Source organism: Columba livia, chromosome 1 (assembly GCF_036013475.1).
Source record: "Columba livia isolate bColLiv1 breed racing homer chromosome 1, bColLiv1.pat.W.v2, whole genome shotgun sequence".
Classification (NCBI taxonomy): Eukaryota; Metazoa; Chordata; class Aves; order Columbiformes; family Columbidae; genus Columba; species Columba livia.
In genome coordinates this window covers 90209788-90281876 of record NC_088602.1, presented here as the reverse complement: position 1 = coordinate 90281876, position 72089 = coordinate 90209788, and the positions used below count along the sequence as shown (strand labels likewise).

The window sequence follows — 72089 nt, the reverse complement described above, 5'->3', positions numbered from 1 at the left end:
ATACATTAATTTTACAGTTCTGCTTTCCAGAGAAGGAAATTACTCTTGTTATATGCTAGAGTTGACATCATGTGTAATTTAGAGGCTAAGGTAGGGTTGTCTGTGGAATGGCTAGCATAGGACTCAAGAGGGTTCAAGTCTTTACTGTAATTTCACTTAAGCAGGTCACTTAAGCTGTTTGTGATTCACTTCCCTGCTTCTCAGAAATGTTATGGAAACAAAAACAAGCAATATTTGGAGTAAACACATCTTCAATAGTTTCATAGTTTCAACAACTATGCTTGCTAATCTTGTTGCCTATATAATGCCAAATAACTTTTATTCTACTGAGTTTTCCAGAAGGACCTGTTAAAAACATGATGATGATCATGCGCAAGTTGTGAAAGTCATTAATGCAGTGTTTTGAAGCTGCTTGTCCAGAACGTGTTTTCTTCTAGCCAGCAGGTTAGTCTACATGGGTATTGTGATTTTTCTTAAACTGCAGGATGTTGCTTCCCAAAGCCCACCAATTATTTTGGGACCATGTGTGCAGTAAGTTATGCTTGGTGGTTCATTTAAAAGCAAGGGACATTGCATGGTATCATAATGGGTATCATAATGAGTGTGTTTCCTGAAACCATGTGCTTTTGGAAATATCTCGGGAATGATCAGTTTGTTTTGTTCAGTGTTGGTGGATGTTGCATGATTATTTCATATGAGCTGTGTCACAGCAATTAGGAAGGTAAGAAAAACAGTCTGCCTGGACTTAACAGTGATTTGCACTAATAGTGCCATTAAGGCTTCTGTCAACATTTGCAGAAATTTTTTAGCACGTGTGAAGGTGGATGCTGCAGCTCCTCCTTGAGTGACTTAAGTTCTCCTTAGTGGCACAAATAGAGCAGTCTGTCAGGAAAATGAGGTATGGGATGTGCCTACATCTTGCTGACTGTCTCCTACACTTTGCACTCCCTGTATTTGAACACAACCAATGCGACACAGTCCTAGTGATTGTTGATCAGCAATCTGAAATCTCTTGATACAACCAACATTTTTATACACTTAGTTTACTTATTGGTGTTACTCTTTGAAGGATTGTGGTTAGAAGCAAAGAGCAGTATGGAGACTGTGGCATGTACTGAGGTATCAGCATTGGTGCAATCTCCCTTTTCTGTGCCTTGCAGCCTGTCTTTTCTGCTCATGCATGAACAAATCTCAGACCCTTCAGGAATAGAAAAAAAAAAAATAGAAGAAAAAAGAGCATGAAAGAGACATAAGTCTGTCAGTAAAAGAGTACCAAATAACACCTAAACAATAACATTTTATGCAACTTGGATGCTCATGTACATTTTTCGGGTAGGACCCGGCCCCCCCACCCCCCTTGATACTGTAGAAATTTCAGTAAATGGCCCACATTAACCCACACCCATGTATTATCCACAAGGTGACTCTGTGGGCTGTAAGGTGGTAGCGATGTCTCAGGGCCACCAGAGATGAAGCTTCAGGCCTTCATCACCACAGGTTCCAGAAAGTTTTCAGCAGCACAGCAAGAGCCGAAAGGCTGTCGGCAGCTTAACTCAACAGGTTCCAAGGAGGGTGACAGCTTCATTTTGCATCCAGTGGTACATGCTACTGACTGAAGGCTTCACATCCCAGCCATCAACTGTTCAGCTGCTCTTTCCCAGGGCTGGTTCCTAACTACTGCTGTCATGTTGACTAATACTATATTAATCCCTGGCACTCTCCAGAGGGTCTGTAAGTCTCATTTACCTCCTGGCTTATAGTGCGTTATAAATGGAAAAACTCTTTGAGATAGGAACCATCACTTGTGTAACATCTACCCCTGCAGTGTCCCACTCCATGGCTGAATTTCCTGAGTACTGCTCTAAGGTGATAAACAGCTCATCCACTTTTCATGTCTTCCTTTCAGAGATCAGGTCTGGTTTCATCAGGTAGGAGAGCCTGAAAAGATCATTGACCTTCGATTGTACTTTCTCATCTGCTTTCATCTACTGAACCTGCCCTGTGTCATCACCTGCATGCCTTGTTCTTAATGCTTCTAAGCCTCTTTGAGAAGAGACATCTTCTTCCCCTGTACTTTCACAGAATCATAGAAAAGCTGAGACTGGAAGTGGAAGGGACCACTTATCATCTGTCCCTCACTGAAACTGGTGCCTTAGGTTCATTTATCCAGGATCCTGTCAAGCTAAATCTGGATTATTTTCAGTGAAGGAAATTCCACCACTTCTCTGAGCAACCATTTCTAATGCTGAAGTGTTCTCACAGTGAATATTTTTTCTCATATCTAGATCTCATTTTCCCGGTAGTGACTTGTGCCTGTTGCCTCTTGTCCTGTTGCTGTGCATCCCTGTGAACACAATATTTCTCTGTACCTCTGCCTACCTTTCCAAAACTACCTTTTGGGTGTTAGAAGACCGTGATTAGATTCCACATGGGCCTTCTCTTGGCTGAAAAACTCAATCCTTCAACCTTTCTTTCTGCATCAAGTTCTCCAGCACTCTAATCACCAGTGATTATCATCTATCAGGCTGTTTCCGATTTTTCTATGTCTCTTATGAGCAGAGAGAAGCAAAACTGGGTGAAATAGTCCAGGTGTGGCCTGACAAGTGCCAAGTAGAGAGGAATAATCACACCTCTTGGTTTGCTGGATATACTCTTGCTGATGCAGCCCAGGACACAGTTTGCTGCCTTTGCTGCCAGGGCAGGCTGCTGGCCCATGCTCAGCTTGCTGTCTGCCCAGACCCCCAGCGCCTTTTCAACAGAGCTGCTCCCCAGACAACCAGTCCCCAGCCTGTACTGCTGCTTGGGATTGTTCCATCCCAGCTGCAGGACTTTACATTTGTCTTCATTAAGCCTCAAACATTTATTGTTTTAACCTCATCTTAAATGGCAATTTTGTTGGCTCAGTCTTCCAGCTTGTTGAGGTCTCTCTGTGTGGTGGCTCATTTCCTTCCAGCATATCTCTTATCCCAGTTTGGTGTCATCCACAAACTTGGTATGGACATTCAGTCACATTATCCAGATCACTGAAAAACATGTTGAATGGTATTGAATTCCACATCAGCCCCTAAGGAATGCCATTTGTGACTGGCTGTGGGTTGGATTTTGAGCCATTACTTAAGTATCGCATTTTGAGATTTTATTTGGGTTTCCACGCGTCTTATTTTGGCCTATTCTTTGGATTTCAAGAGAGATCAATGGATCAGTGCAGATCTATGGGCTGCAGAATCCATCAGACAAGGCAGATTGAACTTTCACGTTGGAAAAGGTGACTGTGAAAAACAATGAATTTAGGGAGGACACGTCAAAGTGCTCAGAAAGAGGAACAAAAGCTGAATCAAGAAGATGGAAGGAGTGGGAGCAGTCTTGAAAGTAGGAGTTGGGAGCAGTATGCTGTTTTGATCTTGGAAAAGAATAAAAGCTGGCAGTAGAGAGAAAAAGCTCTGTAGGTGTGAAGAGCTGATTGGCTATAAATGGCTGAGTTCCTTCATAACAGAGAGAGAGTCCTTTGAGAGGCAGCAAACACAGAAAGAAAGCAGTGTGCAGATGAGAGTATGAAAACGAAGGACAAAGGGTGAGCAGACTAGGGAAAGGAAGGAAAATGAACACTAAAGAGAGAAATGAAGGAGCTCAGTGGGTGAAACCGAAAGTGATAGGGCAGTACTGAGTCAACAAACGAAGAGGACAGCTGAAATTGAAAAAAACAGTACACCCAAGCCGTAAACCCATGGTGTCGGTCAAGTACTCTATTGCTTTTTTATGGTGTGGTGTTATTAGGCTAATTGTTGATGTTCAAAACCATCATATAATCCCACATAACTTCTGTTCTTAGAACTCTTGTTTTTTCTTGGTATTTCTGAAGATTTTATTTTTGATCCACCTTTGTCATATTCCAATGACAAATGGAGCAGCTTGCTGTGTGAATGCACTCATATATCATCACAACCTCTTTTAGAGCCCCCTGTGTTTCCCATGCTGTAATAAATGCTAAAATTTTCAGCTGGAGCCCGCAGTACTATTGGAATAAAACATAACAGGGTGTGATCATAGATTTTTGGCTGAATCTAGCTCTCACTGAAGTTATTGGAAGATTTGCCATTGACGTCAATAGGAAGAGAATTGGGCCCATGATAGGAACTACAGTAGTAATAACAATGCATTTGACTTATATAGCCCTCTCTCTGCTTGCCAGAGGCCTTTGGGCATGTAAATGAATACAAAACAATAAAAGATATTAAAATGTCTCTGATTCCTGCAGGATTAGAACAGACAAACAGTGAAAATCAAAGTATGCCTATATATGGACCACTTCTTATGCAATGGTTCTAACTGTGTCATCACGCAGTTTGTGGCAGGTCATCACGTACTTGATCTCTGCAGAACTGTTGTGGACTGATCCATGAAAACACCGCCTGCTTAGATTTTTCTTAGCATGCAAATAAGCACAAAAAATGGATATTGATAAAAGAGAATATTTTTAGGCTTGCAAATCAGCCAGAATCAGTGAAATTCTTGGCCCCAGCCATGTGCTGCTGAGTAGTGTCAGATGCTCACACATACACAAATTGACATTTACAAGGCATGCTGTGCCTAGTGCCAAGTTCAGAAATAAATTGCCTCTTTTGATAGGTTCACCAGAGCCTCCTAAGTACACCAGAGTCTCCGAAGATTCATTTATTGTTTGCTACTGGAGAGACTGGAATGCTCCTGGACACAGAATGAAAATCCATTCAGCGCAGCATAAGGGAAACTACATAAATTGAAGTACAATAACTGTGAAGCTGCAGTTTCATAGGGTAACATATTCAGCATGCTGCATGTGGAGGATTAGGTACTTGGCTGTCATTAATGGCAATGTGGACTGTGTAATTAAGTCCATGTGGATGCTGCTGAAAACCTACTCCAATAAATACCAATGACACTTACCTAGGGAGAGGCTGGGTCTGACCCCTGGAGCTTTGCTTGTAAAAGATACAGCCCTGAAAGGATTTCCTTCAGTTGCTTGGGGGTGATGTTGACTGCCAGTGGATCTCCCCAAGAACACATAGTATTTTGGTGCTGAGGTAAAATGAAGATCCTTATTTTTGTTCATTTTCACTTGTCCAGAGACAATCTGAAATTAAGTTCTGCAAGTCCATGTGAGGCAAAATCTGTACACACTTACACTACAAGAAATAGAATAGCCTCACCTAGCCAGATGATTCATTGATCAAAAGCCCAGCATACTGTTCCTTGGGCTGACCAGTACAGCTCATGATATCTCATGATTTCTCAAAGAAAACATATAATTCACTTAGAGAATTGTGCAATATTGTACAATAATTAGACATGACAAGTATTAGACAATGCAGTTGTGAGCTTACTTCTTAGAGCCTGCAAAGCCTATCTAAATATCTTCATGAAACCCTGAGAGTCAAGAGTTTGCCAAATTCAGATTTACCAGGCTTTGTCCTCTTCCTTGAAACTGTTTTGCCTCCTGGAGAAGGTACAGACACTGACTTTGCTGATGAGGCCAGTTCTCAATAGCATTGTCTTTTTGTAGATAATTATAGTATGGGTTTGGACATTTAAGCACTATGATTTTTACCACATGGTGCTGTTATATTTATCAAGGGAGCTGAAGAAGACAAAGCTTTACCACAAACTGGCCTAATTAGGCAAGATGGTGCCTGTGGTGAGAGGTCCTATTCCCTGTTACAGTAACTGAAAACACTGCAAGAGGAAGATGGGCAGAAGGCTTTTCCATAGTCATTGTTCTGAAAAAGAGCTTGTGTGTCTGCCAGCTTGTCTGTTTTTTTCAGACCTGGGGAAGGTCTGAAAACTCTTGTTGTGTTGGTGCCACTAGCAGTAATTGTGTTGCTGTGGTGGTCTCCCCTATGTAAGGGAAGGCTTCTAGGGACAAGTATGGAAGAGGGTGCCTCATAGCTTGCCTGTTTATTCCAACTTTATCAGTGAGTCTAACAAAAGGTATTGTCTCACCCTGAAACCCTTGCTGTGCTTACATCCATAGTTCCTTGGAGCTTCAATAATGCTTCAAGGTTATTTATCCTGTTTGAAACTGACCTGGGCAGCTTTAAGCCCTAGTGTGAAGAACTGTCGTGTGTGTGACCTGGTCTTGGCTTCAGCAGTGCCAGTGCTAACAGCTGTGACTGGCATAGCTGCTCTGGTTTTAAAGTTTAGAGATCTCGATACATACGGTGCATACATTCCTAAACTTGATTAATATCTCAAGAATGCCTTGCAACCATAATTAATGATGAGCTGATGCCGTCTGCAGTCATTAGATACCTCTGGATATGGTGAGGTGTGAAGGCCCGAGGAGAGGATTTGTGTAACCCCATACCTGTGTGCCAGCTGCTGTTAGTGGAGCCAAATGGTCTTCAAATTAGTTATTAAATACATTGTCACTGTTAATAATTCTTTTCTGTGGTTGTTACCAGCCATGAAATGTGTTGACTTGACAGACTGGCGGACTCAACACTTCCTATCTATGCAGGCGTCTGTGTTGCAAACACTGCCCGCTGCCTAGCAATAATGACAGGCGAATCCCTCGATCTTTAGATAAAGCTTGTATTTTAAGGGCCTGTTATCAAGACAAATGGGAAATAAGAAATGGAATGAGCTAGTCTTCTTCCCTCTGTTATACATGGTTTTAAAGGCAGTGGGAAAATAAGTGCTTGACAGGCATGGTGTCAGGTGCAGTCAAAACTGAGTGGCAGAGCTGGGAGAGCTCACACAGACATGGTACCCCCTCGCTCCCACAGTCCTTCACCTCTGCTTTTAAAGACTCTGCTTTTAAAGATTTTCCCCCTTTTGGGGCCAGAAGGTGGAAACACCTTGTGGGAAAAAGAAGGGAATATGTTGAGGGAGTATTTTTCCCACCCTTCGCCCTGGCTGGGAGAGGACTTTGGACAGTTTAGAGACAGAGTTTGTTTTAAGCGCAAGGAAGCTGAGAAATGGCTTGGGAGCAGTGTGCTGGGGAGGATGGGAGCGGCCTGAGGCTCAGCAATGTGAACTCCCACTCTTGCCTATTGGTGCCTTAGTAACTGTAACAAAATAGTTCCCAGTCCGTTTTTATTAGCAGGCTTTATGTGTTTCGGGATAAATATTAAATTCTACAATTTGGTGTGAATGTCAGCTGTTGATGAAAAGCAGATCCCAGCTGGGACAGCAAGGACATTGCATCCAGGCTGTGTTTGCGGTACATGAGTGGAGCTGTGTGGGAGAGACTCGGCTGAGTTTGTTGCTTAAGTCCAGCTCAGGCTGCTGCTTGTCTGTAACTGCAGCTGAAGTAGTTTGATCTCCTTGGGCATGTGGTTCCATTCTGCCCTCAGAAAAAGGTCTCTTAGCATGGTGGCATTAATTCCTCCCTTTCTATTCCCTCATGTTAAAATCAAGAGGAAAAAAATCCAGATTTTATTGGCAGAGCATTCTGCTGGTGCTGGTGCCCCTAGTCACCAGTGGACTATATCCACACCCAGCTTCCAGCCCCTGAGCACAGGGGATGCCTGAGCACACACAGTGGATGTACTTGCCCAGGAGTCAGGCTTACAAGATCTTGAAAGTGTTGTTGGAACATTTGCTCTTAGTTCAGGGCAGTCACCCAAGTGCCCTGGGTTAGGAGATAGGTCTTTCCCAGCTCCTTCTGTGTCCTTCATGGAGAAAGGGAGAGGAAATGGCTTCAAGTTGTGCCAGGGGAGGCTTAGATTGGGTGTTAGGAAAAATTTCATCTCTGAAAGGGTTGTCAGGCACTGGAACAGGCTGCCCAAGGAAGTGGTGGAGTCACCATCCCTGGAGGTGTTTAAAAGACGTGTAGATGATGTTCTCAGGGATATGGTTTAGAGGTGGACTTGGCAGTGTTAGGTTAACAATTGGACTCAATGATCTTAACGGTCTTTTCCAACCAAAATGATTCTATGATTCTATGATGACTCTGGATACTTCACAGCTTTAGGTATACTCTTGCTTTGAATTGTTCTCTGGAGAAGCCTTTCCTAAAGTACACGGTATTTATGGTATTAGCAACTGGAAACTATTCATAACAGGGGGGCCTAGTTTTTCTCCATTTCTGTAGGAATTCATACTGCAGATGTAGAACATTCAGTGCTGTGTTGAGTGTCAGTGCAGAGTTTTAACTTGGCTCTGTGGCCCTAAGAGCTTCTTTTTTCACCATGGAGACATGAATAGCAGGGAGGAGAGGATGGCTGGCTTTTTTTTTGGCAGGTTTTCTCTTCCTTGCTTTTTGTTTAAACCCATCTCCTAACTCTTTCTTGTCCCTTCCACTTGAAGAGATCTACTGGGCTTGACCTGTAATGAAGACTTGAGATAAGCATACACTATGAAGTGGAGCATGGTGCAATGCCCCTTTGTATTTTGTGGCTGTCTGGAGGGGACATAGCTGCAAGCCCAGAGCCAAGCAGCTGGGCAAGCTCAACACTGTGCCTAGGTTTCCTGGCCCTGAAATCAGTAGGGTTAGGGGACTTCACACACTGCTGACTTGTCTGCCAGTAGCTTGAAGATCTGTGCCAGCTGGCACAGTGTGTATGCACCCTTCGACTGTCCCTGCGTATACTCTTTTATCTAGCCTTTCTCATACAGATCCCCAGCAGTCCTTCCTTGCCCTTGCTCCAACATCATCCTTGATCTCCTCACTCTCTTTGCCCTACAGGCTGAGAAAGAGAAAAGAGCTGATGTTCTTGGCAGTTAGGGTGGATTAAAGCTGGTGTGAGAATGGTGTCTCATTAAGACTGGAGAAGTGAAGATTAGTCATATCTTCCAATTTTATTTGGGCCGAACTATATTCATATTCTTCCATGAGCAATTACTCTTGGTCACTAGATACTGATGTAAGAGTATCTGTCAGCTGAACAAACTGTATCTGTCATGCTGTAACAATTTGCAAGTTAATTCCCCCTAGGTGCATGTTTAAATGTTCTGCACAAGCCACAAGATGTCAGTCTGACTACATGAAAATTCAGCCACAGTCCTGCACACTGATTCATGCTGTGCAATTTTTAATATATCTGGTAACATAATCTCTTTATTTACCTGTACAATTTGTCCTGTACTTTTTCCTTTATAGGTATAAATCTCCTTTCTCTTTGCAGCAACTCCTTCACATAGGGCAATATATTGAAGACAAAAAACAACATCAGGGAGTATAATTTAATGCTTAAAAAATATTTTTAATATTGACATGTCCCTGATCTTTAAGTTTTGGCTACTGTTTTGCTATGCTAACACTTGCAAGGACACATACAGGCAGTAGGGAATAGTTGTACTATTACATACCACAGAAGCAGTTTGTGCAGTAAGAGCATTATGTATTAGACAAGTCATGGGTCACTTTCTCTCTCTGTTTCCCTTATTTGATCCCTGTGTTATAGTTCGAATTTCTACATGCATTCCCTAAGACCTTTGCTCCAGCAATTAAACGTGTATTAGTTTTTTAATGTGTGTTGTTAGTATCTGAGAAACTGCAGGTGCTCAGTTCAGAGTGCCCAACCCCAGTTTTGGAATCCTTCTTGCTGATTTCCTCAACGTGATGGTTCTTCTGGCCACGTGTCTGTGTGACCTATGCCTGGAGCTCAACCCCTGCCCGCTAAGAGACTCCTGGGTCTAATACTAAGCACTGTGGTTAGACCAGGCTCTGGAAGAAGGAATTGGCTCTTAAGATAAAGCTAACCAAGTGGCTATTCCCCCTCTGCATCATGACAGGTGTAGCTACAAGTGTCTGGAAGGCAGGATCTGGCCCCTGAGCTGTTAGCAAGACAATGCTAAATCTTTCAGAACATGACAATGACCCTGGGTAAGTTTCTTGAGATTATGGTGCTTTTCAGGCTCATTCTTTATTTCAGATCAAAGCCTACCAAATCTGTATATTATACTAGCAATATTGAAAAAAATTGCTTTGAAAACTTGCTGTAGAGCAGGGGTTAGTGCCAGAAACGTGAGTTCCCAAGGCAGCGCATGGGTGGATTTTAAACACCAAGCAGCTGGGCAGAGGCAGGGCCAGGAGCTTGGTGCTGTGGCAGCTCAGGAAAGGCATCCGTGGAGAATGGCAGCTCCTGGCTCCTTACACTGCCAGCTTCTGAACACAGTGACAGCTGAGGGCTGCTGCCTTACACAGAGGTGAGATACTATTGATAACATCATAGAACTGTGGAATCATAGAATGTCCTGAGTTGGAAAGGACCCACAAGGATCGTCGAGTCCAACTCCTGTCCCTGCACAGGACAACCCCACAGTTCACACCATGTGTGTGAGGGCGTTGTCCAGTCTCTTCTTGAATACTCATAGCCAGTATCCCCCTGGGTCCCACTGAGCTCCCAGCAACATGCTTAATCTCTGATTTGGGAAAGGATAGCCTGCTCAGACAGCCCTATCCCCCACCAGCTCTATGTTCCCAGTCCTGCACTCTCTGCCTTCCATTTCCTCAAGAGCAGCAGTCTGTTTTTGCAGTGTGCACGTACACCATGATCAGTACCCAATGACTGGTGTGTCATCTCCCAGCAACAGAAGATTAAGATCTGCAAAACCAATGTCAAGGCACCCATTAGTCACTCAGCTTCTAGCAGGTCTGACTTACACTTGAGTTATATCAGGTCTTAGAGAAGTTATGGTTAATGGTGCAGCTGGGTTGCTCCCTTCCAGGCATACTTGCTGTTCTGAGGTGCCTTCTTTGCTCTTTGACAGCCAGTGGATATTCTCAGTTTATCTTATTACTATAAAACAGTCAATTCTTTCCAAACCATTTTTCCATGCCTATTTTCTCTTCTTAATCCAGGACCTTTTTCTTTGCCTGGGAAAATATCATTATGATTATCCTACAGCATTCTTGGTCTAGCAGTGATTCCATCTCTGCAAACAGTGTGCTGATTCTTTGCTTTACAATCATCAACAAAGATATAAATGCATTCCAAAAGAGCCTAAGGGACCCGCCATATGAACTAGTTACCATAGCTTAAAAAATTACTGCATTTCAGAGAAGATGGCATAGCATGGCCAGGAGGTATTGCCTGGAGCACACCTGAGTTAAACTATTTATAAAGTAAAAATATGTTTCAACAAGCCGTAAGGGGTGGTTGTTTCACCTCTCAGACTGGCAGAAGCCTCATGGAGGATCACAGACAGCTGTGGTTGCTCACCACTTGTGTGTGTAGCTGGCAAAGTCACCGTACCTTGTTACATCCAGCCACGTGCCAGTGCCCTGATGCGTTACAGCCCAGTGCTATTTTAGCTGATCTGCTCCTGTAATGTGAGCAGAAACACAGGCATCTCCACTGTAAGAGCATATTATAGCATGTTTTTAGAGTCCAGGCAGCTTTTGCATGCAGCAAAAGATGTTTATATTTCTCTGGCTATAGATATTAGGGGATAGGATAAATTCTATTAAAACTCATTTTTTATGCTATAACTATAATTACACAAATTAGAAATTATTTCTGTATGCAGCCAAGACATCCCGTGTGACTTCTAAAACACTTTTGTTTATCAGTGTATTAAAAACTTTCTGGGTTATTAAATATATTGCACTTTGGGTCTGACATTCAACTTCAATTAACAAAGACAGCAGAGAAGTGAGATAAAACAGAAATTAAAAAAGAACAAAGCCTGGAAAAAGAACAAACATAATCTTGAAGAAGAGGAATATTTTGATTATTTTAATATAATAGTATTTGTGGAAAAAAACATCTGCCTGCCACTGAGCACTCCTGATGTTTACAGGGACCATGCCCTTGCTAAGGTCGATGTGAGCCTGAAGATTTCGAAATCTGTTACCAGGAGGCTGCAGATGGCAGTGCAGGACTGTGGATGGCTGGATGTGAAACCATCTCAGAAACTGCTCCGTTTTGATCCAGTTTGCTGTTTTGTAGCTAAGTTATTCACTCTTTGTTGTTTATGATGAAACTTTTTGCTATAATCAAGGCTTGCTGTTGTTGTGTGCTCACTTTGCAGGTAATATTCCCTCACATGACAGTCTTCCTTCTAAGCCTAGTCCAGCAAGTGTAACAAATGATAACAGCTGAAAAGAGTGGTATGCTTTAGTAGTGGATGTAAAGAGGAATTTACATTTTTTAATTAGCCTGTTGTGATATCATTGATCTATACATTAATGTTGCTGATGATTTTCACTCAGTTTATGTGGGGCTAATATAACATTGCTTTAACAGGACATGGTGGGAGACTTTGAAGAAAAGAGATCAGGTATGTTCCCAGGCTCTGGCAAACCTCTAGGTTTCCTCCTAAAACCCTTCTGATATATGGCTTAGCTGTTCAGAAGCTAAGTAATTTCTTACAAGAATCACCAAAACCAAATCTAGGCCCTGATCTTGCAGACATGTTTTAGTAGTCTGACTTCAGACACTGCATAGGATTAGTCACATGCAGAAAATATTTACGGAACTGATGCCTATGATGAAATATAAAAAAACAGAAGGCCCTACTTCCAAATAATAAAAGAAGATGCATAACATTTTTGCTACCTAGAATAAATTAATTATAGAATTATAGTCAGTTTGGGATTTAAGAGACCTGGATTTATATTCCAGTTCTTTCACAGACATCTTTCTGTGACCTTTGAGCAGGGCAGTTCACTTGGGCTATAACAGAGCGGAAGGCTCTTGGAGAGAGGCTTCAGGAGCTGCAGAAGTCTTGCAATACTTATTATTTGTTTCTAACGAGACTGGCAACAAGAGGTAAATTCACTTGCTGTCCAAGACTCTGTGTGGGTGACATGATCTTTTGCCACTGCAAGCATGGAGAGAGATAGTAGGTGCAATGTTTAACATCAAAGCATGAGAATCTACAAGGGAGAATCCATGCACCCTATAAAAGATTGTGTGTGTGTGTGTGTGTGTGTGTGTGTGTGTGTGTGTGTGTGTCCCTCGGCCAGCACAGTTACATCATTAGTGCCGGGTGCTCTCAATTTCCCAAGATGCTCACTGAGAGTGCTTGGGAAGACCAGAAACACAGTGTGCTGAGCCAAGTGTTTGACTGTGCCTCCACCTACAAGAAACCACAGTTTGTGACTGTAAATGGTGCTCGGAGAAGCCTCACTTTTGCTGGGCTGGAAGATTTTTGGGAAGCGAGAGCCAGTACTGTGTGGTTTGGAAGAGACTCTTCGGAGATCAGCAGCAGATCAGTAGATTTTCTCCATCGCCTCTTACTGTTACGAGTAGAAGGAGAGACAATACCCTGGGGTTTAGGAGAGACAGATTTATGTCCTTCACTCTTCCATGTTATCTTCTGTGACCCTAATGCACAGGGCTAGGGCTTGGGCGAAGCTCCAAGAGCCAGGGCATGCCGAGAACAGCAGAGGAAGATAAAGCCCTTTGCGGATCAGGTTTGCTGCAGGTGTTGCAGTGGTGGCTTCACCCACAGATCTCAAAGAGGTTTCTTGGTAGACCTCTGTGCAGGTGAAGCAGGCAGGGCAGAGGCTGGGAATGATGTACCCCTCTGCTGCAGGTGGTCTCTGCTTTGCTCAGTCTGGACCTGGTGCTGGCGGTAGTTGTGCTCAGTGAGACAGGTCCCTCCCAATAGCCATGCCTCCTGACACAGCCCATTGTCCCCTCCATCAGCAGTTACCATCACCTCCGCTCTGCCAGGATAACCAGCGTCTGAGTTGATTTCCTTCATCTCCAGCACTATGAACAACAAATCTTTGCTAGCACTTACTGTTTTTCGTGAACTCTGTGAGGGGGAGGTTACACATGCAGTTATTCTGGCAGACCTGAGTGGGTGTCAGCTTTTGGCAAGGGGAGGAGGAGAGCAGCTGGGGACAGGAGGATGGCTACAGCCATGGCAGGAGGTGTGGAAAAAGCCTCAGGCCAACTTGTCACAAGCATGAGGCACCTAACAACTGTTTCTGTTGGAGTCTTAGTGGGTCCAGGGCTTAATTTCCTCCTGCCTCAGCTTCCTGTCAATAAAGTGGAGCTGAAGGTGTCTCCTTGCCTCACCCAGTGGTGGCTGCTGGTGTTACTGAAGCAGTCAAATGGCACATACATGTGCCCTTAGACTGGAAACAGGTTGAAATTAGTGCCTGTTTGGTTATTTAAATCTAATTCAGAAGCCAAGTTAGAGTTACACTCTGTGCTGGGATAGTGCTGGACAGCCTGTGCTGTGGGTGGATCACAGATGTGCCTTTAAACTCACCCTGATCCATATGCGAGATAACAGAGAGAAGAAAAATGTTTGGGTAGACAGAGTAAAAAATGCAAATATTAACACCGACATCTGAAAAAATGCCTGCTTGTGAGAAGATCCAAACTTCAAGTCTGTGAGCGCAAAGTTTATCCGCAGAGCAGGTCGTGCAGTCAAACAAGCTTCTCATGTTTCCTCATCAATGTGCCATCACTTTGTCCTTCAGGGACCACCACTGAGTGATGCCTAATCGGTGCCTGGCATGTGGCCACAATTCACAGCATAAAGATTTCAAACAGCTACCAGATTGCTTTGGATTACTACTGGTCATACCTAGACTCAGACCAGTAACTGGGAGGGTTAAAAGATCATGTTTTCCTTCTCGCTATTCAGGCAATTCAGTCTCCCAGGGCTGCAATTTTAAAGGCTGGAAAAAGAAGTAAATGAGCTTTGAATCTTTGCACAGTGCCAGTTTTCTATTGTGAGGAAACAACACCTTCTTAATTACACCTGTACAGTGGCGTGATGTCTTGAGGCTTTCACAGGTTGGAAAACACATGTACAGCCATGCTTACAGACTTACACAGGATAAACTTTTGTGTATGTGTGGGTTTTTCTTTGTTTGTTTGTTTTTCTTTAAGAAACAGCTCATGAAAGTGTCGTTGGCAATGTCTCTTTATGTAGGAGAGAGTTTACGGTAAAGATATACAGATGGGATTAGGAAAATTATCTTATATTTAAACTATATAGTACATTAAATAAATAGGTGAGGTAGAAGCAGATTGTCCAAGCGATAAAGCACACCAAGAAAAATCTGTACTGATTATGAGTTGTGGAGGCCTTTATCTTGAACACTGCTAGCTCATTATAATTATCAACTGAAACTGAAAAGAAGCTATGAGGTGTGCTCCAGTCATTTGATGTACAGTGATCTCTTCCCTCTGCCAGTATAGATTTGAACTGAACACTTTTCCAGTTCCACCCATCTCTTGGAAAACTTGGAGTATTGAAAACTACACTTCATTAAAACACCTCACCTAATCTTTGGAAGGGCACATGTGTGAGTGTCTTCAGTGTGGTTTAACTAGTGACCTGTTCATTTTTCCCAAAGCACTTTTTCTTTCTTGTGTCAGAAAGCAGCTTCATTTTCTATCACTGATAATTTAATTATGATATATTAAGATTCACCTTTCTTGAACTATTGTCTGTGAGTCCCAGTTGTAAAAAACAGTATATTCATGCCATAATCACACAAAATTTCACAATCTTAATTTCCTTTTTAAAGACTGGAGTAATCCTGCTAATTTAACAGTATTAAAGACATCCCCAGACCATTAAAAACAACAAAAATAACAAGCGCAAGTACACAATTACATTAAGCTGGAAAAAAGTTCTGATGCTTGTACAACTGAACTACCACAGATAACCAGCTAACAGCTGCCATCCTCTTTGGCTCGGTTCTTACAAACTTAGTTCAGCTTTCCTTTTGCCCCTCTTCAGCCACCACATTGCTCACTGATGTTTGTCGTGCCTAGTAGTATGGGCATCCACAGAGAGGCATAGGCTGCTCTTTTGCACATATATAAGCGTATACAGTACGTGGGAGTCATAAGCATGCACTTATGGGTGAAAAAGTGGAGTATATAATAGTACATGCTTTAGCTTTGAATGTCCTGGATGCTATGAGATATTCTACATCTGAATCATAACATGAAATACTTTGTTACTTTGTTCAGAGCATGTTTTTCAGTTGTGAGTACAATAAGCTTAATTTCATAATGACACAGGAACAGTGGATTAAAATTATCCAATGTTAACCAAGCTCTCTCTTACTCCAAACGTGTAAGCGATCCACTTCCTTATTAAATTTTGTGCAAAGTTTTAAACAGATTTTTTAGTTAACAGTAAAAAATTAGGATCTTCAAGAACAAATTCCATCTGGAGCTGTAAATTAAAAACCTGTCTGAGAACTTTATGAAGAGAAGCCGAAGTAGAAATGATAAAGAGAACTCATGGCCATTAAAAACTAACACTGAAATGTCACAGATAGTGGCCACTTGCCTATGACCCCTTCTAAAAGCATTTTTGAATGCACTGCCACCTGTGGAGTCATCTCTAGATACCAGTATCATTCAAAATTAGCATGCTACGTGGGCTGTCATCTCTTGTACAGCTTTGTTTTAGGGATTCCTGTGCTGGAGCGGCAAGCAGGCAAGGGCTGTGTGGTGCTCCTGTGGTGTGTGCCTGAAGGTTGGTGGTTCTGGGAGGAGGGCCTGAGGGGTCTTCATTTCTGTTCTGTTGTCAATGGCTTCATGTACCTGTGACATAAAATCAATGATGCTGCATCTGTGTCTGTCTGTGTGGAAGCCTCTGACGCCTTGGGCTCTCTGACCTGATACGTCTCCACAGGACATTTGAGGAGTAAATCATCAATAGAAATCAATGTAGCCTTTATGGTGGAGTCAGTGTTGTTTTCTTGTACAGATGGCAGAAACATTTGTTATAAATGAGGGTGTGGGAACAGCTGCTCTGGGCCAGATCATTTGGTCAGTGGTCTTTAGTGGATGCATAAGGAAGAATGAGGACAGGTAAGTATGCAGCAGTGCTTTTAAAATACTCTTCAGCCTTCTCCCCTAACTTAGTATCTCTTTTTCTGTGTTACTGTTTTTACCCATGCCCATATCTATTGCCATTCAGACCCTCCTTTCCCATGCCAACCTGTGTCGAAGGGAGAGGTCTCTGCAGGTGGCCGCCGTTTCTTTTACTCAGGGAAAGAGGAATAAAGGTACACAGATCCAAATAAACCCCAAAATCAATATTGGAAAATTTTTCTTCCCAGAATTTTTCATGACAAATATTTTTGGCTAATTTTTGCCAGTTCTTGTAGGGATTTCTCTGTGAATCTTTCCGATCCTCTCAAAGTGCAGGCTCAGGTCCCCAGGCTCAGGGCTTCCATATTTGTGGCAGCATGATGCTTCCCAGTTTGCTTGCATCTCTCCTTGCACAGGCTGTGTTCATCTTGCCTAATAGTGAATCCCGGCTAGTGTTGGAGAAGACAACTAACTGTCTTATGTCTCCTGACCCCACTTCTGTAACTGTGTGCATCATAGTCTCGCATCTTAAACCTCTTGCATGGGTCACCATTTGTTTCCTAGAGAAAGCTGTGGCTGCCAGCTGAACCCAGCAGGATCATTTCATTTCAAATCACTCCTTTGGATGGAGGTGCAGGCAGTGACTGTCAGGGAAACAATAAGTCCTATAAGCTTTAAGCTATGCTTTTAAGCTATAAGACATAACAGACCTGTTTTAGGAGCATAATACTATACTTATAATTGTGGTCTTCATGAAAAATCACTCCAAATTTAGTCTGACAAAGTAAAAAGACATCCTGAAAAAACGGAGAGATTTTGGGGTAAAGTAATTAGATGACATCTGATCTTTAGATATATTGCAGCAAAATTTCTTAACAAAAGCAACTCTTGTTAGCCAAGCACAGCAGAACAACAACAATACAAAAAGAAAAAACCCAGCAACCTGCACGTGATTTAAATACAGCTGAATAGTGTAATGGTCAGAATAAATTAGCCAGCAAAAATGAAAAGCTCATGTTGCCTAAGAGATGATAAAACAGATTTGATGGTGTTCATTACTTGCTTTTGGAGCTGCATGACCAGTATGGTAATGCATCATGCCTTTTATGTATTTCTGAGGCGGCCGTTAAGTTGGTTGAATTGTTCTTTCATGTACTTTCTCACTTGTATTTCATGTTAACTTCAAATAAATGAATTAAAAAGTGGCAATATTAAGTAGAAGAGTGGTGGACTGCACTTCGAGCCAGTTCAACCAAAAGAACTGCACAGTTGTTTTTATCTGGAAGTGCTCCCAAGCTATCAAGACTTGTGGAGGGACTTCTCAGCTGCACTGCCTGGCTTGAATCAGCAATAGCACAAGATTTCTGCATTATTGCACCATGCTATGCAGTATGGACACGTTAACCTGTGCTTTTAGCCTGTGTTTCAACATGGGCTAAGTCACATTGGGTTTCTCCAGAGCTGGAGGAGCAGAACAGGAGCCACTGACTGCTGCAGAGACAAGTCCAGGCCCATCCCAGACAACCCGTGCAGCAGACCCAGCTATTTCTCCCTCCCTGAGCAGATGGAGATGGTGATCTGCTTTGATCTCCAGAGCTCGGGTTTGGAAGGAGCTGAATAAATCATGTGCATAGCAATTAATGGCCCTATTTTACCAGCTTCTTTGTCCTCTTCAGAGGTGCTGTGACATGTGGAGATCTGGCTCTGTGAAAGTGAGGAGGGCATGTGCTGCTCCTGACACCCTGCAAGGTAGAAACAGTCACATCCTGGAAACACAACTCCTGAGGCTGTGATCTCATGGCAGAACCACATCCTCCCTGAAAGGTAGGGGAATCCTGGTAAAATGAAGAGCGGAACATTTCCTTTACGCTGTCCTTTCTGTTGGCTTCTTGTTCACATCAGCATGTGGAGACCCAGCCTCAGGGAGACATAGAAGTGCAAATTGACCCCAGAGGGACCAGTGTTCGTTCCTTTGGGGACTTACCGGCACAAAAGCCAGTTCCCAGCAGGGTAGTGGGAATAGCTGTGCAGAACTAGGCAGAGGGTCCTTTGGGTTGCCAGAGTAATCCTTTGTGGACAACAGAGCCGCTTTAAAGAATGGAGAAAATTGCTTGGTGCAGAGAGGGAAATGTATGATTTGTGACGCGTACTTCTCTGGTGCTTTCTGCAGGTCCATTCTGAGGTTGCTCATACTAACTGTAGGAATGTGGAGTTTGCTATGGATGAAGTTGTGTGTGGTAATGAACCTCTGGAGGCCAATTTTCTTTTAGATGCATGAACTGTAGGTAAGCCATTTTAAATTCCTATTATGGGATGTGGGGGCCATTAGCAACCCAGTTAAGTAAAGCAAAGTTCCCTCATTTCTGAAATGCCCATTCTGAAATAACTGTGATTGCGGAGCATGCAAACTTAGTGGGATCCTGGGAGTGCATTAAATGCTTAACTTACAGTTGATTTGGTCATTTAGCAGAGTGACAGTAGGCTTGGTTGTTTTCTTTTTAATTTTATATGTTTCCTTTTCACATAAATGGCCAGCAAAAAATACTTCTGATAAGAAAGTGAGCATCATACACTCAATCATGCTGACTTTCAGCTTCTTGGTTAAAAAAAAAAAAAAAAAGAAAAAAAGACATTTGCTGACATCTTGCATTGCCATATGACTGTTTTCAATGTTTTCCATGACTTTTTTCCTGGACCTCGTTTGTTTTTAAGTGATGTATTTCCTAGCCAGGAATTTTAGCTGTGCTCTCCATCCAGTCAAGCGATGCAGTGTGAGATTCCGTCAGAGCGGCTTGAGCTTTCAGAGAGCTTCTTGGCTGATGTGCAGTTTAGGCACATATGGAGAAGATATCAGCTGGAGAGATTGTACAGGCCTTCAAATTTTTTTTCACTCAAGACCTGTTTGAAAACTGCCATCAATTTTGTTTTTAAATGTCTTTATGGAAATGGTCTAAATCCTCTACATGTTGATTCAGTTTGCTTTCCGAGACCACAGCAGATCATTTACTGGTTAGTTACACTCTCTCAAATTGTGAAACCCGTAAAGAGGCAGTAAGACCTGGAAATCTAATTATTTGTTGCTTACAGCTTCCAAGGGTGAAACCTTGCTCTCAGGTCCTTACCACATACTGTTGATTTTAATTTTATATATATATATATATGCATATATATATATATATATATATTTTTTTTTTTTTTTTTGTCGAGAACCTACGTGGCTTGATTTGGACAATTTTATCAGGGGGTTATAGAATTGTTTATTTTGGAAAAGACCTTTAAGATCATCAAGTCCAACCATTACCTAGTACTGTCAAGTCCAGAGCTAAACCATGTCCCTGTGCACCACATCTACGTGCCTTTTAAATACCTCCGGGGATGGTGACTCAACCACTTCCCTGGGCAAACTGTTCCAATGCCTGACAACCCTTTCCATGAAGATGCTGTCAAGTGCTTCTTTGTGTCAAGAAGATATGAAGGAACTCCTCCTGTCTTGCAGCAACATCCTGCTGCACACTAGGACTGGGCACCCAAGACATGAAAGTGGTAGAATTTGCTGGTTGGTGGATATTTTTGCTCAGCATTTCAGTCACTCTCCCATGCTGGAAGAGCACCTTCTGGAGCATGGTCATATTGCACATAGGCACAGCAGTGATTTGCATTGTGGGACCTAAGTAGACAGAGGAAATTGTGTATTTTTCATGACGATGGTCATATCTTTTAACTCAGCAATTAGCCCCTACCAAGATGAAGTATAGATTCCTATCAGGCAAAAGATGTCATACCATGCATTTAATAATATATCTTTGGGAAATACTCTGATGTCAGCAGGAAACATACCGGCAAAACATTTATATAACTTGCTCTCATCAAACAGTTAACACAAGGTTATAAAGTCATCCTCCAATTAATTTCACACTTTACTACCAGTTACTGCATAAATATAAGATAGACAGTGATGAGATCTGGGCAGGAAAATTCTTCCAGATAATTGATTTTCTGGATATGCACAAGCAAATGGCTCAGATACTGTTAGTGTTTTGTCCAGGGAGTCAACACTGTTTTTGTAAAGAGTTCTCACAGGTTTGATCCAGCATAATTCAATTAGCAGGTATCTTGCAATTTGAAATTAAACTATCTAGAATCCATCTAATTGGAAGAATTACTGAGTGTTCTGATAAAGAATCTGATCTTCTTTCTCCTAATAAAGCTTTATTATCCCAGTGTTGTGGTTTAACCCAACAGGCAGCTAAACACCACACACAGCTGCTTTGTCACTTCCCATCCCTGCTGAGGGATGAGGGAGAGAATTGGAAAAAAAGTTAAAACTTGTGGGTTAAGATAGAGACAGAAAGGGAAATATAATAATAATAATAATAATGATGATAATAATAGATTATTATTATGACAAAAGAATGTATAAAACAAGTGATGCACAATGCAATTGCTCACCACACACTGACTGATACCTAGCCAGTTCCCCAGCAGCAGCCCCCAGGCTGACTTTCTCCCTAGTTTATATGTGGAACAAGACATCATATGATGTGGAATATGCCTTTGTTCAGTTTGGGTCAGTTGTCCCTGCTGTGTCCCTTCCCAGCTTTTTGTGCACCCCCAGTCCTCCACTGCTGACAGTGCATTACAAGAAGCTGAAAAGTCCTTGACTTAGTGTAAGCACTGCTTGGCAACAACAAAAACATCAGTATGTTATCAACATTATTCTCATAGTAAATCCAAAAACATAGCACTATACCAGCTACTAGGAATAAATTTAACTCTGTCCCAGGAAACCCTCTGAAACCAGGACAGCCAGCCAGCAAATATTTTTATTATCCATAAAAAGAAAGTATCCCGATGCAAAATAATAATTTCCTAAGCATGGTGGATGATGATGATAGCACAGATATTAAGTAGGAGTCTGAAGCTCTCTTTTAAACTATCTGAAATCACTCAGATAGATTTTTACATTGAGCCAGGGAGAATTTAAAAAACAATGTAAGAAGCTTGTTAAACTTGCCATGTATTTTACATCCACTTGGGGAACACTTTAATTCCAGTCCAAAAATGCTGAAAACACCTCACCCAGCAGTATGACTATTACCTGTTCCTTCTATTAAAATATCCAGTCCCAGTATTAATTTATCAGCAGAACAAGATGTATAAAGATTTATGGATGAAATTCCTCCCTTGCAAGGAGCCAGAGCTAGCTCTAGGCACTACTTAAATATTGCTTTACCTTTGCTTCGCAAAATTCAGTGACTTTCAAATGGTGAATAGGGTTCTGATTCACCTTCTCCATATGGAAGATTTTCATGGTGGGTGAAAGAAAAGGGACATCTGTCTTTGACATTGTTTTCCAGCTTAATGCATGCAAATCCAATCACCAGAAAGAAGGTTTAATCAAGAGAGAATTAAAACTAAGAAGAAATTGCCCACTCAATAAATTCAAAACCTATAACTGCCAACTGTTCAGGAAATATAAAATCAGGATTTCTCTTTTACTTTTCCTCTAGACTCATAGTCATTGACTGCCTGGAGATGGAAATATTCACCCATTGCTGTTTAAAGTTAAATGAATACCTGTTGATAATAAGAATGACAAGAGCATGCTTAATCCTTACTGAGACTTCAGAAGCATGCCTCTGATCATTTACATGGTTTCTATCTCTGGAGGCAGCTGATTAAAGAACAGCATAAAGACAGAGAAAAGTGATGGAAGACTCCAGCAAAGTGATCAGGCAAATAATACATGTTCTTCTTATTATGTATAAATATATTTGTATACATAATCCTTATTTTACCCTTTACATCTGAACTCTATTTTCTATTGAGAACAGATTTAAGTCTTTGGTTATTGTAATCAATAGATGTAATTGTGGAGATGCTTCCTTAGATGAGTAGAGAAACTGCATAAGAACCTGGTTTTACACTGTTAATAGTACATAAACACTCCAATAGTACATAAGCACTCCAACACAGGCATCTTTATACTGCCGTAGTGACTTGTGGTCCAGTACCTTATTGACCAGATGTCAGTCAAAAAGGAAGATTGCCTTAGATGTAAAATGGAATAACAGCAATAATTTCTAATATAAGGCACAGTAGAATCAGCGCCTTAGCCAGCTAATTAATTTTAATGTTCTATAAACAAGGCAAACAACAGTTTTAGGAATAGATTTGAAGGGTAATGGTGAGAGAGTTCATCATGTCTTCTCACACATTTTCAGCTTTGAAACCTTATGCTCCTCACAAGTGTGAGAGAAAGCAGGAAGCACTACCTTGAAACAATTTTTTCTTATGTTTCACCTCTTTTGGTTCTTTCATTTGTGACTTGTGTTTGCATATGTTCTTGAGGTATATAGGTGAGTTTCTTGTCTTTATGTTAAAGAATAAATACTCTCCAATTTTTGAAGAAAAGTCTACAGTGAAAAGTAAACAGGAGTCTTTTGCTACTGCAAGACATGAGTAACTTCTCTTCAAGTAAATGGAAGTTATTTATGTGCATGGCCTTGGGATGTTTGCATAAGTAATAGATACACTTCAACACTATTACAGAGAATCCATAACAAAAATCACAGGGTACTATATTAAATATATGCAGGCACTTTAATTTATTGTAATTAGTATTTTCAACTATCTCTTGGAGGCATCTCTGGAAATATTATTGCTGAAGTGAAATGCAATTAAAGGTACAGAATATGAGAAATTAATATTTATATTCATTTGTATTGTGGAAAAACACAATTTGAAAGAACCTTGTTATCAAACAAGCCAAGACTGAAAATGAAGAGGAGGATTGCAGAATGAACAGCTGCACATAATGGTTGAGAGATGAGATCACCAGAGTATCTAGGACTTAATACATGTGGTTTGAATTAGGGGTACATACTTTCTAGGTGCTCAATGTATTTGAAAGAAGATGTCTCAAAAGCATAGAAGAACAGCTCCAAGGAGAGGAATACCTTTATAGATCTTAGACTTCACTGTTCTGTTGCCATAATGTTCTTTCTTTTTTCCTCCTTCTGTAGTATACCAATGTGGAAATCAAACAGCTATGTTTCCATAGGAGTATTGTTTCCATGATGAAAAAATTTAAACGCTCTAGGTGTTAGGGATAACATGAGAATCTGAGCTGGATCTTAATGCAGAGGTGATTACGATAATATTTGTTTACTCACAGATGTTTACTCACAGATGCAATTATTGAAAAAAAACTAAATGGGTGAGTTTTGAAACACAGTGGTTTAGATATTCAATACTATTTATGCACACAGGCTTGTCAGACAACCAAGCCTCTGAAAGACAGTAGAAAAGGAAGCATATCTACTCTCATGTTGAAAAGTATAATATAATTCTATGGCTGTTTAAAATGATGTTTTTTAACTGTATACCTTACTGGAACAAGTACCATTTATAATACTGATATTTTTTAGTCCTCTGTGTGTTTGCACTCAGAAATACAGAGCATGGAGACTTCTTTGAATGCCAGGAAGTATAATTTTACCAGTTGTAAGTTGAATACAAAAGGACAAAATATTATTCTTCTTTGACTGGATTATTTGTTTGGATCAGAAAAAAATAGATTAATGCTAATGTGAGCTTAAAGGTCTAAAAGTAACTAGCTTACCTGCTGCTAACTAAGAGGAACCTTGTTTAATATAATTCCAAAGATTATTCTGACCTTTAGTGTCTGAAGCCTTTTCTGCAGGGAGCCAGCTTGGATGTAGTTGTCCCGCAGCCCTGAAACCTGAGTGTTTTGTGTTTTGGGAAGCAATGCCTGGGGGTGCCAGCCTGCTTGCACATTCAGCAGGACACTTTCATTCAACCTGCCTAAGTGTTTGGTTTGGTGCCTGATTATGCATTGGTATAATGCTCAGGAATCTGGAAAAACTTGTTATGCTGGGTGCAGTGTTGCAGGAAGGCACCAGTATGGGGTTGCAGTGTGCCACATCTGCACTGAGAAGCCTTTCTGGACCTGGAAATCACTAGAGATATAATACAGACGTCCAAACAAGATCTGCAAGATCCACTCAGGATCTCAAAGCCAATATTTTCATTGTTTGAGATAGTTTTGGCCTCTGTTTACATTGCGTAATGGACTATAATGTCAGGGTTGCATGAACTCAAGTGTTTTCCTTGGAATTGGTGAGGATTTCATGAGGCCTATGGATTTCATTTAAATATATACATATCTTTTAGATGTGTTACTGCAGAGAAATTCAGCCCTTGGTGTCTCAGTTTTGCAGCCCCTGAGAAATTCCAGTCTGCCAAGGGTGTTTGTTTAATGGTAGCACAACACTCAGTGTCAACTGGAATTTAAATTATGCCCTAGGAATGCTCACTAGCTGGCCACATACTTCTGTTATGTTCATAACACAAATACAGTCAATTTCAATGAAGGCACAATGTGCCCATGGCAGTCTGCTCTTGTACGCTTAGAGTGAAAAAAAATTTATTTCCATCACAAGAACATGAGAAAGAGCACTATTATATAGCTCTAGCAGTGTTTCCACAGATAATACCACTGTCCTTTCTTCTGTTGTGTTACAAAAATAACTTTTTCTCATTCAGTATTGCTTCTTATGGTATAAGATCTTATAGAAGTCATTACAGTGCATGCTTTCTGTTTGATTCTATAAATCTCCACTGAGAACATGTTAACATTGCTTGAAAAAAAGACAGTGCATTTATTTATTCATTTGGTTTTGCAGAAGGAGATAAGCATCCCTCAACTATTGAAAGTCTGTGAACCAGTTTCAAAAAGAAGCAAAAACCACCTCCCCAGATGAAACAACTGTAATGTACTAGGACATCTTTGATTGTCATGAAATATTTGGTGATCTAGGGAATATTTTGACAGCTTTAACACTGAGCTGATTTTTGTTTTCAATAATATTATTATTATTACATCTCCAAATGAAAAGAAAGTATAGCAGAACATCAAGTGCACAGGAAAAGTGTATGTGCATATATAACCTACCAGACCTTGTGCATCACAGGCCCTGTGAAAGAGAGAGTACGAGACCAACAGGTGAGATGTGCCAACTCTCCTGGTCAGGTCAGTGGTGCAATAAGTCTCAAACTGCTGTTTATTTTTTGAAGAAGTAGTTGCTTAATAGGCCATACTGGGTTGCCAGAGATGCAAAGCCTTCTCTCAGATGAGAAACTAGTTGAACATTTGATTCTTTCCATATTATAGTGGAACAGAGACATGATTACTGGAAACATCAGCTGGACTTGGTCAGAAATGTCTTTTTGCTAAATCTTTGCTCTAACTGTGTGCTCTATTTAGGAAAGGGATTTAATGTCTCTTTTCATTGGTGCCCAGTGACAGGACCAGAGGTAATGGGCACAAACTGGAACACATGGGGCTCCATCTGAACATCAGGAAACACTTTTTTATTGTGAGGGTGACCAAGCACTGGCACAGTTTGCTCAGGGAGATTGTGGAGTCTCCATTCCCTGAGGTATTCATGAACTGTCTGGACATGCTCCTGGGCTCTGCTTGAGCAGGGAGGTTGGATCAAATGCACATCAGAGGTGTCTTCCAACCTCAACCCTTCTGTAACTTTGTGATTCTGTAATTCTCCATTTCTTTCTTTTTGCTGGTCTGTGCTGATCTCACAGGCTATTTGTTTGTGATGTCTGGATAACACTAACTGTATGCTTTTAAAATGATCTAGTGTAAAAGAATCAACACTGTCCCTGGGGTTTGTCGCCCATTTAAGGTTTTTGGTATCTGTTGCAGACCAGAAATAATTTAGGTTGTACTGTTTTAATTTGCTTTGTTCAGTGTCAGAAACCTGGCTAAGGTATACATCAAATAAAGACTTTGTAAAAGAATACCCAGGGAGAGCAGCAATGAGTGTCCATTATAGACCAGTCAACAGTGACTGTTCATCCACGTGTGTAAGGAAGTCTCTCTAATAGACCCTCTATAATTAGAAATCTCTATAATAGGTGGAGATTAGGAACTCAGAGAGGAGAGTGGAGCTGGCTCCATTCAGAAAGTGTGTTTTCTTTCACTTCTTGCTAGGAAGATTGTTTCTGGACTCTAACACCACTAATTTCATGTGGCTGAAAAATATTGTTATGTCAAGACTACTCAGTGCACATAGGAAACAGAGGTACTCTGCATACCTCAGAGGAATGGTGTTGTTTGATTCCCAACGAACAAGACTGTGGGCTGTGAAGAGGTGGTCAAATTCTAAGTAAAATCTATCTGGTTCAGATGCAAAACATCCTTTACATCAGCAATAAAACAAGACAAAGACTCAACTCCTCCTCCTCTTTATCTGTAGTGTGATATAGTTAAAGAATTTAGTTGAGTTTTTTCTTTTTTTTAGAATGGAGTCCACAGCATGTGTGGTTTACACCTCCTTTTATTGTCTGTTGCTAAGGCAAATAGCACAACATATAAATGAATAGCAAGCCACACATTTCAGAAGAAAGGATATATATTTACTTTCTGATCGAAAGAGTAGAAATTTGAAGTAAGAGTCCTGGAACAATTAAAAACAGTGAGATACTACACAGTGACAACAAAGAGTAGAATTGCTGGTACCAAAGAAAAACATCAACTACAGCAACAGCTTGCAATGGAGCGTGCTGAAATGCCTGTCAGCTGTGCTTAAGAAGGCATATGATATCTTTGCTGCCAATGTCATGTTTGTCAGACCCACATACCATTTTAGGGTTCATGAATGCACTGACTGCAGCTCTGGTAGAAACAATTTGTGTTAAGCTGTCACTGAATTTTCACAATGCATTTCTTCTGTTGGTTTGAAGAAACAGACAAGAAAGAACGTAAAGAAAAGGAGAAAGAGAGAGAAAAAAAGAGGGGCAAACAGGAAGTAAGAGAGAGAAGAAGGAAAAAAGCAAGAAAACAAGAAAGAGAGTAAGAAGAAGAAAAAGACAATTCTCCCTCTCATCCACTAAATGAATGAAGGGCTAACAAAAGGGTCATTCAGTTCTGTGCTGTAATACCTTATTTTAGTTCCTGATCTGAAATCCTTTGACGTCAATGAACTTCCATTGATTTTAATATGCTCCAGATCAAGCTTGTCATGTGGATCTCGGACTTACAGTCTGTGAATTAACATGAATCTGTGGACTAGATTTCCGGGACAAACAAATAACTTTAAAAAGTAATTAGACTGGTATTTTAACATTAGCAGTTTACAATACACAGATCCCTAAGCAGATGTGTAGCACAGAGTTTTTGAATGGTGTAGGTGTGGATAACAGTGTGTTTTCTGTTAGGGTTAACAGTATTTAGGTTAATGGAAAACATACTTGTCTTACAAAGTATTTCCACCAGAAATATTGGAGTCTGAACAAAAATATTTTCCAGTTCTGAAAAACATGTGGAGCTGCAGTATTTTGCTTCTTTCACTTTTATGTATCTATCTATATAACTGAGTATATCCATGTCATTATTATATGTCTGTACAGTAGCTCAAAGTAGAGTGTATATATATATAAATGTAGGCATAACTTATACATCTATAATAAATATCTCTAAAGCTCTACTGCCATGCATTATTCCAGAATTATGATTTCTTGATATATGTGCATTTTTGAAAGTTCAAAAATTATTTATCAACAAGCTAGTATAACATTTTTTGCTGTGGTATCAACCAGTCTTTCAGTTCTAATTAACTGCTATATTCAAGTGTTGTACCTCTTTGGACATGTGCAACAGTAATGTGCACCAGTGGTTGGCAATATCCCAGTACCACTGAAATATCATGGCCTCAAGTAAGAAATACTGCTGAAGCTGTTAGATACGGGTGCTTTCAGGACATTGTCTCCCCTTCCCTCAGCTGGCAAATACCCCTAGGGCTCTTCAGTGGTGCCTGTGGGACAGTGGGTCCCATCTTTAGGCTCTAGGACTGGATGAGCAACAGGTTGTACCTATGTAGGAATCTCATGGGAGAGGGGTCCCAGGCGGAGAAGGAAGAGCAGGGACCAGGATGCCCCATGCTGTCTCCATGTGAAGCCCTTAGGACAAACCCTGGGCTGCAGAAACATCTGGTCACCTGGCAGTGGAGGCAGCCGAAGAAAGAACGACTCTTCCCTTATGTACAGCTCCAGGACCTTCCTGACCACTTAGAAAGTTTAATAGTGTCAAGTACTTGGTAGTTGGAAATGGTTCAAATACCATCACCTGTTGGTAACATAAACTTGACTGAAGTAGTTGTTGTAGCAGAGAAATCAGATTAGTACACTAAAATAATTGGTATGAACAGAAACTGCTAAGGAGTCTTGGAAGCACTATATGGCACCCAAATGAAAATGGAAGATCTGAAAATTCTGTACAGATCCCCAGCTGTCCTGATTTTGTTATAAACAGGACCAGTTTCTCTTTTAGTGAATTTTCCTTTCAGCTAAGTTCTTCTAAATACACTTTTCTGAAGTTGGCTACCTATTTTGGTAGACACAGCAACGGAATGCAAGGTTGTTGATAAGCATGCCCATCCCATAATTGAGAGGGGTGTATTTGCAAGGAGGAGTGAACTGAATAGGTGACTAAAATTGACCAACTAGGTATTCCACCACATCCATGTCATACATCATATGAAAGTGAGAGATCACGAGGGTCTCGCTCTCTTTTCGACTATGGCCGACATCTGGAGAGGACCCTGCCTGCCTTCCCTGCGACCTGAGGCCTAGTGACAGACCCTGCATCCCTGAATCCAATTCTGGTTTTCTGCAGAGTCCAACCCAAGGCTTCTGGGTGCCTGCCCTGCAGCTGCCGGAGCAACTGGCACTGAGCTGTGCCGACAATTTCAAGATTGGTTTTGTATATTTTGTATTATTTTCTCTATTTTATTAGTAGGATTAGTAAAGCATTTTAAACTTCTTTCCAACTTGCAACTCTGTCTCTCTTTTCCTCCTATCACCTCTCCTTTTTGTAAAGGGGGACTAGGCGGGGAGGGCATTAACAGAAAGCAACTGCCACGGTTTATTGTCATCCTACATTAAACAGTGACACCAACAAAAAGGCTTGAATGCTTGTAAAGGAACCAGCATACATTTTGTTTAGTTCTTTCTGTTCACTTGTTGTTTTTCTTTCTATTTCAGCTTGTTCACGTGATCTTTTCTTAGAATGAATTCACAATTTGTTATTAAACTATTATTTTCAATTAAGACACACTGTCCCTCAAAATGATGAATTTAAATATTAGAATAAAATCTTAACTGAGAATTTTTCTTTTACACACTTTATCCATCTGTTGGTTTTGCTTTAGGGGAGAATTTTCTGATTCAGCAAAGTCATTAAAATATTTTTAAAATCCCACTACCACTCACTGAGAGTTTATATATATAGTACTATTTTATTTAAACTGTGGGGGATGCCTGTGTTTGTGTGCCTATAAAGAGGATAAAGAAGTTTTTGTTAGCCTACTAGGACTAGTTTTATATGTATGATATTCTGTATATTTAAACGTGGAGATACCATTTACTAAATTTGTCTGATCAGTGTTCCAAATACTGCCATTTCATGTGGCCATATCATATGATATTGCAATCTCTAAATTGTACACACTTGAAAATTTTGCCAAAGTATACAATTTAGTACACAGAAATTAATGGTTGTGGAAAAATATATGTAGTAGTTAGCATATTCCGTGACATTTCTATGGATTTCATGTTTGAATATGTTGGCAGAAGCAATTAGAGGGAGACCAAAATGACACCTATTGAGTAGAAATGAATTCAAAAGTATTCAAAAGTCTCTGTGTTATTATTACACATTGTTTATGAAACTCAACAAAATTTGCAATACAGCACATTGAAAAGGAGACTGGAAAAGCTTTGGGAGCAAGACAATAGGTTATTGATTCTGTTTAAGGACAAGCAGTGTAAATCAGGTTTCCAGCTTCATGAAACAGCTGGAGTAGGCACAGGGATCCATTTGTGATTTTCTTTTTGAGGTTGTCTCCCAGGAGCAGAAAAAAGGAGAAATTTATGTGAATTGTACTGTCTCTGACGATGTTGTGTTTGTGCTGTTGAAGACTAATAATTTCAATGAGTTCAGAGAAGTTTCACTAGGCAGGACAGAGCTGTACTCACTGTCCATGGAAAGGTGATGCAGCTTCTTCTTTTGGTGTCCTGTCCCTCCCTGCTCATTTGGTCACTGCATCCCTGTCACCTCACTCCAGTTCAGGAGAGGTGCTCTGTAGCCCTCTCTTTGCATCAATAAACTTACAGAAAAACCAGCAACCCCCTCCTCCTCCTTCCTCAAGCAAAACAGAGCTTTTAATGGGTCAACCCTGTTCACCCAAGTGACAGACAAGATCCAAAGACATTGCAAGAGGAACAGGGCTGTGTAAGGGGAGATCAGGGCTGGGACCTCACTGAGCTAGGAGATCACGAGGACCTTGTGTTTTCCACTCTCCTTCCCCATCTTCCCAGTTCAAATTCGCATGTTGGTCTTAGCAGAGGCCAGGCAAATTGCAAACTAAAGGTTTAAAACTTAACATGTTCAGAAGTGTTTATTTTCCTAAGCTATCAGTCTCTTTTCCTTACTTGTCACTGGATCAGATGTGGATTTTATGCTCCTCAAAGCTCCTCTGTGTGCAGAAAATGTGCATACCCATGTAATATTAAATTAGTCCCATTACAAGTGTGAACCAAAATACAGGAATACAGTTTTAGCCCTGTGTTTGGAGGCAATAGTGCTCTATCTACTTCAGAATAGAAATAGGACTTCTCTATACATTAGACATTGTTATTTCTTTTTTTCCTATTCATTGCTACACTCTGGTCACAAAAACACACTGAAAGGCTGGAGGCCACTAAGACTCAGTCACAAGACCACATTCTTCTTTCTTTGTATGTATGCAGTTTCTGGTGTATAATTAAAACAAATGATTATATTTTATTCAAGCAGAAGCTAAATCATGTAGCAGTGTAACACTGACCTATCAGAAAAAAAAAGTTGTGTTCTGAGGTTGTAAGGGGATAAGAGGTTGGTGTGTTTAAAACAAAGACTCATTTCATCATAGCATGCTCTTGCAAAAGTGCCAGTAACCACAATTGAAAACGCCTTGCTTGGATGATGTAGTAACACTGATCTGATCGTGTTGTTCTGATATTTTCTCCCTACAGATGTCAATACAGCCTTCTGTTTTCTGTGGCTTTTCTTCAGGACAGCTTGACTCCTTGCTAAGCTCTATGGACCAGTGACTCCATCATTGCTGTGATCACCTTCTAAAGGTATTTATGGCTTGAGTCAGTACCCGTTTTGAGACACTCTTGACTGCACCAGTGTCTAGCTGCTGGACTCAGGAATGGAATAGAATCCTGTTGTTTTCATTACCGTTTATAAACTTTTTCTTAATTTGCAAACCCAGAGAAACCTAACCCATGCTCAAAGAAGATTAGATAATAGGATCATATATATCTATATTTAAAAAACCCTGTATATATGTTTGTGAATAAAAATAATAAATCTATACATAAATATGTATGAGGTACAAGATATACTGCACTGGAATAATTTTAGCCCTAGTCCAAACTCCATTAAAGACAATAAACTGCGCTTCTCTAATAAAGAAGAAAATACAGAACAAGACAGAAGACTGAGTAAAATTACTGTCCTGTTGCTGACTAACTACTAAAGCAAGTCATTCTGCTCTATATATTGCATAGACTATGATTAAACTTCATTCTACTTCACTCTACACAGTTTCCAAGATATTGTGCAATGGAAATGGCATGTGAAGACAACATTTGGATACTTTCTGTCTGGAAGGAAGTGTATGATATGTTCACTAATGAGTGAAAGAAAAAAGTCTCAGACTCAAACCTGATTCCAGTCTCATACCAATTTTGCAGCTATTATACAAAGAAGGACTCTAAACCCAGCTTAAGCTGAGCTGAGGAGGCTGTTCTAGGTGTTGGATGCCTCTCACAGACCAGAAAGGTTTGATCTGAAGTAAACAAACTTAAACAACTTAACTTCCATGGGCTTTGTGTAAGGTTCTAAATAGGAAGCCTGTAATCTGTCTTAACTGAAACACACATGGTGGCCACTGCAGACTGCAGTTATCATGGAAGTTTCAATGTATATGCACTGTAGAACAGAGGGAGAGAGTAGCAAGAAGACAAAAAAGCACAAAGCTGAGGTGCAGGTTTCGTTTAGCAGCAAAATTTCTTCATAAAACACTGAGGACTCCTGTGTAATGTACCTCACTTACGTGGGATATGTTCAGCCTATCTACATCTAGTTTATCAGTAGTGTGTCTGTATATATAATTTCATCACATACTTTAGGCTATTGTGTTGTATGCTTAGATACCTGCAGAGAAAATTTCACATAAATTGTAAATGCTTCCTTGCTGCTATCACTTTGCTAGAAAGTTTTGCATTTCATTTTCTATAATGCCACTAGCAAATGATCACTCAAGCTGCCTAAAAACTGCTAAGAAATAAGTGAACGGGGAAATGAGAGGGACCAAGTGTGATGTGGTGTGGCAAGAAGGCATTAGGGAAACACCTGGCTTGTACAAGGGGCTTCTGTTTTAAACAGATTTTATGTGATAGAGTGGGGAGAGAGGAACAATTTTACACAACAAGATGAGAAAATGATGGAGCTTTATCTGGTTATGAAGGAGGAAAGAACACAGAAGACTAAAGCATCGGCAGTATCTAAATATGAAAATCTGATTTTGAAAAACTAAAGAAAATGTGGGTTTTATTTTTTATTCCAAACTGTATGAAACAGACCTGTTTTCTTCTTTCTTTGATCTTATTCTAAAGGCTGAGGGCTGCCTTTAAAATTTGAATCAGATACGTTTATAACCTTTCAACCATGAAAATAAGCATTTCACATTAAATGAAAAAATGTGCTATAAAAACCATTTTCTGTGAAAACTTTTTATCCAACCTATTTGGATTTGTTGTCTTCAAAATAAGATCAAAACTAGAAGCCAAACTAAAAGGAGGAATTGTTGACTGTGACAGAAAAGTCAGTAGAGGGATAAATTTGGAAAGACAGGTGAAATTTTGTACAGCAAGACAATATTACTAGAAACTGTGGTGTTACTTGGATATAGGTGAAGTCTGAGTTTGTGTTCGTGACTATGAATACAATGCCGGTGGCCCAAAATGTTTGCTTTTTATAGTCTAAGAGAGACAACAATAAAAATATCTTGCTTTTTCATACTGGAGAAACAATAGGAAATTAAGTCAGGACCAAATGGTTCCTTAAACAGCAGTTGCAGAGTGACCACCCACTTCCGTGAGATCAGGCTTTGGCTTATGACGCTGCACTTCAGCACATAGAATTTAAAGTAATGCTGAGACATAAAGGAAGAGATGTAGGAAACAAGCGCACAGATATGGCACTGGGCCAAATTAGAAGGAGCAGGGTGTGAACGACAGAACCAAAAGAGGCAAAGCATGGCCACAGGACCTGTGATCTCTGCTAACATCTACTTCTAGTGAGTTATATGTAGAGACTTATAATGAGGAACTTAAAGGAAACAAGTGCCCGCTTCTATTGCATATTGCTCACTCAGTGATGGCTGGCTGCTTTGGGACCCTGTGAAGCTTTTATTTGTTTTGCAGTCCATGAGATTTCATACTGTTTTGTGCAATGTTTTGATTTTAATTATGGTTATACAAAACATCTACATAAAGCATCAGCTACTTTCAGTTCAAAATCTGTAAGAAAAGATGAGTAAGGAGAGAAAAGGAACTCCAGGGAGCACAGACTGCATCTAGAAAAACACTTAAAGAGTTAAAACTAGGGAAATTTCATAATCCATCTCAAAAACACCAGGTTTCTGAGGAAGTACTCTTTTTCCATATAGAGTTGACTGGTGGCCTGATGCGTTTGTCAGTCTTTTGCCTATAAACAGAAGATGAGATCAAGGTGGTTTGATACACTCCAGCTCTCTCTGTAGTTCTAATCACTTTAATTGCTATATTTAGATGCCAGCCCCTGTAGGTGTCCCTCCAAAGGTGTAATATATGCATTCTGAGCTTTGCTGTAGTTTTTCCATCATCAGGTAGTGATTTTGGCCCAGAAGTTTCTCAGCTGATAGTCTGTGCTAGAAGAGATGACAAGGTCAGTCAAGTAGTCAAGAGATATTAAAATCAGGATGATAATTTTCAATCAAACTGTACTGCCCAAATATCTTTGAGATAGTCGAAACTTCATAGATTTTCAGCAATAATCACTACATGAATGTTTCACATGAAAGAATTCTGAACATTTAAAGGAGAGCTGACCTAGCATGAAATGGTTGCAAAACTGTAGATTATGAAGTCAACTGGTAGCAATGTAATTTTTAAAATGACAGAAGATACTTAAGGTATTTTGCCATAGATGAAAATAGAATCAAAGTAGAACAGCGACCTTTACCCAGAAGTGAGAGACAGTCTCTTAAAGTAGGATTAAAAACTCTATTTGACTTCTATTGCCTGCCATTTTAGTGACACAAAATTTTAAAACTAAATAATGATTCCTAATAGGAAAGTAGATATGCTGTAAAGAAATTATTTTCAAATTCCCTAAATCTGAATACCTACATACCATGCTTGGAAAGTCAGATTAAATATCCCATATAAATTATCATTATTCAAAAGCAGTCATGATTTAAAACATAATGTGAATATCTTCTAAACTCAGAACATCAATAACTCCCCAAGTAAAAGTGTGACTGGTAAGACCTTATCATTGCACTTGATACTTCAAATTGATTTTCACCTCTCAAAATCTGGGTAAAAGTCTTCCAGTAGTTATGACAACTTTCAAAATTTCCTGCAGTTTCAAAATGTATCATAATTCAACTAAAATTCACTGTTAACATTTTTCTTCAGGCACTTTAGGCAATCATTGCTCTTCCTGTCTTCGGTCCTTCTGAGCTCAAGACCTTCCTCTGCTTTCTAAGATGGTGTACTTCCTCTCTACTGTTATTTTATTGTATTTCGGTTTGGTTTACGTTGTATTTTAGCTTCAAAGTTAAAAAAGGTAGTTGGAGAAGAAGGCTTTATGTGCAAGCAATAATTATTTTACTGTCATTCTCACCATCTCAACCTAACAACTATTACTATTGGCTTATCAGGAGCAGCTGGAGTGTCAAGAATGTTGCAGTTCAGCACTAATGAAGAAGGGTAGTCTGTGCTTATGCCACTCTGCTGAAATTAGTAGGCTTTCAGGGTTGCTGAGATAAAGTTCAGGACCCAGATAATTTTAATTCCCATGTCAGACATCTGGAACAAACCAGTGACTGTCAATTCTTGTACACAGATGATAATAAAAATCCTATTTTTCTTATTTGTGTTTTACAAACACTAAGGAATGAGGTTTTATCCCATCACTGATACTAAATAAAGGTTTAAAGAAGGAAAATGTACTGAGATTTCTTCCAATACTCAGAAAGATACTGACAATTTGGCATTCTTATGTAGTCAGAAAACAGCCTTTCTAGAATTATGAGACACCAGAGAGATTTCATCTAAGTTAAAAATTGAGTCAGTGATATCAGCTCAGCTCAGGAGTGAAGAGTCGGTTCTAAGCAGGTGCCTGATACTGATTAAGAATTATTCTGTATCTGGGCTTTTATCTGATTCAGCTTCATGTGTGGGAGGCTTACAACAGCTTGTGGAAAAGGAGGGAGAGATAACCGCATGTTCACCAGTCTCCAATACAGCAGCGTGTACTCCTTATGCAGTACCTGCTGCTGCTGTGCGCTGCAGGGCATCTGTCTGATTACTATCTGATCACATTCAACCTGGAGAAGAGGAGACTGAGGGGAGACCTCATGGCAGCTACAGCTTCCTCATGGGGGGAGGAGAAGGGGCAGGCGCTGAGCTCTTCTCTCTGGTGACCAATGACAGAACTGAGGCAATGGCAGGAAGATGTGCCAGGGGAGGTTTAGGTTGGACATTAGGAAAAGGTTCTTCCCCTGGAGGGTGGTGGAGCACTGTAACAGGCTCCCCAGGGAGGTGTCACAGCCCCAAGGCTGACAGTGTTCAAGAAGAGACTGGACACCACCCTCAGACACATGGTGTGAACTGTGGGGTTGTCATATGCAGGGACAGGAGTTGGACTTGATTATTCTTGTGGGTCAATGGAAAAGTTGGGGAACGATTTATTTGGGTAGTACCTGCTATTAGGCATCAGTAATGCAATAGTTTGTTCCCTTTCTAAGGGATTTTTTTTCCTTTCCAGATGGTCAAAGCCCTGATGGCCCAAACTGCATCCAGACATATGGCACAAGGCATCCATAATGTTGTTAGCACAACTGGCACATGTGTTAAAAGCCTTATTTTGGGTAAGAACTATGATCAGAGAAGAAGATGAGGAAGGATCAAAAGGCCATTTCACTGTATTTTGGTTTGAGATCATTTTACTTTCTTTAGTGCAACTGGGACAAATTCAGATAGAGTGCCTCACCAAAGGAATTGCACATGTTTTTATTGGGTCTGAACTTGGCCTAATTGGCACCGGGCATTTTTTTTGGCACTATCCTTCGAAAGCATGTCTGGAAATCTAATTGCAGTAGCAGAACATCAGAGCTCCCAAAACTGAAATAGCAACTTTCAAGGCAATAATACAATGTTAACCCAAAGTCTCATGTTTATCACAGAATCACAGAATCACAGAATCGACTGGGTTGGAAAAGACCTCAGAGATCATCGAGTCCAACCCTTGGTCCAACTCTAGTCCGTTTACTAGATCATGGCACTAAGTGCCAAGTCCAATCTCAGTTTAAAAACCTCTAGGGACGGCGAGCCCACTACCTCCCTGGGCAGGCCATTCCAATGCCTGACCACTCTCTCTGTAAAGAATTTCTTTCTAATATCCAGCCTAAATTTCCCCTGGCAGAGTTTAAGCCCATGCCCCCTTGTCCTATTGCTAACTGCCTGGGAGAAGAGACCAATCCCCACCTGGCTATAACTTCCCTTCAGGTAGTTATAGAGAGTGATGAGGTCACCTCTAAGCCTCCTCTTCTCTAGACTAAACAAGCCCAGCTCCCTCAGCCTCTCCTCATAGGTCTTATGTTCAAGTCCCTTCACCAGTCGTGTTGCTCTTCTCTGGACCCGCTCCAGCACTTCAATGTCTTTCCTGAACTGAGGGGCCCAGAACTGAACACAATACTCCAGGTGTGGCCTCACCAATGCAGAGTACAGGGGAAGGATCACTTCCCTTGTCCTGCTGACCACGCTGTTTTTGATACAGGACAGGATACCGTTGGCCTTCTTGGCCACCTGGGCGCACTGTTGGCTCATGTTGAGCTTCCTGTCAATTAGTACCCCCAGGTCCCTTTCTGTCTGACTGCTCTCCAGCCACTCTGCGCCCAGCCTGTAGCGCTGCAGGGGGTTGTTGTGACCAAAGTGCAGCACCCGGCATTTGGCCTTATTGAACTTCATCCCATTGGAATCAGCCCATTTTTCCAGTCTATCCAGATCCCTCTGCAGAGCCCTCCTGCCTTCCAGCAGGTCAACACTCCCTCCCAACTTGGTGTCATCACCAAATTTGCTGATGATGGTCTCAATACAGTTCATCTATGAAGATGGAATGGCTTTAGCTACAAGGATGCATTTAACATTCTTGCAAAATGTTTCAAAAAAGAATGGACCCCCAAAAGGTCAGTGTCTCACCTGGATAAACTAATCTCACACTGTCAACACCTTTGATTTCTCCAGAGATGATTCTTCAGAGGAGGTGAATCGTACCCGGAATGACACAGGCTAGAAAATGGGGACTAGATATCTAACACAAAAGTAGGTGTCTAGATACATTGTGGGATTTATACTGAGTTCCTCAAAATCCTTTTTTCTTGTAGGAGATACTGAAAATCCAACTGGATACAGTCCTTGGCCACCTGCTCTGGCTGATCCTGCTTGAGCATGGGTTTTGGACTACATGATCTTAAGAGATGCCTTCCAGCCTCAGGGTTCTCCGATTTTGTGATACGAGGCTTTTACTATGTACTATAATAGTGATGAACTTCAGCCCAGAGATGTAACAAAAGGCCAATGACTCCCCATCACAGGATTAACGAGTGGAAGTGTTTTCAGTTGATTCTCCGATGGAAGTAAATTTTGGAGAAAAAACAGCAGTTTAATTTAGTCAGCATTTCAGTACTTGGGAAACTAGCTGGATTCTTGGTAATCAGGTATTTCTACATTAAGCAGGTAGCATGCGAAGAGGTGCTAACACTCTTCCAGTATGTTCCAGCTCTGTTCTGAACAGACAGACCCCTCTAGGATGTGATCAGCCTTCTGTCTGCTTAGGCAGCAGCTCTGATGGTAGTTGGAGATGACAAATGTCTGCCTCGGGAAAGGGCCAAAAACTGCAACTGGACCATTAAAAAGCTGTCTGGGACTAAAAGCATTCAGGGTAATTTCTAGGCCCTGATGGAGCAAGTGACAAAGTTCCCATGAGGTTCAGTGGATCTGTGATGTCCTTCTCAGCCATCATCAAGCCATTTGTAATGTGTTATAACAATAACTTGAAGCTGCAGACAGAGACACTCAGTATCACAGAAGAGGTCATAATGTCTTCTGACCGAAGAATGACATTATGGGCCAGAAGAGGCTTTGTGAGGAAAAATAGCAACTGTATTAAATAGGGACTTTCCCTTCTCTGCAGAGGGCAGCTGGCGTGTAGCTTGACTAAATTACCCTGGAAATGGGAAAGTACCGGTTTCCTGTTCCAGTCCCCTACAAATGCAAAACTGGCTTTCTTTGATTTTTGAATAATATAAACAATTAAGTGATAGATAATGCTTTGTATCCTAGGCTTTCTCCTCTTGCCCTGACTTTTCATTTGGGCAGTCACAAAGTCTCTCTGTTTTGACATGAACAGATTGCTTCTTTCTCTGTTCCTGTCTCTTTTGGTCTACATTAAAAATGTGTCTTCCTGAAAATAGAAGCCTTTGCTTGCACATTGGCTGTGCTCTCTATATTTTGAATTGCTCATCCTTTAGCTCTTATTGGGGCTGTTGGAGATGAAATCAACAAATCACAGTATTTCCAGTCATTTTTCTTGCATAACTAATCTGAGAATAGTTCTTTCCAAACATCTTGTCTGGAACCTGCTACTGGATTATTTCCTCTCCCTCTATCACCTTGATAAACAAATTACAAAAAGGGTAGGAACAGAAGGGTCCCACAGCAAAATTAGCTTAAAAATTAAATGTAACACTCTCTGCTGACAGACTGTACAGAGATGCACCATATGTGCAGAAATTCCTATGACACATGCTTTTTAGATAGAAACAAGAACTCTTAGAAGAGTGCTCGCGTAATTGTCAGGACCAATTACGTGAAACGTGCTGAATTTCATTCCCTGCATAAAAACTAAAACTGACAAGTGTTTTTTCCTGTGTTACACGTGTGTGTTATCTCCATTCAGAATTTGAAATAGATGCTGCTATTCTTCAACAGTACCTGATAATTTAGCACATATTGTCTCATCTAATCCTTTTTAGTCACCAGTTTCCAAATTGCATAAAAGAATAATTGATGAGGGCACTGACAGGAGTCTGTGTTATAATAGATGGAGTCAGGGAGGATAATAAAGACTGTATCTATGGAAAAAAAAGGGCCATTCTGGGCAAAATTGCCAAACTTGACTCATTCTATGCACAAAAGTTTGGAAAAGATACGAAAATTCAAGTATGGAAAACAAAGAGAGGAAATGACTCTGCAGGACAGTAGCCAGTGAATTAGTTAGTTCTTTGGAGGACTGAAACACAAAGCAGCTTTAGTTATGTGACTTGGAGGAGACTGAGGCTTAATTTTCGGATGTAACTACCTAAACACATCAGTTGAACTACAGTTCTTTTGTTTGTTTGGTTGGTTGTTTTTTTTTTTCTGTTTTTTTTTTGTTTTTTTTTTCCCCTGCTTTTCTAGATATCTAGAAAGCCTTGGTTATTTGATTAATTACTATATAAGTACTATGAAAATATATGTTCTGATCAATATTCTGTTGTTTGCTTTCATGTTCAGCTTTATATGTTAATGCACTGAATAAAGGTGTTTGTTGTTGTTGTTGTTGTTGTTGTTGTTGTTGTTGTTGTTGATGTTGTTGTTATTGTTTTGTGTGGTTGTTTTATTTTGGTTTATTTTTTTTTAGGACTTGAAAGACAGTGACAGTAGCCTGACCATTAATGGAATGGAAAACAAAACAAGAAAACCAAGATTATTCTGGGACTTGCATATGATCTCAAACTGAAATTCAGAGAGGAAAAGTTAGCTTGAAGATTAGGTCCCTGGAAACAACAAAGAAGGAAACAGAGGCCTTGTAAAGGCCACAACATTGTCTGACCCAGGTTAAAACTCCATGTCTGTCACGGAGATAAATTCATGTGTATGATGGCAGAAGGCATGCCTAGAATCTTGGTTTGGATGTCTTGGGGTAGAAGCTGAGGGAGTAGAATGGAATCCCAGGTGAGGCTTTAGCTGATAAAGTGTAAAAGAAGCCAAGAGAGAGCAGCCAGGTCCTTGATTCATACATGGCCATGGTTTACTTAGAATATTTTTCTGGTGTGGGTTGCTCTGGTTGCTACTCTCTGCATCCGCTGGTTTCCTAGAGCTGCAAAGTTGGGTTAGATTGCTCATGAAACTGTTCAACATAATTTGGGTCCAGAGATAATAGCCCTTTCTTCCTCTCTGCTACTAGAAATTTCAAAGTCTTGAAAATGTACTTTTATTTATGCTCTACTCTGGGTAAAGGTTGTGTATGCGTAAATACATGTGTGTACACAGCTGTTTCTTCCAGAAGAAGCTATCCCATTAGCAGTGGGTGCCTACAATCCTGAATAAGTGGTGGCTTTGTTTTGGAAATCTTGGACTGTTTTTGGTTGGACATGAAAGAGAGGAGCCAGTAAAAGCCTTCTGGATTGCAAAGTCATTGTTTGAGTGTCCGGCTCTCTGAGTGGACTGCAAAGAATAGTCAAGTACCCAGGTGTCCTGTAGTTCACCTCAGGGAAATTTAGGTGTTTCCATTGGCAAACCAAAAACTGAGCATGGTGGGAGTAGATCTGCTTAGACAAGAGACACACAGCAGTTGTGTCTTCAGTCCTCTGTCCTCACCTCATCCCAGGAGATGGGCATGTATTGCTGGTCAGTCCAGATGCAAAGCCCAAAGCCACCCTTAGGGTGCAAGTCTCGATCTGCTGGTGGAAAGAAATCAGCAGAACAATTCCCTTCAAATGTGTGGTTGTGGAGTCAGCAATGCTTGCAGCTTGCTACTTTTAAGAGAGATGCCTCATGGCCTGGTGGTTTGGGAGGTGGGGGGAGACCAGGTGTGCACCCAGCCTGACTGTGGATTTGCCCAAGTCAACCTGTGGAGTAGAAGGGAGCAAAAGAACTACTGACCCCTGGGGAGCAAGAAATCTTCTTCTGTGGGAAGCGGGGAATGATGATGGATAGCGGCAGTGCCAGTGACTTTTAAACGAAGACATTCCTGGAGAAAATACAGTGCCCCTCCCTGCTCAACACAGAAACTGCTGGGGATGATGTTTTTCTGTCACAGGATGGGAGTAACCCCCTTGGAAGTCAATTGAATGTTTTAGCAGAAAAATAAGGCCCAAGGCTATTATGTGTTTGATAAACCTTGCACAAGAGAGAGCAGGAGGAGAGACCTGTTGGCTTAAGAATTCCAGCACAGGATGGGAATAAATTCCATTGACCTCTGGGAGAGTAACTCCCATCCTGACGCAGGAGAACTCATTTTCAGGAAAAACCCACATGCTTTATTGAAGTGCTACACTGATGCCCAATGTCTTTCTAGAACAATGAAGCACTTAATGGTGACTTACTTAACAGTTACTCTCTCACATGGGCTCTCTTGTATGAATTTATATTTACACTCAGTTAAGTGCAGGGAGTGATTCTAAGTTGCATGTAATGATACAATTCTGCATGTCTTTTTTCCCTTGACCGCATATAGGATGAGCTGTATGGAATGACAGGATGTTTGGAGAGAAAGAGTTTTGGACAAAAGCCCTACTACTTTTGTTTGCAAGGGGGAGATATTTCATTCACTTGGGGGCACAGAAACATGTGCTGCCTTTTTTTTTATTTTTTTAGGCTCTGCTTTATATTTGCTTGTATTGTAGTTTCAGATTGTTCTGTTCGGTTTTTGTCTTTATTTCGTATGATTTTTAGTTAATTATAAATAAGAGGACAAATATCTGCCTATCCCTCAGAAGGTCTGCTGTATTTTCCAAAACAAAGAAACAGGCTGAGTCAGAGGATGTTTTCATTTGTGCAAAACAGGGTTTATTGATGCCACAGGTAATTATTAATTAAGTGTTTCCAGAGCAAAATATGGAACAAACCTCTAGTGTTGGGATTGGCACATAGAAAAGTATGAATGTGAGTTTACAAAAATACAGAGAAAGTTCAGACATATTCTGGACCAAGAACAAGTTAGAATCTAAAAATATGTGGTAAAAATTGAGTGGACTAAATATGATTATCCATAAATATAGGAATATTTATCATCTAATCTGGCAGCATATCAGTCAGGGGATGTAAACTGGGTTCCACAAAAATGTGTAGCAATCCAAGGATTTTTTCAGGGTAATTGAAAAGGAAAAATGGGTTGTGTACAAACCACATACATTGAAAAAAGATATATATACAATTTTTATAAGACATATGGCTATTGAAACCCTTAATACTAGGATGAACTTCTTTCAACAAGGTCTTTACCGCTTCATTCAACTGGGGATATTTGAGTGGCACAAATTTTATAAATTTATAATTATATAAGCTTGTCAGGTGCTGTATAAGCACCAGAAGCAAGCAGTAGTACTTAGCAAATGGGAACTCTAACTGTCAATGTCAATTTAACTTTCCTTTAGCTCTTGAAAATTTTGCTAACAGGCTGCTGATTAATGTGATGTGCATTTAATTATAAGTGACTATTTCTAATCCTTGCAACAACTAATGTTAACTACAGTAGTGTTGACAAGGAGGGTGATTAATAAGCAGAGTGTGGTAGTTTGGGTGAGCTTGGCATCAGGCTGTGGTAGTTGAAACCTGAATTTTATTCTGCTCTGTGAAGCTTTTAGTCTCAGGCTTGGTTGGCCATTGGCTTATTACCTAAAATAAAATTGCCAGCTGTTAGGTGGCAGCTTTACTGGCAGTGGCAGACTGATATCAGGAGATGAGCAGGAAGGCAGCTCCTTTGGTCTCCTTTGCCTGGGTCTGTCCTGGGAGTAGAGGAGGACCATCTCCTTGTTGCTGGAGTGGTTTCCACAGCAAAGGTCCTCCTAACTTCACTTATACCAGGCTAGCAGTTGCTGAGCCCATCAGAAGTGACAGAAAACACCTGAATCTTCCTGTGAATCTTGTTCATGCGGGAATAATTTGATCCTTCATTATAAGAGGTACAGTTCTGAAGGGCACTTCTGTTCCTCTCAAACACCTGTCTTTCCTGGGCAAAATCCACAGGGGAATACAGCCTCAGGATGAATTCAGAACAGCATGCTATTCTCATGATGACTGTAATTTTCCAATACAGTAGCTGCTGACCCAATTAATTTTGGGAAAGTTGTGGATCAGTTAGAAGTGGGAGAGAATATGTGGAAGTGCAACCTCCTTGTCATTTTTTCCAGGCTGTGTCCATCTGCAAGTGACTAAATGCCTACTTACGTAGGTATTGAATAAACAAGGAGGTGGATCCATTTTCATTTTGCTGTGTTGTAGCTCCCAGTTCTCCTCTGATTTCCCAGGCCAAGACAAAACCTACCCCTAAGTCAGTGGCGAGTGCCACTAGGTGTCCTCCGACTTCCTCCCAGCAGCCTGATCTGCAGCATATATACATCATCCCAGCCAGACCCTTCAGTCTAATGATGATGATTCACCACAGTTAAGGATCTGGTTCATCTTTTTTGAATTATTTCTTGCTTCTCACATTTTCAGTTCATTTTAATTGAGTTTTCCCTGAGGTCACCAGCTCTGTGTTGGCTTCCTGCTATTCTCATTAACATTGCGTTTGCCCAGGCTGAGAAATTCAGCTCTCACACATATTCAGTTCAAGCTCAGTATAGGAGTTTGCTATTTGAGTTAAGGAACCTGCTTAATAAAACCTCCTGTTACCTGAATGGTAATAGGACTCTTTCCTCCTTCTTTATCTTCCTGTTCTCTTTTAATTGGCATGTCACATGTATTCAGCATAGGTCACAAATATAATACTTCTTGGACAGAGTTCACGTGACAGCACAGCAACTATTGAAATCGGTGCGCTGTTATTTCCAGCTGGTGAACATATATATCGAGGATGACTTTTTCTTATCTGTCCTTGTGGAGTTTCTGACAGTGCTCAGTCTCCTTGGAGGCAGGATACTATTTCAATATGATCCAATTCGACATTGCTGTGTTTCCAAGGTGCTTACAGTGCTATGCTGGTGATCCCATGTGAGAACAGCAGTTTCTTATGACCCTGTTTAACACTTTGCTGTCATTCATACTCAGTTATGTCACCTCATCAGCTTTAGACCACTGCCATAAGGGCACTTCGTGACTGGAAGGAAAGGCTATTCTACTGCTTCTGCCACTGATGCATTGAACAAAATCCTCCACTGTTCTTTATATCCACATTTCATAATTGAGAAGAAAAGATGAAATGATTAGCCTGGCACCTGCTGAGTTGCAACAGAAGGGCAGGTGGAATGGTTAAGTGGTGTATCTGTAACACGTTCAGCTAGAGCAGAGAGGAGTGGTGTAAAGTAATAGTTCTGCCATGAGTGAATCATAGTTCTGTATAGCATTAACTCAGGGATCTGAGCAAAGAAAATAGAGAACAATTATTTCATTGATTTGTGTGGCCACAACATAACTGCTTCCAGTTTGTGATTTCCTACCCTAATTAGTTTCATTCAAAATGTACCAAAACCCGAAGATTTCATCTTTGAGGCAGACATAGATATACACTGTTTAGCCGTTCCTCCATGGGTGTGAACTGTTCTACATTTCATGGATCTGGCACTGTCTATCTGATCTATAGCTGCAAGACAGCTAAATTAATCCAGTCTAATCACCATGATAAAGCAATATTTTTGTAAAACTTAACTCTGAACAGTATGAGATGAAACAGATGTAAATAAACCTGCATTTTTATAGATCATATCTGTCTTTCTAACTGATACCAATAAAGAAAATCTGATTAAGTTCTTGGTAAAGGGTCACAATATTTGAACAAACTCTGCTGGAAGCATAAAGTTGTCCATTATTCAATGTATATCCACTATAGTGAAATACAACCCTAGAGAAAAACATGTATATGAAACATAGAAGTAATGTGGCAACAACATATGAGGTTCCTCACAGCTGATTAATTAATTAATTAAATATTATCTGTTTGTCAAGATAACGATAATATTAATAAAATTTGTTTTGATATATAGGACTATTTAGTGTTTTTGTTGTTGTTGTGGTTGTTTTTGTTTGTTTTGTTTTTCTGAAAGGGATCAGACACTAGCAATGTAAGAAATTAATAATTCCAGATGAAGAAGTTTCATAAGAAATGTCTGGTACATCTCATCACATTTCTGAATCATTAGCTTGTCTTTTGTTGTTATTGTTATATTTACGGTCTTGCATTAGAGATGACTGTCTTAAAGGCTACTTCACTGGATTGTTTCCTGTGGCCATACACAATATATTACCTAAAAGCCAGGCAGTACACACAAAGCATACAAAATACACATCTTATAGGTGTAGTTGAAAGGCACTGGAAGAACATTTGCAAGCCAATATAGACTTTGCCATAATAAAGTAGAGCAGGCTTTGAATAGAATGAAAATGATGCATTCATTTGAAATAAGATTGTATTTTAGCAGAAGCTTGATTGCATGAGACATGGCTCATTTGCTGAGCAATGTGGGGGATAAACAGTCACCCTTATTTCATGGTTCATCTTCATCTTTCAACCATGGGATGACTTGGAAGGAGCAGTCCTTCTGAGCTTGACTTTTGCTTAGTTGTACAAGTCATGCTTCCTTCTATCCAGGTAATCTAATGTTAGTTCATAGACCAGAGATTTGTAGGTTTGCAGTTATGGATTAGAAGGGGGAAGGCTTTTATTAAAATTCAGATAGAAAACGAAAGCTCACTCTGCACCAGAGACACACTAAAACGACAAACCCAAAACTCTGTGCATTTAAACGAATGCAGTCTTGAACTTTGACAAGCACTGTACCTGGTCTTTAAAAGTTGTCAAATCAGTCACTTTTCTAACTTGTTTTCATTATCTTTTTCAAGTAAGCCATGTCTTTAATAACAGTCATGAAGCTGATGGTTTCCTGAGGTGACTGACTGTCTGGAAACACCACAGTGAGAAGGATGGGGTGAGAGGAGTGCCAAATTGTGAGAAACATGCCTGAGTTCTACTGGTTACTAGAAAGACAGACCTGTGATGAGAGTGTTGTATGAAGTGAGTCAAAGTGGTTGTATGCAAGGGCAAGATGGGACACAGGCACTGCCAAAGTGTCTTTGTCTGGGTTTGGGCTGTTTGAAAACCAGAAGTCCATGGCTTGTAACTGACTTCACTGGGTTTTTCTTCAGCTGCAAAGTGTCCTAGCTGCTATAAGAGACGGCATGCAAGGGACCTCCCTGCACAGGTACCGGTCATCACACTGAATGTCCTCTGTGAGATAAACAAGTTCAGGACAATTTTCCATCCCTGGATAGTGCCACTACTGGTATCTGGTGCACAGTATGAGAAGAAAGTGTGAACTGAAGTTGCAAAACTAAGAAGCAAAATCAGCTACAGGAACCAGAGCAAATGGTTTGGAATACTCTTCTTACTAATATTACCTTTTAGAAAAATATTTGTATTATCTTCCAATTTTCAGTGATACAATGGTTTAATGGATGAAAAACTGCTGTGTGATACCCATTTTATGCTTTCTCAACCAAAAGTAAATGATGATGCTGGGGTTTTTGTTCCATAAGTTGTCCAAGAGCTAAAGGCAATTATTTTCTTCATGGAAAGTCATGATCCATTGAGATAGCAATTTTCATTGCCCACAGTGTGGTAAATATTTATAATGTGGCATAATAGCTGCAATTATCCAGTGGCTGTCTTATAGTGTTGTGGTAGCTGCACTATAGTTACTGTGCAAACATTGCAGAAGGAACTTTTGTTATGAGTGCCTGTTTTCAGGTGCTTACGATTTTCCAAAAAGTGGCAAAATCAATTCTTTATATGAAATTTTATTTGTTTGCTCTACAGCCAAAACGTGTGTTCCAAAACTTTGCTGAAATTCTGTTTGCTTAGTTTTGCATTAATAGCTCATGGAAAAAAAAAAAAAAAGAAGATGAAGTTTCGTGCTTTGCAAGCATTTTCCAACACATCTATTTGCTATTGAAGACTCAAAAATTTGACTTATTTTAAAATGGCTTGCTGGTCCTGGTATTAAAATATCAATGAGGTCAAATTCCTTTGACGAGGCAAAAAGAGGGTGACTTATAAGCGAGAGAAAGTCTACATGCTACAGCCTTATAGACACAATTAAGCTGGCTGAGAAAATGTAGTTTGACTACCAGCAGCAATAAAGCCATGTTGATATAAAGGTCCCTTAGTCTGGTGAGTCTTGCTGTGCATCTGCATATGGAATTGAACACACCTTGTTAGGATACTAAAATAAGGCAGAGCAGCAACTGATTCAACTGGAAGAAAAAGATACCCTGCATTTGCAGGCCTATCTCAGAACAATATTTCAGCTGTAACTGCTCTGTAATCTGGTCTGGTCAGCCAGGAACTGCAGTGATTCCTCTGGTTGCTATCCCAAATAGGTTCATAGCACCGATCACTTTCATTGTTGTGGTGATGGAAAAAAAGAGAACCTTCTACCTTAAGAAGAAAGGGGCTTTTTTATTTTTCTTTTCTTTCTTTTTTTTTTTTTTTTCCAATGAACCTACCTCAAGATGCAGCAAAATGTATTTAACTCTTCTACTTGTATCTCCCTCAGCCTTACTTGTCTCTCTGCTCAGCCTGCAGAAGTCAGAGTGGGACTTATTGCCAAACCCAGTCCTGGTCTTTCACCAGAGGTATGAATTTTATCATCCTGGAAATGATTCTTAAGGAGATTTAAAATTTTATCTACAAAATTTATCTAGCTAGCTTTTACGGGCTGCGTATCAAAGATGGAAGGACTTAACTTGCAATCTGTTTGGTGCACTCACTGCTGTTGTTACTGACTACTACGTGTGAGACACTTGATCATCTAAACCACATGGCAACACTTCTGGATTCCTAGTGGCACGTCTTTTTAATACAGGGACAGTTTTCCAAACTACTGAGCATTCAACAACTTGACTCAAGCCAGTTTGCCATGCATGCACATACAAGCACACAGGCTTGTGAGCTTTATGATACTGTCTCTGTGAAAGCTCTGAAGAGGAAACAAATACGTGTTCACAGGAAACAAATAAAAGTTACATATCCCTTCAGCAAGATTTCCTGCTGTCAGTCTGCTGGGCATTATGATTCAAAACATACTCATTCAGCCTGCTGTGAAGGAAATATTGAAATCTGATTTCTCATGCCAGCAGGAGAAATGTATTTTGAAGTGAAAGAGTTCATCCAAAGCCAGGTCACCACAGGGTGATCTCATTTTGTGGTCTTTTTAAAGAGCTTGTGTAGGAAATGCGTCACAGTTGTTTCTGTCTTAGATGTCTGACTTAGAAAATGTCGGATTTGTTGCACTGTTTTCTGGGCTTATCATGGGATGTTACGCAGAATATTGCCAACAACAAGGTAGCCATGTTTATTCTCCTTATACAAGTGACAAGTTCGAAGGGCAATGACTGGATTTGACAACAACAAAGCTGAAGATGAGATTAGATAGCTCACTTGCTGTTACTTCGGTGAAGTATCTATTGCCAACCGTTATTCCAGGAGAGCTACCATCCCACCCGAATGCTCCCTGTATGTGCAGAAGAGGCAGCATGCACTCCTCACATGGGAGCTGGCAATTAACAGAGCCTCCTTCTGTAAGCCAGGGTCAGAAGAAAAAAGGAGCAGGAAGGAAGGCAGGAGAAATGTAGAACTTGGAATCACAGAAGCTATGAACATGCTGTAACACTTAGAAAACTTTCTGTTGTGAAGACTGCCACTTACACTGGGTATTAAAAAGGGCAATTCTGTAAAAAGAGGCAGCACTGCAATGCACAGAATGCAGAGTTACATCTCTGAGCATGACCTTAATATGTGTCAAAATGTGAATTTTCAGTCTTTACTTGCACTGGGTGCTGTAGCTTAGATCATGATTTTAAAGATCTTTGCAAATACCACACTTTTACTATCTTGAAAATCTACAGTAATGTGATTTTTCTCACCATTATCTCTCTAACCAGTGAAAACCTAAAGCAATGAGGAGTTGCTAAGAGACATGATATTCCAAATGCTCTTATTAAACTTATAAATTAAACGTATAACACTCATTAACCTATAAAAAGCCTCACCCCTCTTTTTTTCCACTCTTCTGTTTTTGGTTGTGGGTGGTTTGGGTGCTTTTTTGTTTGTTTGTTTATTTTGTTTTTGTTTGTTTAGTTCAGTTTGGTTTTTTAATTTGTTTTGGCTTTTTTTTTTTTTTTTTTTTTTTTTTTAAGGTTTCTGATAAAGTATCATTGATCTTATCTTGGTTTTCACAGAATATTTGGCATCAATGTCTCCTGCAGCTCATAAGCACTTGTGACCTTGGTGTTTATTATTGCAGTGAGAGATATTTATTGCCTTCAATACTGGAAATTGCAGTGAGGTCAACACTTAAATATATTCATAGTATTGCCATTCTCTGATGTAATAAAGTTGCAGCATGTGAAAGCCAATGTCAACACCCTGTCCTTTTCCTAACTTGTTTTGAAGAATTTCCCCTGTGAACTGTTCCTGGATCTGCCCTGGACCTGGGTTTCACATACCTTGTTTTTGGTAGATCTAGCTTGTATTAAGAGTTTGCAAGGTAGAACACTGGATCAGAGGCAGATAACATTAAATTCAATAATAAAATTTCATAGGTGAATAAAATAACATCGTGCTCTGCCTTTCTTGCTATTAAAGCATCTCTTTTTTTCACCTGCCTTTTTATTCATAAGCATGTGAAGTTCTTTTAAAATGATGGTATCGTGGAGATGGTGCATGGGAGGGAAGGCTGCAAGGGCACTTTGCATGTTGCACTAATGAGGTGCTGAGGAAGTCTCAGCACAGAGCAGGGAGGCTGCAGGTTGCTGAGGGAAGGACCTGGTGCAGTGGGGAGCTGCCAGGTGACCCTCAAGGGGAACAGAGGGGAGGGATGGGTTTTGGATGCAAATCAGAGTCTAGTGTCACCTCACCTGAAAGTAAAATATCGGCAAGCATGCAGTGGGCCAGGGAAAGCTGTGTATAAATCCTTTTAATTTCTATTCCATCTTCTCTAGTCACTTTGAATTTCCTGTATTTAAATGTTAAATATTCCAGTCTTCCTGGCTATTTTGAGTTTTAAAGTGTTTCGGTTTTCTTTGGGGATCTCATTATAAAAACAAGGTCTAAGCACATCTACCTCAAAGTTATGGCTGACTCACTGGGCCATTACATCACTCTCCTTCCCCTAAAGGAGTCATCCAAAGGGAGACCTTTGAAAGTGCAGATGTCTTTTAAGATTCTGGCTCTCAACAATGTTCTGTGGATTGAAAATCTGCCTCTCATATCTGAAGAAATTACCTGTAAAATGACTGCTTCTGTTGTACCACTTTGTGCTGAGCCAATGGCATTGCAATGACATTTAGTGCTGAGCCCATTTAGTGCAGTATTATAATCATGATTTTATGGTGTTGACTATAGAAACTCTGTAGCTGAAAATCTAATGAGTTTCCTGGCTGTGGAGATAAACACATAGTCTGGATGTGGTAACAATCCTTTGACAGATCTTGTTTGTTCAATCTGACTTTTTCAACAGCTGTTTCCCAATGTTGTGATACCTTTGCTTTGCAGAAATTTAAGGAAGTTTCTGACATGGCTGTGAGATGGAGATTTTAGTCTCATTTTACAGGTGAGGAACTGAGGCAATGGAAGACCTGTTCAAACATTTATGAAGTCTACTGCCAAGGTACAACCTAATCTAAGTTTCCTGGTCCAGTGCCTCACTTAAGAAAAATTTCTCTTCTATGCATTTATCTGCTTAACAAAGCAAGTATTTTGTTGTTGATATCTTCTTGAATGAAGATAGATTTATTACAATAACTGACAGGTTGTGCTTCTATGATTTCAGCACTTTATGTCAAATAATAATTGATAACTGCATAAATGTGCTGTGTCAAATACAGCAGACACACAGACAAATATGTGGGGGACAAGTTATAAAGTACCCCACCCTTTTCTGTATTTGGCATACTACATGTTCAAACAATACTATCATCCTCTAACATCCAAAGTCTGTTTCCATGTCCTTAAGGAATTATTTTCATTTCAAATGGAAAAACCGTAGGCTGTATCCTCATGCCTGAAAAAAATATCTGTCTGGATAACTGACTTTGAAGATCATAATCAAAACCTACTGTGAAGGTTCGTAAAGAACTCAATAAAACTATCTCTATTAGCTAATCGCTAGAAGTATTTGTAAGTATTTGGCAATTTTTGTTTGTTTTACAAACCACTTCCTTAGTGATTTGCAGGAGGAAGCAAGGCATCTCCATAATTATTCTTAACCTAGTTAGCAGGAAGAAGAATTTATACTTCTGTCAAAGGTGGTTTCAAGAAAAGGTAAAAACATATCAGAATTTGAAAATAAGATGGCTGTCATTGAGAGACCACACCTCATCAGATTTACTCTTCAGAATGCCTCTGAAATAAAGGGAAATGATCTGTTGGTCTTTGTGGTCATCAGATTAGGTAATGACATGGGAACCAAGAATATTTTTGCAACTGAGCCATTGTCAAGTATATACATATTAATTATGCCCAATTCCTTACTCCAACAGCATTTTTGATTTCTGTAAAATGCTTTGAGATTACTGGAAAGTAAATATAAATAGCTCAATATGTGTTTTCAATAGATCAAATAAGCACCTGGTCAGATGAGCTGCCATTTCATAAACACGAACTCGTGTAGCACTTACGAAGAATAAACTTCACACCCACCTTGAAGGAGAGACTGGCCCAAGGCCATACCCTCTTTGCCTGGGTTTACTTTACCAAGAGAGAGCAGTGAAAAAGTAAATTGTACACTTTTGAAAAATTATATTGGATTGCAGGAATTCTTTTAACAACTGGAAAGACAACTGAAGGCTTATTTTCAGGGAAGCAACCAGGGCCTCCAACAAGTAATATCTCTCTGTTCCTGATCTCATGTTTTAACTAGGAAACCCCTCTATTTTTCATAGTAGAAACTCAGCAGTGTATGATACTGACTGATGCCCAGCTTCTACCACAAAAGCATGATTTCAGATTAGGTCAGAAACCTAGGTTTCATGGTTTCAAATGGATCATAATAATAAAAAAATAAGTATAATAATATTAAAAGACTTGCCAGAAAAGTGTTATTTTCTGTTTATTAATTTCTCCTATGAAGACCTCTTTTCTCCCATGAGGTATTACTATGGTGTGTGCAGAGATTTTTACTATAAGCAGACTATAGGAAAATATAGCTTTTTAGGGATCTGCAATTAAAACTTAGAAGCCTTTCAAAGTTATGTGCTCTTCCATTCCAACCCACTTGAGAAAACACTTAGCTCTCAGTTTTTCACTTCTGATATAGGATGCCCATACTTCTTTGGTTTTAAGGATTTTTTTTCTTAACCCGTTTAATAGGTTATAGCATTATTTAGGCTATGTTTTACTTCAGTCTACATTTACCATAAGAGCAATAATTATATAGCAATAAGCATTGTATTTGCCATTTGGACTTTGGGGATGTGTTTGTTTACCTTTTTTTTTGTTTTAATCAGTTTTGGTGAGAAGGGATGGAGTGAACAGATAACACTGACAAGTACCAATGTGTTTTTTATAGTACTCTGGCTGGATTGCTACTGGCAGTTCTGTGTATATGTGCGGTGAGTACACAGTTTGAGGTGGTAGACTTAACACAGAGTAATAATGTAATCTATTAAATCATCCTCCTCTGCTGCATGACTTTGCATGTCTTTGTTGAGGTTTTACAGACTTCTGGAAATAAAATGTCAAGCTGGCAACAGCTGGTTTACATGTTTGACTTCAGGCAAGGCTATCAACTGCTTATTTCAGTTGAAGACTGAATTACTCATATTTTCTCAGTTAACAGACTTGCACGACCTTTAACTTGCATGACCTTTAAGTCCTCTTTGAACTGTGATTGCTTTCCTTTCTAGGGCTGGTGTGAAGGTCCCTGCCAAGGAGTCGAGCAGGCACACTGAGATGTGAAGTGGTAATAGGTGGTGGTGCAGTTTGGCCTGCTCAGATGTACAGCATGAAGTCGGCTTTGCTCCAGTATCTGAGCACACTGCCAGTTATCCAGAATCTCCCATACAGGGAGCACAGACCACTGACTAAATAATTCTTTATGCCATACTGAGACTGGTGTTCATCTGGTCCACCGTTTGGTTCAGATGAGGCGAGATGAAATGCATTTTGGGAGTCTGTAAGCATGTATGCTACTTTCTGCAGTTCATCTTGTCTCTTCACAATCCCAGTTGTGTAAGGGCTATTAGAGGGTTTCTTGCTACCTGGTCCTATTAGTTTCTGTTTATGGACCTAACGTTCATATATTTGTCTAGCTCCTCTTTGAACCTGCTGGTACTAAATGATTCACATGTTTCTGAGGCAGTAAGGTCCCAAAGGTTCACTACATGCTGTGTAAAATACTTTCTTTAATCTATTTTAAAATCCTATTAGATTTGTAAAGGAAATTCCAGTTTGCTGGATCTGGTTAGAAATCTTTGGCTTCAAAGTTTCTGAAACCTTCAAGATGTGTTTTTAAACTTCAGTTTTATCCTCCTCCCTCATCCTTCTCTTCAAACTGAAGTCTCAGGCTTTCCGGTGCCTCCATCCACTTGACCATTGTAGATGCCTTTCTTTAAGTCCCTTTGAGACATGGAGAAAGAACAGTGTACAATACTTGGGATATGACAACATGAAAGGTTTTCACAGCAACAAGATTCCTTGTTCTCAGAACCCTTCCAGGTGTTGTCCAAACATTTGTTAGTGCTTTGAATGTGCATAGACTCAAAATTTTAGAGAACTCTCAAAGATTACTGCAAGATCTCCTTCCTGAGCAGCATCTTCTGAGTTCAGCAACATGTAAGAATAGTTGAGATCTGTTTTCAGAAACAGTTTGCCTTTTGTTTATTTACATTTATGTATTTTTAGCATCCAAGGTTGCTGCAAAGTGTGCACTGTGGCATTATCATTGCTGTGTGTCTCTTTAGCTGGCAAACTGGTACAGCTCTTGAGGTGAAATTGTGATATTTGAGACCACTGGAGCTGGTGCAGTTTCGCAGTTACAGAGCTTGTAGGAACTTCTTGGATCAGCAGTACTAATTCTCTGGTTGCAGGATCCTAAAACAGCATTAAATCCCTGCCATGGACCTTTGCTTTAGAATTGAATTTTCTCCCTCATCTGTATGGGAAGGCTGCAGATGAATCTCATTAGGATTCTGATAAAAAAGTCTATTCTGTCTTTCAGCCAATATCTCTTTGTGGCGAATTTATACTTTTCTTTCACTCTGGTGTTTGTCCTGCAGCTGAATTTGTAGAGATATACTAACTGATCTCTTATTTTTTGTTAATATGCTGGAGAAGTCAAGCTCTTTTAGTTTCCTTTTGTAAGATGATTTTACAGGGTAACTTGTCAAGCTAGGCACCTTTGCCATGTATGTAATTTCTGAGTTTTTCTTTAAGATGTTGTCTACAAGTCCAATTAGTGATGGACTTTTTTTGATACTTTAGCATTATTGTTTTAAATAATCCAAAATAAACTTCTATAGGGATAAAATAACATATTGCATAATTGTTTACATCTGAAAGGATGTAAAAGACAATAACTCCTCTTCCTTCCCTCCTGTTTTATGTCTCAAAATAACTACTGTGTATTTCAGTGCCTGATAAACACTGAAATGAAACAGAAATGCATTTGAAAGAGGGAGATCACTATTTGTTACTTCTGGGCTTGGTAGGGAACATAGTCTGAAATCACAGCAGAAGTAATTTTTATCTGGAAACCATCAATAGAGGATATGATGTAAACAAGAGAGAGACTGAGAAAAGTAATAACCCACATCTATCTTCTTGCTTTCAGCAGTTACATCCCTTTTTGGGAACACACAGGAAAGACAGGACAACGGTTCCTCTATTTTCTTTTTCTGTGGCCATTTGATTATTGCAGTTGTTTTCTTGTAGCTTTTGTATTTTCAGCTGCTTGCATGCAATTAAGAGCAAGTCTGCAATCTCTATATTGACAAAACACCCTTTTTCCAGTAAAGCCAGTGAAGTTTCACGAATTTTAACCCACAGAATGCTTAAAATAGCATCGAATGTGAGAGTAATATGGCCATTAAATGTATAAAAAGAAAGTGTCACCCTGGTTTTCAAATTGCAGAAGGTTAATTGGTACAACTAGCAAGTTGATCCTTCACATGCCCGAAGCAGGGCATGACAGTTTAACGTAGACATGCTGACTACACAGTGAGATAGACCAACCTGAAAGACTTTCGGCCAGCTTGGCTGCAGATGGGTGGTAGTAGGTGGGAGCACTGGATGGGTGGCAGGCTTTCCCAAAGGAGCTAGGTTGTGCTGAAGGGTTTGTTTGTCTTGAGCTCTGAAGAGGCCTATCTGTTTGCATCCCAGTGAGACTTTGAAGTTGTTTCACGTATTTTTCTGTCATTAGCATGTAGATACATAATTTCTTGATATTGGCTTTTCCTTGACTTTCTATTGCTCATATACATGGTCTTAAATGTACTGTAATACTACTGTCTTTTGGTGACCTGTGTGTAAGGGAGACGGTTTTAAATGTCAAGTTTAGACTGAATTATATGAAATTTGGTCTCATATAAGAATACCTAGAACTTCTCCCCTTCAGTCTTCAGATTCTACTTCACTTCATAGTGGACTCACAGTGAAATAATCCTAGACTCAAATAGTCTCAAATGTTGTTTAGTTTAGGCTTCTGATGGAAACATAACATTAAGTTGCTGTAAGCATATAGTAATATAATCTTGGAATAAGACTGTAAAGAATGAGAGTTTTACGTATTTTAAATGTCTCAGAGATATCAATGGTTTTCCTTTTCTGGTGTCATAATTCATCCATGACCTATATACATAATAACAATAACTCTGAATATGTTTTTGTATGCTGTTTAAAGCATTTTTATATTGTTTTAAGATCTAAATTTATCAAAACATAAAGTAATGAATTAAATGAGGTGCTTAGCTACAATATGAATATCCTAGGTAAATAAAATCTTTAAGTAATTAACACTCAGTGTTTTGTCAGCTTAATATCTGGAAATCAAGAATAGCAATTTCAAGAATGTATTTAAGTCTTCACTCAGTTTTCCATGGTTATTGAAGCTTAAAGGTAAAATATTATCAATGTTAGCTGGGAAAACAGTTAAGGTTATTTATAATTCGTCACAAGTAATAAGATTTTGTAAAAGAACAATACATTTGTGCTTTTTATATTTTTTTCTTTATGTGTCAAACTTAGGGTAAATTTTCAAAGGCAGTTATAAGAATCTGGATTTTCTACCAACAGTCATTTGAATCCACTACTCTTACAGGAGTTTAAGTTGAAAAATTTAAAGAAGCCAAACATTTTATTTATATAGGCTAAATTTCAGAAATGATGACCTTCATTTTCAGCTGTGCAAACCACATTCTTCACTCAGTCTCATGTTTCTTAAAGTAATTTGTGCTTTTGCCTTTCAGAATTTCAGAACTTCAATCGAGCAGCTGCTTTGTTTTTGCAAGAAAACTCCATGCAGTGAATGCCCTCTGCAGTGTCAGTCAAGCTGATGCGAAGTTTAGACACTGTGGCTCTTGGATTGAGGTTGGAGGTGACCTGTTCAAATGAAATTGTAGCAACGTAGCCTCAAGAATGAAGCAAGCAGCCAGGCTGTCTGAGTGTGGGTGAAATCTGATGAATTATATGCTTCTTGGATCCCCTCCAGGATCCCAGTCAGTGTCAGTGTAATTTGTAAGGGCTGTGAATGCTAGAAGGAGCAACACATCATGTGCAACGTGTGTACTTTGTATTTAAAGAAGCTGGGAAAGCATGAGCATTTTCCTTAGATGAAATCAGTGGGATTTAGTTTCTAAAGAAATAAAGGCCTATGAACACTTTGCTTTGTTATTTGTCTTCTCTTAAAGCAAATGAGCTTACTGTGTTTAAAATAAACTCCCTGATAATTGTGTCAAACTACTGTAGCAGTATGAAAAAATATTGGAAAACTGCAGTCTCTGGGACCTGTGGTTGCCCTGTTTGTGAAGTTATCAAGTGCGTTTGTTGGCATAAGAAACGACTGTGCTAGCATGTAAATCAGATGTCAGTCCATGCTTCTGCAAATGGGAGCTGAGTCCCTGCACTATCATAGATGTTGTCCATGGGTGGCCGCCCTTGGTCCTGCTTGGTATCAGAATGCCCCACAGGGTTATAAGGCTGTGTAATTTCATGGAATAGTTGGACAAGTGTGTCCAGGGAAGCAGTGCAGCAGATGCAGCAATAGGATTTCTACTTTGCCTCTAGACTTCTTGTTGGAGTATTTGGAGAGGGACAGCAGCAAGGAGTCAGTATGAACATGCATCTAGTAAGCTGGGGATTCTAGAGGAAGGTGCTTGGGACTCTGGTTGTACCTGATCAGGGCTATTATTCTGTAAAATTTGCTCAGGAATGGGCCTTTCTGCTGCAAAGTCTTGGACTGAATTATAGAATCATAAAATCATAAAACACCAGGTTGGAAGGGACTTCAAGGATCATCTGGTCCAACCTTTCATAGCAAAGGCATGGTCTAGACAAGATGTCACAGCACCCTGTCCAGCCAAATCCTAAAACTCTCCAATGTTGGAGAGTCCACCCCTTCTCTGGGGAGTTGCTGACAGAGTGGGCAAACATCACAAGAGGTTGACGGTAAAAGCCATGAGACAGGTAGACTGTTCCTTCAGTATTGCAACCATACTGTGTTAATCAGATGTTGTAGTCACAGCAACAGACAATGCTTTTGGATGTGCTAATATGGTAAATACAAATATTTTGTGGTAGTGTCTAGAATGATGTTTTTCCACATAACAGCAGGATGTCATAATAGACAACTGTCATATTTGCATAATTTTCCATGATTTATCACTCAAAACAGGCAAAGAACTCATGGAAAGGACAAACATAGCTGAGCCTCAACTACTGATGAAAATTGCCACCTATCTGTCTGATTAAGCATAGCAGTAAGAGAAAGAATACAAATCAAAAGAAACTCCTTATGTAGTCTCATAAATATTTCTGTAAATGGCCTCTTTTTTTCTGTATCCCTTCAATGAAATCATAATCATGTAACAGTGAGGACTGAGAAACAGTGTGGAAACTGCCACAGAAGTGCTTGAGAAGGTGTGTGTGGGGGGGCTGTTGTGTTGTTCCTGAAAAATTTGCTGACCATGCAAATGATCTAAACTTATTTCATGGGAGACAGCTAGAGAACTTGAATCCCACAGTAAAATCTTAAAATTTAACTTAGTGGATGGGGAAAGCTAGTAAAACTTAACTATTTGGCATTTTTCTGCAATTAGATTTACATGCCTTTCAGAGATAGATGGCTCTTAGACTTTTGGAGGAAAAAAAAAAGCAGCACTCTAAAGCTCTTTAGCCTTTCCGTTATCTTTCCCTGCTATATCTACAGTGGTGTCTTTGTGTAACAAGAAACTTTTCTGCATGAAGTTTTAAAGGCCAACCTCTTTAATGACAGATTTTTTTTTTTTTTTATATTCCTAGAAGGTTTTACTTTTAAATAAAGCAGCAGGGAAGTGTATGGTTTTGGACTCTGTACTCTTCAAAAATATGTGTATGTTGAAATGTGCTACGGTAGTGCACTGCAGTATTAATTTAGAATAGAATAGAATAGAATAGAATAGAATAGAATAGAATAGAATAGAATAGAATAGAATAGAATAGAATAGAATAGAATTTCAGTTGGAAGGGGCCTGAAATGATCACCTGGTACAACTGCCTGATCAATTTAGGGCTGACCAAAAGTTAAAGCACGTTATTAAGGACCTTGTCCAAATGCCTCTTAAACACTAACAGACTTGTGGCATTGACTACCTCTCCAGGAAGCCTATTCCAGTGTTTGTCCACCCTTTCAGTAAAGAAATGCTTTCTAAAGTCTAGTCTAGACCTCCCCTAGTGCAGCTTTGAACCATTCCCATGAGCCCTGTCACTGGATAGCAGGGGTAAGAGCAGCATCCTCTCCACTTCCCCTCCTCAGAATGCTGTAGAGAGATTCCTTTCTAAGGGACATCAAGCTTAATGTAGTACGGTTGCTTGACTCTCCATTTCTTTGTGTACACTGTTTAAACTTGCTTAAAAATTACTGGCAATGAAGACTGGTAGACTGGAAATTGTGTTATTGGTGATATTATCTTTGCTTCCGCTTGCACCTTGTGGAAGTGCAAATTACTGAACATATGCCTTCATGTCCAACAAAGAACCAGTAGGTTTTGTCATTCTCTTCCTTCTCACCACCTCAGCTACAATGTGACTATCTGAAAAATTGTTTCCTACTAGCACTTCTCTGTGTTTCTCTTTTCCCCATCTCTCCTCCAGGTTGGCTACTGTTGAGAATAATGGTTCCAGTGCCAAGGTAAAACCAGCAATTTTTTGAGTGCTAACAATCAGCCCTCACATTTCTCTTACTAACAGAGAATTCATATTATCCAATTGTCCTAGGGGTGTTTCATTTCAATATCAGACAATGTTTAGCTGATGCACATCATTACTTTTCCTGCATGTAAAAACAAGAACTAAATTCAAACACAGGTTGTGTATCGATTTTCTGTAAGCTTTTTTAATCAGTAGTTAATGAAACAACCTGTCATCAGACAGCTGTACTGCTGAAATAACATGAAAAGCAAATCGATGGAGTAAGTTTGTTTGTAGACTTTCACCTAGGTTTGGAGCTAGTGATGATTTGTTGTTTTTTCTGCAGTTTAACCTTGTTTGGTCTAGCTGGAAATGTGGCAGCAGTGATGTCAGTATTTGCCAAGAGCTATACTTTTACAGGAAACTGTAATAGACATCATTCAAGGTTTTGACAAGATTTCACACAGCATAGCATGGCAATCCAGCACAAATTCATCATAATAAAAGCCTTCCATGCCCATTTTGGGTGGTATGCTCATGACCTTACAGATGTGATCCATGTGTAGGTGAATGAAACTATTCAGTTGCTGATCTGTGCAAAATACTTGCACACTGTGAAAAATGTCGATTAAAATGGTTTGCTGCTAATGTGGATTTAGAGACATTAAAATATCAACACCATGTAATACAGCATAGCTTAAGGTCACGAGGCATCAGAAAGCACAGAATCAAGTATTCTCATTTTTGCAAGATTTTTTTTCCCCAAAAACATGTTAGAGGTGGGATTCTTCCAATCCGTGGTGTAGGAGAGAAAAAGGGGAAAGAGGGAGAAGGGTTCTCAAGCTACTCAAAATGGAAAGGAGTGAACTGGCCACGTTTTACTTGCAGAAGTTCAAATGTGCATTCACCTCACTAGGTTGGTGGAAGGGTGTGCGATCCTGGGCGATCAAGTTCAGGGTGTCTGTGGTTCCCATGTCTTCTTTCAGAATTGTGTGGCAATCTGACAGGAATCCTTTTCACCTGGTACAATGGTGACCACTAATCTGTGTATTAAAAACTCCTCACATCACTTCCTTGTTCCTTAGGATATTGTTCTCCTCCACTCTGCAATGTTTTGTGCCCTCCAAGCCTTCTCACTGTCTTTGTTTTCTCCCTTCCAGACACTTTCTTGGCAAATGGCTATCAGTTTTGAAAGCAGATACTTCATATGTACCTGTTTAAAATAAAGCATTTTTCTTAAAATTCCCTTCACCCTTAGTCTTTATATTGCTTGGCATGTGGGTTTTGTGGTTGTTTTTTGGGGAGAAAGTTCAAGCTGAACTTGAATTATTGAGATTAATGTTAGTATCTCCAGACTCTAGTCTACATTTAATGATTACTATGGATTCATAAACTGTGTTTTTTCACTATAATAAGTCCAACGACATTCAGTAATGTTCCGAGAAATGTTGAATACAAATGTATAGCCTGCAGACTGATTGTAAGACAGCATTTTCCTCTTTCCACTTTTCTTCTCCACTTCGGTAAGTAACAGTGTTTGCAACAAACATGGAGGGTTTAGAAAGGTTTAAAGCAAAGCCACTCTTACTAACCCTGAGTCCTCTGATTCTGAATCTTCATAGATTGCACTCTTTATTTCAGCAAAATTTTAAGTCAGATTACCCCACAATTCACTGTGCAAGCTTTTTTGACAGTAAGCTTAAAACACTAAGGGAAGTGATAATGTATACCATATGGTTTTGTAAGACAGCTTTTACATCAACTGTGCTCACTATTCCAGGGGTTGCTCTAGTTCATACTTTCTTTCACATTTTTTTACTCGCTTTATGACAGTGCTACAGAAATGTGATACCAAAGGCATCGTTGCAAATCGAAACATATTTTCTTATTTTCTATGGTAAAAGCACAGAAATCTGCTACATTTGCATTAAAACTGAGTTGCTACAACTTTGTAAAGATTACCATGCAACCAGAACATTTTGCTGACAGTGATATTTTAGGCAATCAAATTTGCTAGATGTACAAAATGTAGGCCAATCACTCTTCAAATGTTTTGACCTACTTTCCCCTTGAACCCATTCCAAAATAATAATAATAAAAAATAACTATGGAGAGAGCAGATTACATAGCTCTACAGTTTCACTGATGGGAATGTGAATGCCATTAAACTGCTTCCTGCTGGCAGACCAAGTATGTATTTGTGTGGTTGTAACTTCTCTATACTCATTCAGATTTTGGGAGAGAGACAAGGACAGGGAAGGACACTTATGCTGACTTAAAAAGGGTCCTTTCAATTTGCAGGGCAATTTATTAAGTTTCTTTTAATTCATCTGTTGAAAAAATGCACAATATGGAATGTAGACTGTTTTCTTTTAAGTAAAGTCCAGTTTTCATTTTCATATGTTTTAAGCTAAATTCAAGAAGCGTTTTTCTTATAACAGTTTGTCATTTTAATTGGTTACTGTGTCATTACTGATTAACTTCTACATTTTCATACAGGTGTCTTCCTGGATATTCTAATTTTTTATTCTCAAAAAAAAAAAAAGAGTGACATAATTCTATTGGACATCTCCCTTTGTTCTGTCCTTTCCATTTCAAAGTATTTCCTTATCTTTGGAATGGGGGAAAAGCATGGGAGAGGGAAGATGCATCTGTGCACAGAGGTGTGTTTAAAAAGCAGATCTATAGCTGTCTGTTTTTCAAGCCCTACACAAACCCATGAAAAATAGGGATAGGCTGATTTTATTGATTCTGGAAATATGAAAGAATGGTGCTTTACTGGCAAAGGTGTTAATGAGATTTAAAAAGAGGGAGTTGACAGGAAGAATTAGTCCCCCCCAGTCCGAAACAAAAACTCAGAACCGTTGCATTTCCTTCCTTTCAGCATCATACAAATTGTATGATTTCACTGTTCCTCCCTTCATTTACCTCCCCCAGCTCCTCAGGAGAGTTATTCTGTCATTTCCAGTAGGAAGACAATTTGCATAAACCAGTTCCTTTTCATGATTAGATTCAGGAAATCAGAATTATAATCTGATGTTGTTTTGCTTTTGTCTTGGAAATTGTTAAAATGAGCCATCTGGCAACTCTGATCCCATTTCTAACCCTATACGGACATGTATGGGATTAAAAATGAATGCAGGTTTGAGTATTTGAGAAATTCAACACAATCAACTTATTTATAGGATTTTAGTTTTGCAAAGCATTTAGACACTGAAAAGTAATTGCATACTGTTAAATGCTTTGTCTAAGTAGTGTCTATGTGAGATAGGAATTGTCCTATAAGTAAGGTATATATTTGGAACAGGAGTTCAAAAGGGCTTAAAATATAAACTATGGAAGGAAGATAAATGAAGTCAACAAGTAGTTCCACTGACCTTAGTCCGAATAATTCTCTATTCAGCACAAATAATCTTTTTTGCCTTTTGGTATCATAAATTCTGGTCATTAGATTACCTGACTAAAGAAAGAAATACCTCCTGCCAGCATGAGAGGGCAGTCTTTTCAAAGCAAACACACTCATTTTTTCTTTTTTCCTTTTTCCTTTTCTTCTTTCTCTTGTCTTTGATGACTGATCTTAGATATCACCTTCTCCTTTGAACAAGATTCAGGAATTACAACTCAGTTCTGAAGATGGTGCATGCAATTCAATAATTAGTGTTTTACCTTTCCTTACCTGTTTGGGCTGAAACAAATAGAAAACTGTAAAATCATCTCGACAAAATTGGCAATTTACTTTCTATAAGTAGGGCTGTATAAAGGGCAGCAATTTTAAGCAGAAAGTGAGTGTTCCCAACAGGAATGAACATGAGGGAAAGTTGTGCACCTTGATCCATAGTGTTTCACTTTTTAGAACACTTCAAAATAGGAAAATAACATTGAGATTAGGATCCAAAGTCCAGGGTCTTCTTTTGGTTGCCATTAAATATTTTGTTATTATTGTATTTTTTGTGCCATACTCCATCTGTATTTTTCAATGGCTTCTGTTTATAATACCTATGTTTACCATTTTTAAGAATTAGCTTAATCAAATGCAGCAAAGCCTAAAACAGGAATCATAACCGCCAGTTCCGCCTGAACTTGTACTGAATTGTGCAAAGGTGGCTCATGGAGCAAAGCTAGCTACAAAGTCAGGCACCCTGATGGGATATATCTCCTCAGCCTGCCTGCCTTTGCCATACTCCGTAGAGATGATGGTGGCCCTTCGCTTTGGGATAGATAATATGCAGACTAGGATGACAGAAAGGCATCTTTTACAGAACTCCATCATCTGTCAGTAGCTATTTATAGTAGCACAGCTGTCATTGCTGCAGATGAATAATTTTGTATTTTGTCTCTAAGCACTCTTCCACTCTCACAAGCACATCTTATATAGATAATACAAAATTTGTGTCTGATGCATGGACTAAGAAAGTGCATCAAGTGCATCTCTTGCTCCTCTGTAGGGATTCTATAGGGATAAGCTTATAGATCTTATTGTGTAGGTTCAGGTGAAATATTAAGATTACGTTATAATATTCTTTTATTGTGCTTGTAATAGAAGCGCTGGTTTAATCAAGTCAGCAATAAGCATCTGCCATAGATAAAACTAAGATTTTTGGCCAAAAAATATAGGTTGGAACAGCTCTATAGAGGCCATATAAATCAAAGCTCCTCACTCTTCAGATGGTTGTCTTTGACTTCAATAAATAGGTAGTAAAAAGTTTAAGTGACGCTAAGCCTGGGAGAAGTGAGGGGTTCCTCCTGGAGGTCCCTCATCCTTTCCCTTAGACTGTCCCTCCACTGTGGGTGAAGCCAGTGGCCTCAGTGAGGCAGCAGAACTGGTGCCTGCTCCCAGGGTGCAGGGGAGCCAAGGCTGGTTAACTGTCTGCATCTGTAGCCAGAAACAAGGGAAAAACAAAATTCCAAGTGAGAAGAGACTGTGCCATCCCTGCTTCTTGTACAGCTCTATACAGTATTGTGATACTACTGATGTGCAGTGAAACCACTCACTTTGCTCAATTTGTAGGTGGTTTAATTTCTATGGCAATAAGCCCTGGCAACTAGAGAAGACACAGTTGTGAGGCAAAACTAAACTAAGGTTGGCACAAAAATAATAATTGAGCAGTGGGGAAGGGGAGGATGGGCTGTTAAACATCCAAGATGTTTAAACAAAGTTTGTAGTAGAAAGCTTGTTATGGTAAGCAGCTATGGCACCAGATTGTTGAATCTCAGATAAATCACTCAGTTGCTCTGAACCAAATCCAAAGCCGAACTATTGATGTGTGGCTAACTTTTCAGTTGTGTCTGCACCTTGCTCTGTAGAGCCACCTTTCAAATATGCAGATGTTCTCTGGAGAAGGTAATGCTAATGTTCTTTAGCTGGGCATCAGATATCTGCTCTCTTCGTCTCTTAAACCTTTGTTTAATATACAGGAGCCATTCCCATACTCTGCACTGAAGTTCCCTTCATGCTTTTGGTATTCTGTTTATCTCCAAACACCACGGAGCAGGATGTGGGCAATAACTGCACAGAAGGGGATGCTCTGGGTTTTGATTAGTTTTCTATTAGTTTCCCTATAGTTCTTAGCTTTGACGTTTAAAGACATGGGAAAATTAACAGGTTCACATTTGTGCCCTTCATCCACTGCAACCGGTTTGGTGTTCTTAAATCAGCACACTGGCAAACTTGGTCAGAGGTCTGGCTCGAAGTGGTACAGTCACACATATTTGATGAGGAGAAGACAAGTAATAGTATGCTGGTGTGAAATATTCTTAAAAAAAAAAACAAAACACCATGTTTATAGAAAAACGTATGTACTTAAGGGCTTAGATCTGGATACACAGTTCATATCACCCTTACAGGGAAGACTTTCTTTTGCCTCTTAGTAATACCAGAAGTGCTTAATCCATGCAAATAAAAGGTGGCCTGTGGTGAATCTTTACAGTGCTGCATTAATATCTTCTCTACAATATTTTTCACACTGTAGTAGGGTTTTCTGTTCAGATGTACTGAATGGTACAAGCTAGTACTTAAACAACAACAAAAATAAACCCAGAAAAATTTCCTTCCATGTGAAATTCTTCTACAGCCTTATGTAGATTCTCAAATAGTAAATAAAGCTATGCTGTATGAAGAGCTAATATTTTCTTTTCAGTAACTTTTCTATTTAGATGTCCTATACCTTTAAAAAACAAGCTTGACAATTTGTGGCCAGTGAGACAGAATTCTGGCATTTTCTTTTTTATTTAAATAAAATAATTCTCACGAGAAAAAAAGAACTCTACCTGTGAGGTACAATTACCATTTCTCATATTTTAGCTTCTAAATGTCACTTTCTTTTTGTAATGAATTGTGCAGGAAGCTCGGCCCTTTCCTTTGAATGACTCATGATGCAATGTACTTACAGATTAGAAACACAATTTGAGTAACGTACTGAATGGCTTTAACTGAGGTTTTGCCCATTCTATCACAGTTATCCTAGTGGAAACCTAGCACTGCATCACTTGTGCTGATATTAAAGTGTTTAGATGAATAGTGCAGAAAACCTTGTTGAAGTTCACATGCGGGTGTATTTTTCCTTCATGTTAGGAATGTGCTTTTGTCATGTGAAAGGTTTTAATTCATTTACCTGCAAATGTCATTGGTTAAAATTGAGCATAAGAAGCACCTTATTAATATCTTATTTGTAGCTGTCTCTGAAATCCACATGACATAAAAGTGCACATTGATTCTAATACAAAATAAGCTCTTATCTAATTGATCTGGAATTTAATATTCATAATATATGCAGAATTGAGCAAGATTCTTTGGTAAGCTTGGTGAAGAAAGGAGAAACTCTACCACTGGATGGAAGTATGAATGTCCCGTTCTTTGCTACCTTGCACACACTACTGTTTTTTAAGCCACAAAGAGACCATATAAGCAGTATTTTATTTCAGAGAAATGTTTCACATTTTGGGCCTCCGGTGTTCTGCTAATGTCAGATAGGAAGTATGAAGTCACAGGTCTGATGCCCATAGAAATAACAGCCCCCTGCACGTAAAGTCTTCTTTTCACATATTGGTTCTGTTTTTCATGCCAACTATATTGGAGATGTCTAGGAGATATGACCATTGGAAGAGTGTTGGTGACAGCTAACTCTGGCTAAGTTACGTGGCTAATTTCCCTTTATAACAGGTAGTAGAAGATAGTCTCAGAGAATAATTCAGAAAAAGAGAAGTCTAACTATTATACATTGTTTGAGTTGTCCTATAGAGTTACAAACTGAGCCTTAGAAGAGCTTTTGGTAAAGTTAGACCTCTCAAGCTTGCTCTTGAGACTCTGCCTATCTAAGTTGGTCTGCTTGCTCATATGACCACGTCCTTCAGAATTAACTTCCTCCAAGAGAGGTCATTATTTTGAGAAAATGAAAGGAAAACAAAGCAAAAAAAAAAGGGTAATATAAAACTACTGCAGCCCTTAGCTAGGTAAAAAATGGGTGTGTATTGTTGGTCTATGGAAAGGTTCCTTGCTACTTGTTCTTTGGAAAAAGTTCTCACCAAATGGAAAAGCCTGCTCCACTCCCTTCCTCTGCATGGGATTTGTCTTTCAGCCCTTCAGCCAGGCATCCTACTCTCCCACCAAACCTAAGTGCCTTCACACCCTCTGCCAAACAAGTGGACCCACCTTATATCCTGTTGCTAATACTTATAACTGGTCTTGTATCTCAAAACAGCTCTTCAAAGGAGCAAAGGGAAGACTGGAAGACCTTAAATGAGAGCAACATTACCCTCTAAGGTTAAAAGTGCATCTATGGCTATACCATCACCACGGCTTCAAAGCAGTATACTTCAAACAGAACTTTGAACTGTTTAAGTTGACAGTCACACTTTTTTTTTCCTCTTGTAGCATTACCCAAGGAGGGAATGTTATCTTCCCTATAATCTTTACTGAAGCAAAATTTTAGATTTCTTGGGCATTGTCCATTTCCTAAACACCTGATGCCATTTGAGATGTGCTGGGGATATACCTGGCTCCAGTTGCCCATTCAAAAGGGCATGGGTCTCCTGGAGGTCTTGTCTCATACCTGCAACTAGCTCACTAACATCTTAAATGTCAAATGACACCTTATACCTATGTTAAGGCAGCCTAACTGAGTTAGCTGTATGTGTTAACAGATACAAATCTTGATTAACATTTCCCTTAACTCTACATTGAATAACTTGAGTTTGGATTTAAGCTTTTATAATAAAGACATCTTCAAAATTGGTACACTCACTGTTATGTTCCTTATTGCTTCTGGTAACTGAATTTTTATGCAGTGTAGATCTAAATCTCTTCATCTATATCTATTTAGCTCTTCTGATTTGCTACAAACTATGCATTATTTATCTGATTTGTTTACAGTTTTGAAATTAATAAAGAAATTACAAAAATAGCCAAAGTTTCGATTGGCTTACTCTAGTACATTTATTAATGTCCTTGTCAAACATTAACCTGGAATATCTTCACTGGAACAAAGCCAATAGCTTTAATGCACAAACATTTATGATATGTGAAATTAAGCCGAAGGACTGTGATTAATGTACTTAAGTTGAAATGTGTCTGCAAACTAAACTTTAATTTCTGGAAAAACAGGATAGAAGCCAAGAGTCATACACAAATGATCTTCTGTTTAATTAAATGTAATAAACTGCAAAGAAAGGTGTTTATAACTTGCTACTTTGGAGTGAGAAAAAAATAATCTTACTGGCCTCCACATCATGATTTACTTAGTCTACATAACAAATGTGCTGCAAGTTCTTCTGTCATGATAACAATAAACAACTGCCATATTTAATACTTGTACATTTGTAGGAGTCATATCCTGAAAGGACTGTATGTTCAGTATTTTTTCTGAAGTGCTTATTAGCTTGGTTCAGACTTTTTCCACAGATACGGCTTGTCTGTTGTCTTACAGGGTCAAATGCCTTTAAGACTTGGAAAGTTGCTGGGGGAATGAGAGTATCATTTTAGTGCAATTTGGTTGACCACAGTAGAAGGAAACCATGCATTATTTGGAGCATGTGATAGATGACTCTGGTAGGGTTAGAGCATCCTCTCCTGTCTGGGAAGCAGCTTATGCCTGACACTCACGAGGCCATCACAGGGCCACAGCAGGAGGGAGAAGAGCTGACTTCAACAAATCAGATCAGCTTTGCCTAAGCAGAGTCTCGTGCTCACACTGAGACATGAGACGAAGAATCAATCACCACAGGTATGAGAGGGTGTTCTTTCAGCCTAGTCCTGCAGATCTTTGGAAAAAGTCACTGTCATTATCAACAGGAAGGTTTGCTGATCAACACAGAATCACAGTCAGAATATCCTGAGTAGGAAGGAACCCATGAGGATCATTGAGTCCAACTCCTGACTCCACACATGGCAACCTAAAAGTCAAACCATATATCTAAGAGAGTTGCTCAAATGCTTCTTGAACACCAACAGACCTGGGGCCATGGCCATTTTGATCACTTTGCTAGGGAGCTTGTTCCCTTGTCTGACCATCCTCCCAGGGAAGAACTTTTTCTTAATGTCCAACCTGAACTTCCCCTGACACAGCTTTAAGCCATTCCCTTCCATCCTGTCACTGGGCATCACAGAGAAGAGATCGGAATTTCCATCTCTGCTCCCTCTTTTGAGGAAGTTGTAGACAGCAATGAGGTCACCGCTCAGTCTCCTCTATGCTGAATAAACCTTGTATCCTCAGTCTCTCCTCATAAGTCATGCCCTCTAGTCTTTTCCACTGCTTCCACTGGAAGCAATTTTCTGCTGTTAACTGCCATGTGTTGTCTTGAACATAAAAAGAACCGTGCTACTATCAGTGTATTTCTTTCCCTTCAAATAATAACTGTCCTGGGAAGCTTTTAAAAAAAGGCTATCCAGCCATCATTTAGTCTATTTTGTTATAAGCCACACTGACACAATGTATACTTGCATGTAAGCAGCTCTTCTATTTAAAGCAAATATAGTATTATTCCTAAAATATTTTTGATTTGTAAAACCAGTTATCTCTGGTGATCATAATGTATGGTTTCCTCTGCTCATTAAATGATCTGCAGCAACAGACACGTGAATGTAGGAATTCTTACACTGCTGCATCACCCTATCTCTCAAGATGTAATCCAGAATCCAATATTCAAAATATAAATACTGTAACTAAATTTTTTTCTGGTTAAAAAATTCCCAACATATTTCCCTAAACATTTTCCTTAATTTAACACAGTTTTGTGAGGTTTTGCTTTCTACAAAACTGTATTTTGTTGTATATTTGCTATCAAATAAAATGTTATGTGACACTTTTTGGGACTGTCTGTTTCATTATGACAATCAATAAATCTTATTTATTACCCCTTCCAGTATCTCTTTTTAATCAATTTCCCCTTAGTTGAGTGTTTTAGAAGAGCTTGCTCAGATACAAGAAACTGCCAGTCATCTTTTGCTTAAAGAATTAATCATGTTGGTGGCAAGTAAGTATGTAATACACCACTATAGTGTGGAACTCTATGATCAGCTTCTCCAGCGAGCTACATGTTCATTCTGATAGCAAGATTCCCAAGGACTCTGGCATGTTAATCTTTTCATGAAACTGAAAGCAGCAATTAAAAAAGATTGAATCTCTCTTGTGAAATTTGACCGTGTGGTGGATTTGTCCCTTTCAATAACATTTAGCCTGGATACTTGAGGGCTCAGCTAACTCAGAAAAGGGTGAGGTCAGTTTAGGCTGGGAGTTATGTTGGTTTGCTGTATTTTAAGACAGTATGTATCTCCTTAACCTGGATTCAGTGCAATGTTTAATAACTGTGGAAGTAAATTTCATTAATTAAAAGAAACATAACATAATTATTATGGAGCCATTCTTCAAGTTTAAAATGAGGCCTTAAAGTGACAGAAGCCAAAACAATGACACCAAAAAGCTTTTACTTACAGATCCATCAAGTGCAAGCACTGACTGTAGAGAGAAAGTAATGAGGCCTAAATTTACTACTTTCGCTGGATTAATGATTAAGGCAAACATTTGACCTTTTATTTAAAAAAAAAAAAAGTTATCAAAAAAGAATCTGATTGTGATAGCCCTCCTTTGCTTTAGCAGAAAAGGGGAACAAAAAAGATATTTTTAAAAAAGATAATTAATTTCTATTTGCTAACTTGAGATACCTTTGTGTTAGACATGCCTGGAATTATTTGTGAAGTGGGGAACTTCCTAGAGATGTTATGATTGCTGATGTTGTATTTTGGCCTTCTTGGTCTTTAAAAAAGGGCTGGCAAGTTCACCATCCTTTACACTGCATTCCCTTCAAAAGGCAGGGATGACTTTTAATAATATAATTACCATATACAATGTAGGATATATGTGGAATCTGTTTGTTATGTCTAGATATTTAAAGTAGTTTGCAGTAATGAGTTTATTTTGAAGAGCTGTTTCTGTTTTCTTCAAGCAAGGCTGAGGAAATGTGAGGGGGATCTGTACTGCTGCAACACCACTATCTCTCTGAAGCCTGCTTTTAAGATGTATCCACTGTCACAAAACCAGCAAAAATGACTCCAGCTGTTCTCTGGAGAAAAGCATCCATTTTTTTCA

The 72089-nt window shown here is 39.6% G+C and overlaps 1 long non-coding RNA gene across 2 annotated transcripts; it reads left to right on the top strand.

Moving 5' to 3' along the window:
- Positions 1-18415: 18415 nt before the first annotated feature.
- LOC110365282 (uncharacterized) lies at positions 18416-46080 on the top strand. Of its 2 annotated transcripts, none has more exons than XR_010473254.1 (5): positions 18416-18554; positions 18901-19015; positions 31845-31952; positions 36919-37021; positions 40834-46080. It is a non-coding gene; the product is annotated as an uncharacterized LOC110365282 (long non-coding RNA). The 2 variants fall into 2 exon arrangements; XR_010473256.1 differs by lacking the exon at positions 40834-46080 and adding an exon at positions 38537-38670.
- The last annotated feature ends 26009 nt before the right edge of the window (positions 46081-72089 follow it).